We start from the raw sequence: 72,089 nt of genomic DNA on the forward strand, positions 1-72,089 counted from the left end.
CTTCTTTTGTATATTAAAGATATTGTGAAGGTTGTTTAAGTGAGTTAGAAAACAGATACTTTTTTTTTTCAAACATGACAAAAGTGTCACCTACGTATAAAAGATACACAATAGGTCTCTTATATCTCAAAAATAGCACACTTTTTAGGTAGCTAACAAACATATTGGCCAATGTCTACTAAAAATTAAACAAGCTTGATAGTTCTTAGTTTGTAAAATTTGCTAAACCAGAGATTTTATTCGAAGCTCACATTTTGTTCTGTTAGCAACAAATTCGGTATATAAAACAAACATTTTTTTGATTATACAAAAACTTTTACGGACAATATAATCAACAAAACGTTTGAATTGTTTTTAGAGTTGTTTTCAGTCAGTGATATAACATGATGTGGTGTTAGCAATTGATTCAGAATTCCTTATCAGCATTTATTATTTCTTCAGAAGTAGGTAGAAACGTGTGTCGATTTGAACTACTACTAAACAACAAATTGACCGATTGGTTAATACTTTAGTATGATACTTTTGTGAATTTGTGCACTCTAAGTTGGGAAAAATAAAAAAGTTTTGTTAACTATCGAAGTAAAACTCTGAATATAATACAATAATTAAATTTATTGTGTATGGTTATTTTATTTTACAAAAAAAAATTCTTCTAAATTTTACCTACAATCTTTGTGGTATTCATTTAATTGGTACCTTTATGAAAACTTATACCTAGGTTTAGTCCAAAAATTCGTTCTAAAAAACTGCTTACTCGAACAGTTAGATATTTGGGTGAGCGACAAAAATCCGAGTCTGATCTATTGGCAGAAACAACTTTTTATTGAATATAAAAACACATACAACATTTAAAAAAAAATTAAGTGGAAAAATTTAACTTATTGTTGACGAGCTCTTTTTTCTGAAGCTTTATTTCATAAAAACTTACAGCGATTCATGCATAAAAAAATAATAAATTTAAAACAAATTATACACATATTCTATTAAGGATAACCTTGCCATAAGTTTCCAGACTCAAGAAGTGAAAGTATTTCAAGTAAAAGAAAAAAAGTTCCATACTTGCTCTAGAAGGACCATACCATTTTAACTTTCGAGGCGAAAATACTTGAAGTGAACGGTAACTTAAATCGCCGTTTGTCACATGTTTAAAAAATTAGAACTTATGCTTGTATGTGTATTTGTTTTTTCTAAAACAATGCAGAACAAGTTGAAACATCCCATAGTCAAATTACCGTTTTCACGGTATATTTTGAAAGAAAGTGGGCACCAATTTTGCTGTTTTTGAATTGCCATCGTTTGAATAAACTTAAAAGCCGTACTGTTTCATAACATCAAGTATTTCAAGTGTCGCTACCGACACATACTTGCTATTTACGCAATTTTTGTTTTGGGGACTCTAAAGCGTCACAATATTACTAGGAAACAAAGTTGAACTTTCATCATAGTAGTGTGTGATGTTTATTAAAACAAGCTACACAGGTACTGTGCGCAAACTTTCGACATACTTGCCGGAATTTTTTTTTTGTAACAACTATATGTTTCCCGATGTCTCTGCGACTTCATAACAACCCATGGACCTGATTTCAGACAAAAATGATATTGAAAAAAAAAAGTTAGGAAACGAAGATAGTTGAGCAACAAAAAGCAATGAGCTTTATTATTATATTACATTTTAATGCCAGTTTATTATTTTAATCTAGTTTCAAAAATAGTGATAGTTCATAAAAATAGAAACTCTGATGTTCTTAGCATGATAGAACTTTCAAAAATCTTATCATTTCAGATATTAAAAGAGTAATTATAAAAACCAACTTTTCGTAGGAACTTTAGAACTTGAATTTAGTTTTTGAACAATTGATGAAGAGCATTGAAAACTACAGCATAAAGAAAAAAGTTTATTTAGCTGTTTTACAATGTAAGGGATTGAAAAGGTGTGTAACTGAAAATATATTTACAATTTAAGTTTAAGCTCCTTGACTTTTACTATCATACTTTGTTGCATACGGTATGATGATTCAAGTTTTTGTAAACAACATTGGTATAATTTCAAAGTTTATTTCATTAACTACTAGTTCTTACAAAAACTCACGTAGCTTCGTACAAAATTAACAAAAAAGCTAAGGCGTTAAATAAAAAAACTAAAATACATAAAAAAAGTATTATTGATATTAAAAACTCTTTTACGTATAACTGAACACAAGTTTAACTATAGAAAGTCTGAATTATACCTTTTTAAAGTTTATCAAATCGTCTATAAAATATTAAAATTGTATTATAAGTAGAAAACAGGTTAACTGTGATATTTTTCAAAACAACAGTTATCAAAGGAATATTTTTCATTTTAAAACAATGAGTTGTAGTTTTTCATTGGTCTTAATAGCTTTTTATGAGTTAAATAGTGTGAAAACTTAAAGAGTTGTTTTATTGAGTTAGATTTATTGGTGTATTTTTTAAACATTTAAATAAACTTTTATTTATTTGAATAGTTTATAATTAAAAAATATTAAACTAAGAGATCAATCATAAAGTAAAACATTCAAAACATTTTTTAAGTTTAGCTTTAAAAGTTTATATTTCACTATTTAAAATAAATTATGTTAAGTTCTAGTTGAATGTAAAAGTTCAAGTAATCTGAACTACTTTTATATGGTTTATGTACTTAAGAAATCGTAAATACAACATTAATCTTTGATTTTTTTAACTTTGCTCTGCTAAATTTTATGTCACGAAATATGTTAAAATCCACTTTCGTACCTGTGTTTGAGCTTAGATTGTATTTGTTTGGATAAATTTAATACCTCCTATAAAGCTTACCTAAAGGTACAAATCTCTTTTAAATTTATGTTTAAAGTTTTTGTTATTTAAGTTATTATTACTAGTTATAAAATGTTAATTATAAAAGTTTGTTTGGTAAAACTTTGTTATTTTCCTAAAATTTATTAATTTTTATTATTTTGTTTAAAAGGGGTTTTCCCCTTAATTAGGAGTAAATCAATAATTCATAACAACTTTTATTGAAAATGTAATTGAATATTGGAGAGTTGGTTTAGTTTTTAAATATAGTTATAAACTTGTCAATAAATTTAATAACTTGCTTATAAAACTGTATAATGATTAAGAACTTTAAACTCTTCTTATAATTTAAGACCATTTACTCAAATATATATCACTGATAAGAAAACAGTCTAACAAAAACTAAACTTAAGTTGTTTGGAATACTTATTAGTTTTTAACAATACTACAACAGTTTTAACATGTTTGTAAAACATAAAAAAAAATCAAAATATTGTACAATTTGTTTGTTTATTCATAAATAAAACTTAATATTCACCTAGCATGATGCAGTACTAATATGAAGCTGGAATTAAATAGTTAGCATATATTTTTATTTGATGTGTTTCTTAACCATATTAAGGATAAAAATCAATGTTTTTAGACTAATCTGTTTCTAAAAAGATGCTTTGTTTTAAACAAACTATATAAATACATGAAAAAGTTTAATTTACTTATCATAAACTTGAACATTTAATTGCTTTCATTTTTAAATTTTTATGTTCTTTTGTATTGTATTGCAATTATATCACTCTAAGTTTTATGTATTAAGCCTGTTCATACTACAATTATACATTTGGTGAAAAATCTTAATTTTATTTGTAATTATAATTATATATTTATATTATAAATTAAGCTTTAAACTAAACTATTGTTAAAGGCTATTATGGTTATGTTAAAGTTATGCTTACAAAAGACATCAAATATAGATATGAACGTAAGGCTAACTATATAAAATTCAGCACAATATTGGTGCAACATAATGCTAGATAATTGCCTATTTTTCTAATTGTAATTGTTGGAATAATAAATTTAAATCCACCTAAGTATTGTAAATGTGACTTTGATTTTTTGGCTATATTAAATTAGGTTCTTAAACCCTTTTAATTTATTTGCAAAGTGTTATTTTAGTATTACATTACCCTTTTTAACTATTAACAAGTTTTAGTAGTGTGGACTTGGGAAGGAGTTTAACTTCAAGTTGTCTTATAGAGGTCCTAATGACAGCTTTGTAAACTCTTTGAGTTTAACATTGCAATATTGAAATCCAGTGGTTTTGACACATACACAAAAAAGTTTTTAAAACTAGAGATTCTAAAGTTTTTGGGATATTCATTCCATTAGTCTTGAATAAAATCCTTGTTTAAGGAAAAAACCTAATCTTTATATAAAGCTCTTCAATGATACTTCAAAAAACTTCATAATTATATGTCCAGTAAATTTGCCAAAAATAAAGTTCTGACTTTCAACCAGAACTGTCTTCTGAAATAGGCAAAATTTTAAAGCTTTTTTTTTGTTGAAGTACTTTTTATACAGTTTTAATTTAATTCTATCAAGAAATAAAGAGTAGTTTTTCACTTAATTGATAAAAAAGTAGGTCAAATTATAATAGTATTATTTAAAGTTTTTCTATTCTTTACATAATACTTTTTTTGTATTAACTGTTTTGCTATAGTTACATTTTTAGGTTTAGATTCAGAGCTGTAGTAAGTTAACATTAAAATTTTTTTTTGAATAAAGTAGCTTTATGTATTAAGCTTGTTTTTTATGCAAATTTGAAGTATTTAATGTGCTCGATTATATATTTTTAAAATCATTTAAAGATTAATTTTTCATACTTATTTATAAACTGTTTGTATTATACTGAATTTGTTAGTTATATTTTATTGATATGTAGTTGTTTTACAATGTTTGAGGCTGTAAAGGTAAAATTCATATTAGAAATAAATGAATATAAATAAGGCTGACTCAAATTATTTAGACATTTTTGTAGTATATTGCTAGGTTTTTTGAAATTAAATTTTTTCCTTAAAATTATGTTTTCTCTTCCTTTTTGTGGTTATTAAAAACAAAATTCTTACACTACTTTTTTAATCTTCTCATAAACTCAAGCTAATTTTTAGTCACATAGACTGGATTTTTACTTCAATGAGTGGCAAACCTGTTTAGTATAAATAAAAACTTAATGTGTAATTTTAAATAAATAAAATCAGTGCCATGGTTTCAAACATAAGTATAATCTTTTAATTAGTTTCTGATAACTGTGTTTTTTGAAAGTATTTACATGTAACTTAAAACCTCTACTAATCTGCATCTTTTTTTTTGTGTATCAATGAGTTTTCATAATATTAAAAACATACAAGATTAAAAGAAAATTTTATATTGCTTTTCAAAAGGTAAGCTAGTAAATTTTTGTAAAAAGTTTTAATATTTTAAATAAAAATAAAAACTTTTTAGTAAAATAGTTTTTTCAAATTCTTTACAAAATTAAACCTGTTTACCAAGCTAAATAAAACTTAATTTTTTATTTTGGAAATAACCAAAAAACTCTTTTGTAGCTAACAGCTGTATATAATATTATTAAAAAACATCTATTTTGATAAAAAACACAAAAGTAGGTTACGTATATAAGTTTTAAATGAATTTTCCTTTTTATTTATATATTTTTGATTATTTACAAGAACTTTATAACAGGTGTACTGTTTAGTTTTTAATAAAATATTTTTTTTATTCCATGCAAAACACCCACTTTGTAGCTTAGTGGTAATTTCATTGTTTGCTCTGTAAGATGGAAGGAAGGCAAACAAGGTGCAGCTGTTCAAGCTGCTGTAACAACCAAACTGGCAAACCAGGTTACCATGACTACAACGACCACAATTGCCATGAAAACAACCCTCTGTGGAACCAGAACATGGGTCAGGAACTCAGCTGCCATGAAATCAGAAACAGCCAGGAAGAAGAGTCTTCAGAAAATTGCAACCCAAAACCCAAGAGCATAAACCTTTATGACAAACTAAAAAACCGCAAAAGCATGTTTTTTGTGCATAAAATAATAGACATTTTCAAGTTGATAGTCTTGCTTGCATTACTGATAACCCCAAGTCCCACATTTGGCCTCAAAAACACAAACTTCTGCAACTTCAACCAATCGAACTGGGTGAACATGACGAAGGAGATGTACAGCAAGGACAGTGAAGCAAGGGGGGAGTTCAAGACTTTCAACCACACCATGCACAAGTACATATCCCCGCAGAGGTACACTTACGACATGTTGGGCGGCAGGACTGAAGACAATTTGAAAACATGCCTGGTTAGTTGATTATTAAAGTTTTTATATAAAGTTCAGTATGAGTTTTTATTAGAGGTTACTTGCTACAATGTTTCAAGCTATAAGGTCTTATCAAGTACAAACTATTTAAAACTTGCCTGGTAACTTAATTGTTCAAGTTAGTTTTTTATATGAGATATTTGATTTAAAAGGTTTTAGTGTAATTTTTAAATGTTTTTTTCTATTTATTTTTGAGCCTTATGCTGTAAATTTTGTAAACATTTCGAATTTCACCTCAAAACTTTCCTGGTTAGTAAATTGTATGATGTTTGTTTTTATATATTTATGTTTGAGGTTCTAAATTGAACAAAAATAGTTCTCAACTTATTTAAAATAAGGAGACAAGTATAAAAGTTAAATTATTCAAGATTTTTATTTGCAAAACTAAGTTACACCCTTTAAGGAATCTTCAGTTACAATTTAAATCTTGTTCAAATATAATTGTTTTTATATAAAATTTAGTGCGTGTGTTTCATAGAATTTTTGCTATAATAAGGTCTTACTAAGTATTTAAACTTGTCTGGTTAGGTTTTTGATTTTGTTTTACTGTTATATAGTTTTATAAAAAGCCCTTGGTGTGAATGTTTTTTATGTTTTTTGTATATTACTGAGCCTTTTGCTATTAATTTCGAAACTTTTAAAATTTCACCTCAAGACTTTCCTGGGTAGTAAACTGTTAATTCTTAAGTTGTTACTCTAAAATTCAATTGTAAAATGCTTTTGATTTTGCTGGTTTCTTTTTAACCAAATAGTTTTTGTTTGCTTAACTTATGAAAAATATATAATGTTAGTACCCATAACTGAGTAATACATAATTTAGAGAATGTAATGAAACTAATTTGTTATCTACATGAGTTTTTATAAACTTTTTATTTTTTTCATTGTTATGGTATACACATATAGTTTTATTTTTGTTGTTGTCCTTTAGAAAATTTAATTAACTTTCATACTTGTTTTTTAAATTGATTACAAATAGTGCTACTAAAGGTTAGAAAATTTGATCGTTAAAACTATTAACAGTTGAAAAAAAAAATCCTTGAGTTGAAACTAGATAGAATCAATATTTTTGTTGTATAGTAATACAAAAACAAAAAGTTAAAATATATTCAATTAATTTGTTATACCTATGCAATTAAATAATCAAGGTGATCTAGAATATTAAAAATGTTTGTTTACATGAATTACATCCAGAACTAGAGTTGTGATTTAACTACTTTTTTAACTTGGCTACTAAAACCTTAAAATTTTTTTAAAATTTATCGTATAACATAGACAACTCACATAAATAAAATCTTGTGAATGTTTAAATTAAGAAGAAATATTATGATATGTTACATACCTGCACGTTTTAAAGTAAAATTTGACTAAACATATTCTTGTTTATTGATATTAAAGATTAAAAAACAATAAGCTTTTAGATTTAGTTAATTTTAAATATAAACTTGAAACTTATTCAGATTTTTGTGTGTTTATTTTAAATTAATTATTTTAAAAAGCTCTTTTGTTTGATATGCGTAATCTTGGCTTTATTTAAGACATTGGTGTACCCTTTGATGAAGTTTTTCTGTAGTGTAATGTATATTTAAAAACTTTGTAAGTTTAATAACTGAAGTATGTCTATTATTTTTTAAATAATTCAAATTTATATACTTAAGTAAACTCATGTAATTAAACTGTTATTTTTTGATTTAATGAAAAAAAACTCTTTAAAAACTTATCTCAGGAAGCTTTTGTCCACTAAAATTTAGTGCAAAAAATTAGAATCTTTTAAACTTTTGCTCAGAAATTCTCTCAGATTTTCATTCATTTTTTTTTGCACGAAAGTTTACTAATGACGTCACACTTATTTATAATTTTGACCAACTTCAAAATTAGATATTTAAACTGAGTATGTTGCAGAGATATTAATTTTTGAAACGGCATTTTGTAATTTATAGCACGACAATGATCGTTTACATCAGTCGTGTAACTTTGACACCATTGACTTGAATTGTAGATGTTCAGTCACATACTAAAATTGAAAAGTTTGATCCTAAATGTTTGTTTTGGTTTTACTATGTCTGTAGTGTGACAATGGCCGTTTATATAATAGTATAAAATCTTAGGACTATAAGCATGATGCGCTGTCTTATCATTCAGACAATTTAATGAAAAAAAAACTTGTTAAATTTTTTATGTAAGTTAAACTTATTAATCTATAAAAGTTCCTGATTTTTGAGTTTAATAATCTTTTAGCTTTTGATTTTTCTTATACCGTTCGTTTTCTTTTAACAATTTTGTTTTTGTTAATTATTTATTGAAACATTTGCGTATTTTTATTAACTAAAGAGCACTTCAATTTATTATTTTCTCAATAACTCATCATTTTATAGGAAAGTAAAGTCATGAAAACCAACTGTTTTCTTTGTCTTAATGAAGAATAACCTTTGAAAAATTGACTCATAAAACTTTTGTTTGCTAGCATTTAGTTGCAAAAATTTGAGATCTTTTAAACTTTATACTCCCAAAAGTTCTCCATGATTTTTACTCACACTTTTTGCACAAAAATAGTCCACTGACATCAAACTTATAAACAAACTTGATCAATTTAAAAGTTAGAAATTTGTTCATGGTATTTTACCATGCTTTTATTACTGTGTTTTTATTTTAAATAATTATTTTAAGCACCAGAATCATCTTCTACATCAGTGTGTATGAACTTTGATATCTTAATCCTTATATAACAGATAGCACACTAGTTGTATATTAAAACTAGAAAGTTAAATGATAAATAAATGTTGTTAGTGATTGTAGCTTGTAACAGTGGCCGTTTATATAACGGTAGAAAATTTTAAAGACTACAAGGTTGATGCACTGTTCTGACAAATGTACTGTAGCTGGAGCATAAATTATTTATTTAATTATATAGCTTTTGGTTATAAAATGTCTTTTTTCAATAAATACAAATCAAAATGTTACAACATGCAGTTTTTTGATATTTCTACTTGGTAATGTGAAACAATTTTCTGAAGTAACTTAAGTTATAAGACTAGTTACTGATACTTTTTTTTAGTTTATACAGGCTGGCCACTAAACCTGGAATCCTGGAAAAACCTGGAATTCAATAATTTAGGCTGAAAGAAAACATGGAATAGCTTGCTGGTAATTTGAAAAATTAAAAAAAAACTAGAACTTTGAATGAAAACTACTAAAATACCTGGAATTTTAAACAATTGTTACGTTGTAGTAGTTAAATTTTGATTTGACACCAAAAATCTATCATATAGATAAAAAATATTTGTCATCATCAAATTTTTTATTATTAAAAAAAGCATTTTTTGTAGCTTTACAGTATCTTTTCAATGTTGTTTACTATTTAACACATGTTTTTACTTTAAACTTAATTTTTAATAAAAAATAGACTCAAAAACTACTGACTACAAAAAAAGACTATACTTTAAAAATCTGGAAGAAATTCAGAAAACCTAGAAGAAATTTTAAAAAATCCAATAGCCACCACTTTTATAGCTTTGTAGAAAATAACTAAATTAAAAAAAAATATTTGTATATAAAACTGTAACTTTTTGTTAAAATAAGAAAGTGACTACAAAATTATGGTTTTAGTTAATGTTTTTATTTTATTTTTAATCTAATTATTTTTCCAAAACTGAAATCAAGCTGAATTTAAGAGTAAATATTGCCAAACTTTTAGGTAAGAAGCAAGTAGCATTGCAGTTGCAATTTGAAATAAAAACAAAACTGTAACATCTATACAGATTATAACCATAACTACATAAAACTTGTTACTTTTTATATAGTTTTTGTTAAGTTTTGTTTTATCACGCTGATAAAGTCTCTGTATGTTTGTAAGAATACTAGCATAAGTAAATATTTTTTAAAAATGTATTTTATCCGCTTCATTAAACCAAACAAGTGTTTCTACTGATGCAAAAAAGTGTGCTTAATTTTCATACCAATGTTCACACTTAATTGTACAAATCATTTTGTTGTGACCTCCTACTTTGTAATAAGCTTCTACTTGTTGGGTTAACTAATGCAAGTACACACTGCTGTTTGTACTAATACCTAAAGCAAAGACAGTTAGAAGTTTAAATTAAAAGTGATAAAAGTTATATCAAAATTTTGGAAACACAATTAATTAAATTAGATAGAATTAGATCTTTAGTATGATAAAAACTATTTTATAAAGAAAATTTATTAATTCTAAATTGGTAACTTAAAACTATCTAAGAAAAATTTCAAATGACGTATCAAATTCAAATTCCAGAAAGCTTTAGTCCGAAAATATTGAGCACAAAAACTTAGAAATTTTTAAATTTTGTCAAACATACTTTCTGATTTTCATTTATAATTTTCGCACGAAAATAACTAAGTGACGCCATAAGTTTTAATGAACTTGATCAACTTCGAATTTAGATGTTTATACTAGTAAAATTTCCAATGGTGAATTTATCGATAAATAGCCTGCTGAATTTCCAACACGTCAATGACCGTTTACATTGGTCGTGTTTAAATTTATCACCATTCACTTGTGTACAATTAGACTGAAAGTTTACATCTCGAATGTTCTTTTTGTTGTTGTTACGTGTGTAGTGTGATGGCGGTCGTTTACATGTTGGTATAAAAATTTTAGTGTTATGATGAGCGCAATGCACTGCTTTTACAGCAACAGATGTAGCTGGGGAACATCATGTTTTCATAACTTTGACTGAAATGAGTTTAAAGTATATTTTTTGTGAGTAGCTTAGAATGCAAGACAAATTTTTGAAAGTTTTTTTTTAGTTTATAACTTTGCGGAAAGTGATGACCAAGATAGGTTTATTTTATTTGTATAAAAAAAAAACCTCGAATTTTTTCACAAAACTTTCTAACAAGCAAGTATAAAGTTTTGATTTAAATTGATATTATAGTTCTGATTAGGTTTTACTCCTAATAAGATACATTACTTAATAAAAAAAAATAATTTTTTTGTTGTAAATTTTTGTTGTAAGTGCTGCCTTTGAACAATCATTTTGATTTATATGCATCCTTGAAATTATAGAACTTATGTAATTTTATTCAAGGTGCTAGATAAGTTGTCTGTTCAGGTTTTTATTGTTGGTACTAATACAATATTTTTTTTTAAGAGTATTTACAATGAGAACAAGTTCAAAAGTATAAGTTTTCATCGAACTGAAATTGAAATGTATTATAACATTTATAGAAAAGCAAACTTTTGTATGTTGTAACTTTTTAAAAGGTAATCCGGTAAGTTTTTAACGAGAATAAATTATAATATTTTGTTTTGTTTATTTAGTCTATAAATTGATTTTTTATTATACTTAAATAAGTTACAACTAGCAATGATACTAAATATAACTTTTTCAAAAAAGTTACATTAACTTTCTTAATATGCAATTCTAATAACACCTGAGAAACACACTAAATTATTATTTACAAAACAAAAGTATGAATAATTAATTTATAAAAAATAGTTTCAAATGAATTTCTAAGTTCAAATAAATTTATGTTTTTCAAAGTAAATTCAGAATTTGATTAATAGTTATAAGATAAATAATTTTGCAAAACAGGCCAATTAGAAATCTTTATTTGTATCATGACATATAACATTGTTATTGGTGAAACCTTATCAATATTTGTTACAAATGTATAGTTATAATAAGTTATGTGGCTGCAAGTATTTTAAGCTAAACATATTTTTATTTATTGACTTATTAAAAAATAAGTTTTGTCATTTAGTTAATTTGATAAAAGTACTTTAAAAATTTCTTATAGTATCATTTAAATTATTTATCTTAAAAGTTCTTGGTTGACTTTTGAATAGTAGTTTTCTTCAGTTTTGAATTTTATTAAGACGTTAAGTCCAGTTGTGACAAAAATTTTATTTAGTTTGTTAAACATGTTTTCTTAATTGATTATCTATTAAAAGTATCCGCATTTATTGTTTCTCAATAAATAATTTTAACGGTAATGTAATTGTTATTTCTATTAAAAAAACTTCTTAAAAATTAATTTCAAAAGTTTTCGTTCAGTGGTCAAGTGTGTTCAAAAATTAAATACTCGTAACTTTTGTACAAAACCTCTCTCTGATTTTCATTCATAGTTTTTTGCATGAAAATTGTTAAATGACGTCACACCTGTTAGTAAACTTGACCAATTTAGAAGTTAGTTATTTAGCCAAGGTATCTTTCCATATTTCTATTACTGTTTTTTATTTACACTAACTGTTTAAAAACCACAATTATCTTCTTCATCAGTTGTGTATAAATAAATTATCACTTTTATAGTACACTAGTTGTATATTAAAACTAGAAATTTGAATGATAAATGTGTTTGTAGTGTGACAGTGTTAGTTTGTATGTTGGTATATGATTTTAAGGATTACATGCATTGTTCTGACAAAAAAGATGTAGCAGGAGCACACATTTATTTCTATATGTTTTGTCTATAGTTTGTCGTATTTTCAATAAATGCAGAATAAAATGATTAAATGTGCTGCTTTTTGATGAGTTAACTTTGTAATGTGAATAAAGGTATTTGAAAACATTATTTTCCATAAGTGCTAATATTATGAAACTAATTTTTGAGAATCCCTTTTTTTGTTTTAATAGTTTAGTTGATCATAATAAACACACTAAGTTCATTTTATTTGTATAAAACTTAATTTTAAGCTATATTAAAGTTTCTAAGAAGTAATTCTGAAACTATTAATTTCTCAGTTTTTTGTTTTAATTTTGGTTTTTCCTGATAATAAATACGTTATTGAACTAAAACAAATTTGTTTAGTCTTTTTTTTAAATAATTCAAAAAGATTTTATAATACCATCTTCAATTACCATCTTGATTAAAAACTATTCTCGATTTTGTGTGTTTTACTTTTATTTTTTTAAGATAATTTGTCTGCTCAATTTTAGTTTTTGGTATTTGCACAGTACTACTTATTTCTAAAAGTTTTAAAAAGTGAACAACTTTAAAAGTATGAGTTTTTATTAAAGTTAAACATATGTACAATATTGAAAGAGATCAAAGCTTTATAATAAGAAACTATTTAAAGCGTAAATCAATATGACCGTGATATACTTAAATTGATTAATTTAGGTTAGATTCTTGAAATATGGTATTTTTAAAAATATTTGAACTTTAAAACACATTTGCAAACGTATATTGAATAAATTTTATTATTTTATCTTTTTAACTATTAAGTTTTAAAAAGGTTTTCGTGAGTCGAATGTTTGTAAATAGTTGAGTTACTTATACGATGAGTTAATGAAAGATTAACAGTTACTTTTACAGGTTTAATTATTACTCTAACTTACAAATGCTGCTCGCAAACTTTTGTTTAACACTAAGTTTTCGAAGTGGAACTTAGGTTTAAAGAAAATTTTGCGTACAGCATTTGTAAGTTAGAGTAATAATTAAACCTGTAAAAGTTTTTTATTTTTCATGCATACTTGACTGCTGAACGAAAACTTCTGAAAATAAATCTTTAAGAAGTTTTTTTTAATAGAAATAACAATTGCATTACTGTTAAAATTATTTATTGAGAAACAATAAAAGCAGATACTTTTAATAGATGATCAATTAAATTTAAGGATTTAAAAATTTTGGCGTTATTGTGCTCTAATTGTTTGTCAAAAAGTACATGTCTTAAAATATGTGCTTGTCAGTTTTAGATATTTTTTTAAATAAAAAAAATATTTTCAAACATCAAAAACATTTTTATTCTAAACTGTACAAGAACAGTTTTGTAAGAATTATAATGATATTCACTAAAAACTTTTTAAACAAAAACAAACAGTTTGAAATTTTAATGAAATTAATTTAATTTCAGTTATGAAAAATTATCAAGTGATGAACATTTGTTTGATTTAAATATAATTAGATTTTTAAAATGATTACTTTTGCAACATGTTAATCAAAAAAGTTTTGATAGTATATTTAGTTTTTTAATGTTACATAGATCATTTATGTTGATAACATTTTATTATAACAAATATAAGAAATATGAAAAAATTAAGAATGAACTTTTTGAGGTAACCTTTTGCTAAACATATTTGCTTAAAAAAACAAAAAAGTGTTAGTAAATTTTAACTTTTTTAAGTGACTAACTTAAACTTAATAATTTTTTTTGTGCAGATTTAAGTATACTGTATATAAATATAAGTTTCTACCCTTAGATTAAAACGATTTTGAATTTAATTATCTATTTAGTTCCTATAAAGCATTAAGTTTGTTGATGATTTTTTTAATATTAATAATCGAAAAAAATAATTGTCTGTTTTAATAAAAAAAGTTTTTTGTAACATAAGTAATAAGTATAGTTAGTTATCATTAATCAATGATAATAGTTTGTACAATTATCTTAAATATTTACTTTAATACAGTTTTCTTTCAATTAGTTTACCTGTAAAATTTTTCTTAAATATTTATGAAATTGTATCAAAGTTAAAAAACTTTTTCTTCTAATTTTTATTCATGATTTTTGCACGAAAACTGTCTAATGACGTCATAAGTAAAACAAAGAATAAACTCACAATTTTATATATTTATTTTGAGTAAATATTTCCTAACAGTTAGTTTTTCCCTCTCGGTTGTTAATTTTAAACGCGACATCGATCATTTACATCAGTCGTGTAACAAAATTGTTTATTTGTCTGTTTATATACAATTGAAAACTTAAATTAAAAAACTTAAAAAAAATATGTATTGCAACCATTTGCTAACCGCTATTCATGCATCTTTTCAGTATCTAATATTATTCAGTTTTTTATATTTTCCTAAATACAGGGTTTGTACTCATCAGGCTAAACAAATCTAAATAACTTTCTTGGTGTGTCGTCAAAATATCGGGTTTAGTCAGTTCAAATGATTAAAAACTTCTGTAGTAAAATTGAGGTTCAGTTTATTTAAATGGACTACAAAGCTTCTTTTCTCTTTATTGATAGGTATTTGGTTTCTGTAGACTTAATTTTAGTAAGATTGGAAATACAGAATGTTATGGAGACTATTTTACTCCAGCCATTCATGTACCATCTGAAATTTGGTAAACTTGTAACCCCTTAAATCAAATGATAAATTAAAAATCACTGTTAGATACTTTTTAGGTGGACTTCAAAGTGCGTTGGTTGAATTAGTTCTGCCGAATTCTTTCTTAAATTTGCTCATTATCATCAATGAAAATAACTGTGCACTTTAGATCATGAGCAAAACAATCACCTTTAATCTAAATATTATTTTATATTGTTGACTTAATATTTAAATTTTTTTTGTTATCAAACATTAAAAGTTGTCCAAAAAGAAGAGTTGAAACTAATATTTGACAAGAAGTCATAATTAGAAATTTTTAAGAATCCATATCTAACAAAATACTTCGAATTTAAAAATTAAAGATATTTACCAAAAAATCCTGTTATTAATCAGCAACGTCTTTACAACTAAACTATCATGCTCCTTCGTTCATATTGTCCAGGGGTCGGAAGCGATTGATGGTCGCGGGCCAAATCTCAAGAATTAAATATCTTGCTTGCCGCAGTTGTAGTTTTTATTTTTACTCTTCATAACAGAATCGGAATATCTATTGTACTTTTTGAATTTCCACTAAAATTGTATCTAGGAATTTTGTTTACTCTTGATTTCAAACCTCAAATTATCTAGTGTGAGTTTTTTTTCGCGTGCTAAATTTGAGTTTTTCCGGCCACAATTTTACCTTTCATAGGCTTCGTTTGCCTACCCATGATCTAATCAAATCCCAACCTAGCGCCAACCAGCAGGAGTCAGAGAAAATTTCTGTCTGAATTGGGACGTTTCAGGATAAAGTTGAAAAGTTTAGCTTTAATAGTGTAACGCAACTAACCAAGACACTTTTGTTTTATGCATTAAGTTTGGAGCGTATATTTGTTTGTACAGCTTTGTTTTTAATCATTGTAAGTTGTTAAAAGTAGTTGTTTCTTAAAATAAGTTCACTACCTCAGCTTTTGGTTGATGTAACAACGAAGCTACTGTTAGAAATATTTATTTATTGAAACTTTTCATTTCGACATGTTAGTCGTATTAAATACAATCTATTTTTTAACCTAGAAGCAATTTTTTAATTTTCTTTTGTGATAACTTGTTGTGATAGTAGATTTATGAGAGGATTTTCTGAGTTGTATTATTTTCATAGGTTAAAGTTTTCTGTTGAAATTATTGAAGTTGATCTTTTTTAGAAGTTATTAGCTGTACAACGTTTTTTATAACGTTTCTAAAACATTAGTCTTGTTAAATTTTTAATAAACTAAAAAATTATGAAAATTATTTTATGAAATACACTTTAAACGATTCAGTGATTCAAAGTTTATTTCAAAACTAGAGTTTCGCAGCGGTAACACTACCAGTAAAGAAACGATAGCAAACAAAGTATGTAAAAATCAAAAGTTATAAGTTTTATGTATAGTTTAATCTATTAGTTTTACTTGAGACCTACTTCAAAACATACGTTTTGGATATAAACTTTGAATTTTGAATTTCTGAAAGTTAATGAGTTCTGGAAAGTTTCTGAGTTGATAATTTGTATGAAAATATAGGTCTATGAAAAACTATTTTTTGGTCTACTACATATTTAAAATAATAGTTTGTTCTTAAATTGTGTATGACATTAATGTATATTAGGGTGCTTGTAATACCTTTGAGTTTTCAGCTATTTTTTTTTACACTTGGCTAATACCACAAAAACACCATGTGCAAATTTTAAGATGTTTTGAAGAAACTTTTACCTTGGCGGAATTCAATTTTCTGAAAACCACCCCATGGGACCAAAAAATATGACCTTAGAGTTTTTAGCTGGAATTTTTTTACATGTGGCGATTATCACAAAAACACATTGTGCACAATTTAATACGATTTACAGAAAGTTCTTTGGAGGCAATTCCTGATTTTATATACTTTTTATCACTTTTTAAAAGTTTCTTAAATTACCATTTAGAAAAATCAAGAAGTGCCACCATAAAACTTTCTTAAAACTGTATTAAATTGGGCAAATATGTTTTTGTGATAATTGCCACATGTAAAAAAATCCATGCTAGAAACTCTAAAGTCATATTTTTTGGTCCCATAAAGTTTGCATTGGGGTGGTTTTCAGAAAATCGAATTCCCCCAAGGTAATAGGTTCTTTAAGTCATCAAAAGTTTTCACAGGGTGTTTTCGTGGTATTCGCCAAGTGCAAAATATTTTTTTAGCCGAAAACTCAAAAAGTCGCTGTATTTATAAGAAGCAGATAAATATTCATTAATTGAAGACTGATCGTTTTAATTTTAGTTTCTTTTTTAAAAATGTAGTCATAAAATAATAGGAAGGCCGTTATTTTATAATTTAAAGTGACAAATGATCTTTAAATTGATATTTCAACCAGGGCTGCCATAAGGTCAGGAAAATCAGTAAAAGTCAGGAAAAACTAAAAAATGACAAAGTCTGGAAAAAGTGGGATTGTTTTTAAAAAAGCCAGGAAATTTGACAAAATTAAAAAAAACGTCAGGTTTTGTCAGTACAAACTTACAACATTCCTTATTTTCAAAAGCCTTCAAATGGTAAAAAGTTAATTAAAACTACTTTAAAGTCAGACTAAAATTGCAAAATTTTCTTAGAATTTTACAAAGTTACTTAATTTCCAAAGCCTTCATCTGGCAAAAATTAATAAAGTACCCTTTATAAAACTGCAAAATTTTCTATTAACATATTATTATGTTACGATGTACTAAAATATTGTTTCTTTTTTCAGACAAGTTGTGTTTATAATTTAGCAAATACAAGTATCTTACTGATATAGCTGTTTATTGCAAATACATGAATCATACACAGATGGTTTAAATGATGTAATGGAAGTTAGATGATTGAGTTCAGCAAAAAACATGTTTTAACCTGTAAAAAAATCAATATAGCTTCAGGTGCTTGATTATGTATTTTAGAATAAGTTTAAACTAAGAGTTAGATTTAGAAATGCAGGAAATTTTAGTAAAATGTCAGGAAATTTTTCTCAGCTTGATTTGTGGCAACCCTGTTCAACAGTTTTCATCAATATGCATCAAATTTAATAGACTTTAGCTCAAAATTCTTATTCATAATTTTTGCACGAAACTTGTCTGCTGATGTCATAAGTATAAAGTTGTTAGACTAATTTAACAATAACTTATTTGTTCGAAGTAAATACTTAATTGCCACTGAAGTTCAGAATGGTGATATGAAATACACGAGAGTGTTTATATACATCGTTCGTTTAAACAAGGATTTCCCAAACTTTATTACAAAAGGTCTAAACAGAAATTAAAATAGCTATGGCCTGGCCTCCAACAAGATTACTCAAAAAACTACCATTAAAAACACCTAAGACTTTTTTTTGCTCTTCATCATCAACTCCAGAATATCTAGTGTAAGTTTCAAATTATGACCTCATGGCCCATCTGTGGCCCTTTCACAGCTCATGGCCCACCTTTGCTCCTCATGGCCCCCTAAATTTCTGTTATGGCCCACTTTGAGAAACAGTCTTAACCCGCTTATTGAGATATTCAGTTGGAATGCAAGGTGAATCTTTAACAATTTAACTTACTCTACGCTCATTTCCGAACTTTTGAGGCACATTCACAGTTTTTGCACGAAAATTGTACAATGACGTCGTACCTGTAAAAAAATAGATAAACTTCAAATTTTTGTTTTTAAACTGAGAAAGTTTAAATGATTGTATATATTTAATTTTTTTTAGATTTTGATAGAAGTTTTTAAACGCGACATTGATCTTTTACATCAGTCGCGTGAAAAGTAAAAAATAAAAAACTATTGATCCATACTTTTGGAGGTTACGAAGTTTTTATGTTTATTTGAGCAATACAGCTACCGTATATTATTATTCAATTAATATATACTTTTTATGATTTACTGGTTTGGTCAACAACTTGTTAATATGACTTGTGTAGTTATATTATTTTTGGTTATTTTATATACTAATTTTTTGCTAATTTTTTTGTTTATAGATGTAAGTTCATTGCTTCAAACGTTTTGTAAATGAGCAAATAAGTAACTGTTAGTGTGTTTGTTGATACTTTTTATTTTTCATTGTAATAAATGTAAACTACTATTTCTGATAACACGCTTTTGTGTCTTACTTTGATAACTTGTTGTTGTAAGTGCTTAGTTCTTTATTTTGTTTTTGTTTAAGAAAAACTGTTATTGAAACTTTGTAAGAACAACTTTTTTTTAAAGAATACAAAAAAAAAACAAGTCGAAATTTTAATAGATCGAGGTATCCTTCCAAATTTTTAAGTATAAGATAGTATTATATACGTTTAAATTTATTAAGTCATAATTATCGCAGCACTCAGTTAAAACTAGATTTTATTCTATCTTCAAAATTAGTATAATGACGTTTATGATTCACATAAGTAAATCCTATTTATATTAGATACAAAATGTAGTACTATGATCACTAACGTGACTGAAAGTTTTCAAATTTTTGACAAAAATCATTCCAATTTAATGGTAAAAAAATAATTGAAAAATTGTAAGCCTTATAGATGAGTGATTTTAGTAATGTGTCTTGTAACTTAACTTAAAACTTACTTTTGAATGTAAAATTTTAATTGTAAATCTCTAAAAGTTAATTAATCCTGCAGAGTTTCTGAGTTGATAACTTTTACAAGAACCTTGGTGTATTTTTACTTTTGGTCTACTGTATATTAAAACAGGGTTGCAAAAAACCCTAGAAAAACCTGGAACTTGACAATTTAGCTTAAAAAATCCTGGAATTTTAGAAACTTTGTCTCGATAAGAGTACCCGACGTGTGTCTAATGTAACCAATCTAAATTGCTAGGGGTAATTAAATGGGGATAGATATTTTTAGATAAGATAAATACATCTAAGATACTTAAAAGTCAACAAAAGTTTGTTTACAAATATAAAATAGTCACACGACACACTAACTAAAACTACAGTTGAACACAAGTAATAAGAAGTATCTTAAACTAAAGAAAACAAAGTATTTCAGACTTAAACATTTTATAATACAGTAACCTTTCGGATCTTTACGCACTCGTGACGTTACGCACTCTCGTTTAGTTACGCATTTCAGAATTCTATAAAATTCAGAAAATAAAAATTTTAATTTTTTTTAATATTGCACAAATTAGTTTTAATGTATATTTTTAAATTGAAACATGTTTTTGAATGCTAACACACCTCTCTATATCTTTATACTCTGTAAATTTATGTTCCTTGAGTAATTGATAAACATTTAGTTATACCTCAGTATATCAGAAACTTTGTAAACAATAAGAGATTAAATCAAAATTCTGAAATTAACATGACTGTTTTTAATAATGAAAGTATAATGAAATAATGAGAGTTTAAAACACAAAGAAATAATACAGCAGTCTTGCATTATATATTAATAAACACCATTTTATAATTGTAAAGAAATGCTTAATTATAAATTGAATTTGCTAAATTGAATTTATTTGAATAGAATATAAGTGTCACATAAAAATAAAAGTAAAGATAATTTCTACTTATTATTAAAATAGTAAAATTATTTCTACTCGTATTATTATTTTATAGAAATTCGAATTCTTTTTTTAATATATGTATAGTTTTATCTGTTGTTTTCATATTTATAAATAAAGTAAACAAATTGTTAAAAGTGGGAAAGTGCCCAGTCTGCTTTTAACTAGAAGAAATATTAAAAGACAGCCATTTTAGTGAGTATATTTGGTACCTCTCGTTTCTTTACGATCTCTCATATCTTTACGCACTTTTTCTGTGGACACAATGTGCGTAAATAAGCGAGAGGTTACTATACAACATTTCGAGCTTTACCAAACACCAATGATACTGCTAGTGACACTGCAAGTAAAATTCCGTTTTATAAGCACTGAAACAAATCTAACTCCTAACAATAAAAAATGTTTTTGTTTTTTCATTACTGGAAGCACGTCACGAAATCTGCGTAAAACAGTTTACAACATCCGCTTTAAAATAAGAAAATGAAATGTTAATATCATTACAACTTGAAAAAAACATGGAGTTTTGAACAGAAATTACTAGAAAATCTGGAATTTTAAACAAAAACCTGGAAAAATCTGGAATTTTAAACAACTTATACATTATATGTTTTGGTTTTAAGAAAACAAAAAGAGAGAGCTCAACTACTGGAGGAGAAATATAATAATGAATTTATTCTTTGAGGAATTTATTTAACAAACTAAGTTTCGGTCAAAGACCTCGTCAGTGCTAAAATAAATCTAAAAAGATATGTGACAGTCATGGAAAATAGCATTTAAACAATTAAATTAAAATAAAAATAAATTTTTTCTCAAAATTTTTACTTAAAAAATTTACAACTTTTACATGTTAACTAGTAAAATTTCGATTTGACTTAAAAAATCTATCGGTTAGATAATTTTTTTTTGTCATCATCAAATTTTTTTTTATTTAAAAACACATTTAAAGGAGCTTTATAATATCTATTCATTGTCGTTATATTGTTTAAATATTTTTTTACCTTGAAATTATTTTTAAACTAAAAATAGACCCTAAAACGTGTAGTTACCTGGAAGATATTTTAAAAACCTGGAGAAAACTTGCCAAAAACATTCGGCAACCCTGTTAAAAACGATAAAGTAACAAATAATTCATACATTCATTAATTGGAGACTATTCGTTATTATTGTCGTTTTAGTTTTTTTAAATATTCATAAACAAAGTCATGCAAGGATGTTTAACTTTTTAAATTGATATAAAATTTTAAAATTTTATTTCAGACAGTTTTTATCAAGTGCTTTCACCAAGTTTTGTTAAAATTACCAAAATAATAGAAACGTTGATTTGTACTTTTAACTCAAATTTATTGCACAAAAATTTTCCAATACGTCACATCTATAAAAAAAACTTTTGTTATTTCAGAATTGCGTATTTTAACTGATCAATTTGGTATAAAGAATTAGCATGTTAATTTGTCAGTTGTCATTACGAGCATAAAGTTAATTTTATAGGCAAATTTATTAATTTTTCAAAAAACATAAAACTTTAATGTCAATTATTTTCCTTATCTTAAAAGCTATCTAAAAATTTTTTTTTTATTTTAGAGAACGCACATTTGTCTTTAATTAAAAAAAAACATTTGGTTTGGGGTTGGAATTATTTCATGGGGTCCCTCCAAAAATAAAGTTTTTTTTTGTTTTTTTGCATCATATGGTATTAAAACCAAAAATAAATATTTTTTTTTATGTTTTATTTTCTTTTTCCATCAGTTTGCATGTTATTTAAAAAAAAATAATAATAATAAAATAAAATAATTTAATTAAATTTGTTGTAATTCACATTTTTATTAACTTTTTTTTTCCTTTTATCAATTTTTTATCTAGGAAATGGCCAAGGCAAATGATAGTGTAGTATACATCATTTTGATTTGGGGCCAAATCGTAAAAAATATTAACATTAATTATAAAATAAACATTTAAGAGTTTTAATAACATGCAAAATAAGGGAAAAAGAAAATAAAATATAAAAAAAATATTTATTTTTGTTTTTAATACCATAAGATAAAAAAACAAAAAAAAACCTTTATTTTTGGAGGGACCCCATGAAATAATTCAAGCCCCAAACCAAATATAATAATTAAAGACAAAGGTGCGTTCTCTAAAAAAAAAAAAAAAATTTTAGATAGCTTTTAAGATAAGGAAAATAATTGACATTAAAGTTTTATGTTTTTTGAAAAATTAATAAATTTGCCTATAAAATTAACTTTATGCTCGTGTTGTCATTGTGTATTATTAATGCTATATTGATCATTTACGTCAATCACATAAAAAATTATATAGAAATAGTAATATATAATTCCTGTATATAAAAATATATTATTGATAATAAATTAAGTAGTATATTATCACTAAGGAGATCCAGACAATTGGTTACGAACTATTGTTTACTTTTGCATTGCTACTACCGCTAAAAGTTTACTATTCAATAATTACATCTAAACATTTACCTATAAACAGGGTTGCCACAAAACCTGGAATTTGACAATTTGGGCTAAAAGAAACCTGGAATTTGAGAAATTAAATAAGATAACTGAAAAAGCCTTGAATTTTAAACAGTTTTTACATGTTAAGTAGTAAAAGTTTAGTATGACGCAAAAAATCTATTATAAAGATAATTTTTTTTTGTCCTTATCAACATTTTTAAGATTAAAAAACACATTTAAAGAAGCTTTACAGTAAATTTTTAAAATTTTTATACCAATTTACTCAGTACTTAACCTTACTTTTAACTTTAAACTAAAAAAAGACCTAAAAACGTGTACTTTTAAAAACCTGGAAGAAATTCAGAAAACCTGGAACAATTTTCTCATAAAACCAGTGGCAACCTTGTTTAAATTTCCGTTCATTTTTTTGCACGAAAACTGTGTAATGACATCACATTTACAAAAGTGCTAGACTAATTTTAGAATGGAATACTCAAATTGATTAAAATATTTGAGAATTTCAGCTTACTCAGTACGACTAAGAAGTCTAATTTTAAATACAAAATTGATCACTTACATCGTCTAAGTAACAACTATTTAATTTATATTGATCTCTGTAGACTTAAAAGTAGGTTGTAAACCTAATCTTTCTTTTCCACCGCTATTAACTTTAACATTTAAACAGTTATAAAGTTGTATAAGTTATAGTTTTGGTTTCACCTTAGTATTGCGCTTTGACTTTTTCAGTACCTTTTTTACTTACGTAACTTGAAACTTGTTTTGATTTAGTTTTTTTGCATACAGTTTAAATTTGAATTTTTTATGAAAAATGTCATTTGAAATTGAACGTTTCTAAACTTGTATTTTTGTTAGTGTATTATTTTTTTTTAAAGATTTTATTTTATCTGTTGTAAATATAGAAAATGTTGTAACTGTTTCATTTCATATAGTTAAAACTTTTATCATAAAAGTGTTTAAAGAAAAAAAATAGTTCCGTCTAATTTTTTTCAATTTTCATGAGTATAAAATTTTCATCAGTCTTTTTTTTTTGAGTTTGTCACCATGCAACAAAGTCAATTAAGACGATTGTATCAAAATAAAAACAAAACATCTAAACTCTACAAAGTTTAGTTTCAATTCATAATTTTTGCACAAAAACTGTCTAAAGGCATTATGTGTGAAAAAAAGTGAGACTAGTTTCAGAAATTAAAACTCAAAATGATGAAAAGTCTTAAAATAACAGCAGACTCAGTCCCACACTCATAGACAAAATTTAAGCGTGACGTTGAACCTTTAAACCAGTCGTGTGAAAAATTTCTTATTTGTAATTATCATCTGGCTATTTAGGAAGTAGGTTACAAACCTAACTTTTATTTTCCCACTGCTTTTAATTTTAAAATTTAAATATTAAAAAAAATTCTACAATTTTCAGTTTTGGTTACACCTTGATAATGTACTTCGATTGATTAAAAGTTTAGATTTTTTATATGTAACTTGAAATTTATTATGATTTAGTTTTTTGTATACATAACTCAAATTTCAATCTTTGATGAAAAATGATATTTAAAATTGACTATTTCTAAACTTAGAATTTTTATTAGAGTGTTAGTGTGCTTAGAATTCTTATCATACAAATAGTTGAAGAAATAAAAGTTACTTCGTCTAAATTTTCATCAAGAATTTTGCACAAAGATTGTTTAATGACGTCGTGTATATTTAAAAATTCGATTAATTTCGAAACTGAATATTTAAAATCCTTATATTCCAAGTGTAACTTATGCTAGTGTTTTCATTTGATAATTTTAAAAGCAAAATTGATCACTTATATCATTCATGGGACAGGTTTACATTTATCATTTTACTTTAGTGACACAATACTGTCATGTTCTATAATCTAGTTCGTTAATACAACTGCAACATTAAAGTAACAGAAATTTAACTGTTATAAAAATGTGTTTGTTGACATTCATTTACTTCTGCAATTACACAATCCACTAAACAGTTGGAAGTTTTGTTTTTATGTTCTATTGATAACTATTTTTGTTTTAATTGTCATCATTAAAATAATCTTGAAATACATGCAGCTTTAACTAAACAACAAAAATTATGATTTTCATTTAAGTTGAGAAATTTATAAAAATTATTTATTCAAATGCTTAATACGTACTTTTTAATTTCTTAATAACCTTTTTAATTTTAACAATTTTTATCATTGTGAGAAATATCATCATTTTTTCTGAGTTTGTCATCATGTGATAAATTGAACTGAAATGATTTATCAGAACAAAAAACAAACGCATCTGAGCTCCGGCCTTCATTTTTTAAAAATTTTCGCACGAAAATAGTCTATTGCATGTTTGAAAAAGCAGACGGATTGCAAATTAGAACGGTCAAACAGACCAAGAAACTGAATTCTCTCCGTCGGCCTTCACCAAATTAATTGTTCACACGACATGACCGTTTGCATCAGCCGTGTGAAAACATCTCGTCCGTAATTGGCTCCGGAGGATCAGGAAGTCGCTTCAAACCTTAATCTTATTTTACCTCCGGTAACAACAATAATTTTTGAATTGTTATGAAATTTCTCCAATCAGCAGTTTTGCTTTCACGTTGATAATGCACCTTGATTGAATGAAGTTTTTAATTAATTTTTTGAAATTATTTTGACTCAGTTGTTGTGTGTAGTTATAATTTTGATCTGTAATGAAATATGATGTATAAATAGGTTATTTGAAAAGTTTTAGTTCTTGTTAGAGCATTAGTACTTTTTCTGACGAAGTTTTTCATTACTGTGTTGTAAAACAAAGAAAATAGTTTAACTTTCTTTATTATAAATTATCTGCGAGATAGAACTAATGTATTACCATGAAGATAAAAAAAAATTAAAAGACTTCCGTTGAAACTTTGCTCTACACATTTTTATTGAGTTTTTGCACAAAAATTTCATAATGACGTGGTATGTGAAAAAACAAAACCCTTTTAAACATTAAAATTTAATTTTAGAAAATTTTGGATAATCTTAATAACACTAGCGTTTTCTATTGGAAATTTCAAACAATTCATTGATCTTTTACATTGGAAGAACAACTTTATTTGTTTAACGGAGATATACAGTTAAATTACGAAGATTATTGTTTTTATAATATAACTACCGCCCAACTATGTTTTAATAACTTCAAACTTTTTGATTTTCAGTTTTGGTCAGCAAGTTGATATTACAAGTTGACTGATATAAATACTTTTTATTAGATTTAAAGCAAATGTTTGTTTGTCATAAATTTACTTATGTTACTTAATTTTAGGGTGATTATGACGTCATAATACATCAAAAGCGGTTAATACGTCTTTAAATATATGTCAATATGTATAAGCTTTCATGTAAGACATAAATTATGAGTCTAGGACATGTATAAGTGATTTTATTACTGTTGAAGTCAAAAAATCGAAAAATGTATGATTTTCAGGGGTTGAAATTACTTTTTTTGGCGGCATTTTTTTTTTTGCATTTTTTTTATAGATTCTTATTAATGAAGCAAAAACACATCCAAATCATATGTACTCATAAGTCCAGCAAACATCACCCAAGTACTCCATAACCCTATTAGGTATGGACAATTAGAGTGAATTATTGAATGTATGACGTTTGAAAATTTTTTCTACAATTGTTTCGTTGTATTTAAAAACTGTTAGAAACATTGACTAAAATAAATGGCATTATAGTTATAATAAATGCAACTCAGTTTCTCAGCTTACACAACTTTTCATGTTTGGTTGTAATAGTTTGTTGTTGAAAATATAATTTGATGATATTCTTGTTATAGGAGCAATTCCGATCAAATGTTATTATTGTTATTAGAAATACTGTTATTTCAATGTGAGGATTCTTTATATAATTTATCTGTTAAAGTCAATTATTATTATTATTATTGTGAGTTTATTGTCATATGAAGGACCCAGGCATCAAAACCTAGGCCACTTACACAGAAAGACATACAACAAAAAGACAAAAATAAACCAAAATTGTACATTAACTGAGTTTAACTAATTAAAGTTTAAAAATTAACATAAAAACACAAAAATTATAACACAAAATTTATAATTCCGGTGCTTCCGAAAAGAGAACAACAATATCCTACTTCAACTTCACCCAAACAGATGGTTTCACTCCAAAACTGGTTTCACTTTCATTCGAACGACTGGCTTCACATTATTTGAACAACTGGTTCAGCTTTCATTTGAGTAACCGGCTTAACTTTTATCCATACAACTTGTATCACTTTTATTCGTTTAACTAGAACCGCTTTTATTTGAACAACGTTTTTCATTTTTTTTAGGAGAGCCTGCTTCATATTTACTTTAAAATCTTTAATACTCAGATAACTCAGCGTTTGTTGGACTTTCGTAGTAGCTGATAAATGTTGAGAACACTGACTATAAACAAAACTTAAGAACCCAAGGCCTCTAGCACTTTAACAGCCCAATAAACTATGTATTAAGGAACAGGTTTTGTTATACACAGAGGAAAGGCGCCGCTAATAAAATAAAGCTATAGGTTAAACCAAATTAGACAAATACAACCAGTGGTTAATGAAGAAATAACAACAAAAAAAAAAATCACTTATGAATTTTGCTAACAAAATATTTATTTAAATCAAACTTTTTTAACCTTAACCGAAAATGCTCAACTTTTTTACAAGAGACTAATTCGTTTGGAAGCTTGTTCCATAATTCAACTGAACGATAAAAAAAAGAATTATGCCAAACATTATTATTGAAATTATGTCTGCATGTAAATTTTCTGCTGTTACCTCTCAGTAAATAAGTACATTTATGAGGTTCAAAAATAGACTGTAAATTAATTGTAGTTTTATTTTAACAATTATGTTAGTTTTTTGCGGTTTAAACTTTCTAATAATTTAAAGTTACTTATTAAACAGTTTCAAAAATGTTCGCTTTCTTTAGTTTATTATAAAAAAAAACAAAAAACAAAATTAAATATATTTTTTAGATTTATTTTAATACAAACAGTTTTTTTGTAATAATTTAACAAAAATGTTTTATTTAAAGTTTAATTTCGCCCAGCTTTTCAATTAAATTTCTGCCACAACTTTCATTCATACTTTTTGCACGAAAATTGTTTGCTGACGTCATGACTGATAAAACTTTGAATAAAATTTATAGTTTTAATATAGATTAAAACTGAGTATACATTAGGTATGTAATTATCTATTTGTTGGATTTTGAATTTAAGCTCGACGTTCATGAAGTACATCGGCCTGTATGTTATAAATTATGAAAATCACCAAGCTGAATAAAGAGTAAATCACCAGACATGTATCCTTACAACAACTAAAAACATTCCCCTGTTTCAGTTTTGGTCGACAACTTGAAATTGTAACTGCACTGATTCCAATGTTAATTTTTTGTTAAAAATGAAGCTTTAAGATCGATTCTAATAAGCTTGCAGGCCATTAAATATGAGCCATTAAAAGTATGTGGTTTGTGAATTAAGTTAGTTATTTCAGCTGTTTGCTAAAACTACAAAGTGTTGTAGCTGTGTATTAATTATTTTTATTTCATTTTGAATTTAGTCACAACATTGAACGTACGGTTTTTCTAAAAGCTCTTTTATGCTTTTGCCTTGGTAAACCGTTTTTGTAACTAGTATCTTTCAATATCTTAACATAAAAACAATTTTAATCAAGTAATAGAAACTGTTGTTTTTTAGCAATAGATTTTCGTTTCAAGCTGTGATACTTGCGTAAGTGGGCTGTTGACATTCTTATCACAGGCACTCAACTCTATACACGTTCATTTTGACTTTCAGACATGTTTTTAAACTGACATTGATTTTATTAATTGAGTGAACATTGTTTTATTTTCAAGGTCGTCAATCAATTTTTTTTTAGTTTTCTTCTAGGATACAAGTCGAGAACTTAGGTTGTTACATTCAAAATAAACTAAAAGTATACAATACGGGTAGCTTGAGAATAGTGCAAATTATAAGCATAATACAGCAAATCGTATTTGCTGAACCAGCAAAAAAAAGTTTATTTGATGTTATTTTTAGTTTTAATCATAGTAAATATTTTTTAAATTTATTTTTAATATGTTTGATTTCGTTCTAATTAGGGCTCATCAGGCAGGCATAGTCCGCTGTTGAGATCTAACCAAGCGGATCGTAAGTTGTCTCGGATGCTGTTGTTGTTGATCTTGCGGTAAAGTTCATTAATTATTATTGATGGCGCAAAACATCTCGACACTGTTGATGATGGCCGTAATATTTACTGGTTAAAACTGATCAAACGAGTACAGACTATAATCTCCCAATAAGCTGACAATGTCTGAGACGTTGGGCTGTGAATGATTAAGCTGTGTCAATTTTTTCATCTTTACCCACAAACGGTCGCTTCACTAATTCTTAATTAATCCCGCTTGGTTAAATCGCAATAGTGTTTTCAGGCGACTATCCCTGCCTGATGAGTCCTAATAAGGACGAAACCGGTCGTAGGTTGTCTCGGATGCTGTTGGTGTTGATCTTGCGGTTAAGTTCATAAATTACTAATATTACTAATATATTTGGGTAAAGTGGGTTATGGATAAGGGTATAAAAAAAAAAGCATAACAAAGTTGCTGACTCAGCAAAACCACAAATTATTTGCTACACTTTTTTGCTAATGATTTGCACAACTTTCAAGCTACCCTACGATACTGGTACTCATAAAGTTTAAAACAAATCATCATATTTGCAATTTATGAGAATACTACTAAAAATAAACATACATTTTCTCTTAATCCAAGAAGTACGGACCTTCAATTGTTTTTTTAATAATTTAACTTGTAATGTCTTTTTAACGTGAACAAATAACAAAAAGTAACCTTCCTGGTTAAATTGATTTTAAAGTTCATCATCATTTGAAATACTTATTTACCAGAAATTAAGTACAGTAGAAATCCTTACGAATGGAAAATTTATGTTAGTCACAACAACACTCTCCATCAAAAAAAATTAAAGATTCAAAACTAATAAAACTTGATAAGTATATATTTTTCAAGAGTTTTTTTTTAAACATACTGCTTATAAGAAATTAAAAAAATACATTTGTTTTAAAATTTAAGTTTTATGAGTAATCAAGTTAGCTAATGTAAAAACTTATTTAACTCACTTTTTGTATATACTGTCTGAATTAATTGATTTACAAATTTATTTATAAAACATTGTTTCACTAAATTTAAAATTCTCAGTTGTAGTAGATATCTTAAAATCAAAACAAGCATTTATGGAAATATAACTGTTTTAATTTTAATACTCAAATGTAAAATAAATTTGATTATTTTTGAACCTATCATTTCAACTCTATACTATAACATTAGTATATCAAATACAAAATTTTCTTTACTCTATCGGAAGTTTATAAATAAATGGAATTGTCTCAAAAAAAAAAGGTTAGTTTTATTATCATAATAAAACTAAAGGCATTGAAAACCTTCCGTCTAAACTTTGCTTTATTTTTTCATTCATAATTTTTGCACATAATTTGTTTATTGACGTCATGTTTACTTAATAATCAGCTTCAAAATTGTACTAAGAAACTAATATATGACTCAAGATTGCCACTTTACCTGGAAACCTAGAAAAATCTGGAATTTTAACAATTTTTACATGTAGGTAGAAAATTTTCAATATAACACAAAAAATTTATTATATAGATAAAAAGTTTTTGTCATCATCAAAAAACTTTTTATTTGAAAACACATTTAAAGTAGCTTTACAGTATCTTTTTAATGTTTTTATAGTATTTAGCACAGTTTTCTTACCTTAACTGTAAACTAAAAACAGACCCAAAAATGTGTACTTTTAAAAACCTGTAAGAAATTCAAAAAAGCCGGAAGAAATTAATAAAAAAAATTTGGCAACCCTGGTATGTACTCTACAAAAGACCTAAATATTCAGTGTAAGTTTCGAATTTCCCATGAAATGTTCCTAAAACCTTTTTTTTTACTCTTAACTTTGAAACCGGAATGTGCAGTGTAAGTTTTAATATTTCTCATTCACCGGCCACATTTGAACGTGTGTGGGTCGCAGGCATCACCCTTCATTGGCCACATTCCATTTAAAATGTGCTCGCGGCTTTTTTATCCTTTATGCCGACCCCTGCAATACAACTACCATACTCATTACTCATGCTTCTCTAAATAAATGAAAACACTTTATTGTTTTCAAACTTTTTGCATAGAAGTTGTCTAATGACGTCGTACCTAAAAAATAATAGATAAACTTCAAAAATAAAAAGTAAGTCGAGAAGATTTAGAAAAAGTGTAAATATTTAATATCATTTTCAAACACGACATTGATCAGTTGTGTGAAAATTTTCTCATCTTTTTCTACTGAAAAGTTACTAAGCTTTTTGTTTTTCCATCATGATGATTTCAACAGTCATCAACGTTCCGTAACAGTTTTTTCAACAACTTTTTGTTGCAACTTGATAAATCCAAGCATTTTTTCAAATTTGAACACCTTCTACAGAGCCCACTTGAAGGGCTTTTAGATAGTTTATTAGAAAAATACCTTTTTCAAAAATATTAGTACATGTGTTTTATAAAGCTCAATGATTTAATCATCAACTACTTTGATTTAAGATCATATGTATATGGATGTATATATTTTTGTGTATTCAGCCCAGCAATAAAATTATTGTTCAGATACCGTAATTTAAAATCGTAGTAACAAACACGTTCAACAGCAAAGTGTGGGTCTGCTGTACACTACAATTACAATAAGAAGAGTATTTAAATAAACTTAAAATATATTCAACAGCAAGCGTACTAAGTGTGGGTGATTTAAATAATAAATAAATGAATAATAAAAATTAATATATATATATATAGAAATAACTAGATTAACTTAACATAAAATTTTCAACACAGTTGTATGTTTTGTTTTGTGCTTTATTTTGAACTTTGCAGTTGAGGAGCGCACTGGCACGAAACTCGAGTTCTGCAAGTTTTTGCATCTTGTAAAAATAGTTAAAATCATTTTTTGCCAAAAATTAATAGTTAAATTCAACAGCGAGCGTACAAGGTGTGGGTGTGCACGACGAAGGAGAGGGGGGTGTCGGAGGAGGAGCGCGTGAGGGCTTGCTACAACGCCGAGAGGACGTGCCCCGTGTTCAGGGTGTTCACCAGCACGAAGCTGAGGGGAGGCCAGCCCGTGTTCTTCTGCGTCGGTGAGTGGAATATTTTATTTGTTTGTATTGTTTAGTAATTTGTTTTTAACTGATTGAATGGACAACCAGTGTTCTTTTGTGTTGGTCAGTAGAATATTTTAGTTTGTTTTCATAACTACCATACATTTGTGCTCAATTGAGGGGAGAGCAACCCGTTTTGTTGTGCGGCGGTTAGTATAATTTTTGTTTGTTTGTTTCAATGACTAGTATTTATTTGTGCTCAACCGAGGGGTGGGCACCTGCGTTCTTTTGTGTCGGTTAGTTGATACACACGAAACTGTTACTGCTTACCCGCGTTAAGTTGTTCATTTACACTCCTCTGAATTGTCATGCGACAGTTTTCTGGTGTCGGTATGTAAAGTATTATATATATGTTTGTTTGAAAATTTTATTAATTTTAATGTAATTCATTTTACAATTTTTATATTCAAATGAGGGGCCTACCATTGTTTTTCTGTGCGGGCATGCAACGTACTTGTTTGTTCACTTGATCAACTGCATTGATTGTTGTTTAGTAATTTTTTAATAAAAGTTTGACAGTTGTTTTTCGTGTTTGAACGTGAAGAATGTTACTTTTTTTTTACTTTTACTTTTCTAAACACTGTCTGTTAGTTTAAGCAAGGAATCAAGGCTTGCATATTTGAAACAAATTATCAAGATGCAGTGTTGTTACATGCTTTATTTTAACAAGATCATTTTGATCGTTTTGCACCGTTTACTTTTTTATTAGACTTCAGCCAAAAATAAAATTCTACTCTTTTTCCCACTGAACATTTTACCTTGAAAAAATAAACTCCCCAAATGAGTATAAATAATTGATTGCTGTAGTAGGAAACGTTTTAATACTACAACTGTAAGCCTGATCAATCAATCATTATACTTTTCTCATAGGAAGCGTAATAAAAAATATTAATTTCAAAAGCATGTGCTTTCAAATAAATCATCCAAGTTGAATTATTTGTAATGATTTTTAATAACTGTTGAAGTATGCCTGCAGAGAAGCAACGGTATAGACGAGTTAACATATGAACGTAAAAGCTCGGTGCGGCTTGTTTTTCATTTGATTGTGGTTGTGCACTGATTGCAACAAACGTAGAAATAAATACACTTTAGCTCTTTCTGTCTTCGTTTTGGTAAGACTTATAGTTTGAACTGTAAACTTGTTTTTGTGATTGACGAAGAGTTTTGTTGACTAGGACCACTCTTTCTTTATGACCTAGGTTTTAAACTGTTTAAAAATATAGTGAATAGTAAGAATGATTTGTTTGGTAGTTAGTCTAACGTTCACACTTACTATGATAGGAAATGTTTCAGCTGAGCTCAAGTTTATTTGAAAATATTTGTGTAAACGTCAGCCTAAAAGTTTGTGGGAGACCCATTATTGAAAAGAAAAATTTAGTGCCCTTTTTTGACATGTTTAGCAGTAGTATTTTTTATGTTTTTTTTGTCAAAAACTTGTATCTTCATTTAACATAACGCTCATGTAGACTATAACACACGTTTCTTTTTCAGAACAAAGTCCATCTATGCTAGTTTAAGCCTTCAAAAGTGACTTTTATAATTCTCGTTTTGTTAAATGCCATTTATCATCGGTACCAACAAATACAAATAAAAGTGTTTTTATTTCTTCAGTATTTCTTTCCATTAAAAACCCAATTAAAGTTTGTTGATTCGTTAACACACAGAAACATATGTTGGTACAATAAAGGAAGATTATTGTATAATTTGTTTTTATTGTTTTTTAAAGTGTTTTTATATAAATATTATTATGAATATATATATACATATATATATATATATATATATAGAATTAAGTTATTTAACTTAATAAATTGAATTTTTCACACTGAGCCCACCTTGAGGGCTTTATTATTAAAAAAGGTTTATTTAAAGATGCAAAACTCGAAGGACTCGAGTTTCGTGACTATTCACTCATCAGTCATTATCATTAAAGACAATCTTTTTTGTCTTTATGAAACATATGTTCCAGTATTTTTAAAATTGTACATTTCAATAAATTATATATATATATATATATATATAATTTATTCAAATGGCGATTTTAAAAATTCTGGAACATATGTTTCACAAAGCTTTAATTTTTCATAAAGCTTTGATCATCAGCCAGTTAAATTCAAAATAAAAAGCACTGTACTAAACAAAGATACAAAAGTTATGCAAAAAAACAAAAAACAGTATGACGTAATATTGTACATTACAAATATTCAGTACAAAAATCGATCTACCTTCTAACTAATCAAACAACTAAAATTAACGAAAACAACAGTTAATTGACTATAAAATGCTTCAAAATTTGTTGTGTTTTAAGAGAAGCTTTTTTATATGTCGACAAGACGATATAAATTCGCTTCTCTTATTTAAACAACCTTCCTTTTTTATTTATCAGAGAACATTATTTACAAGGCAACAGTTAACTCTGACCTTGAAAAGAAGTTCTACATCGGCTTATGCTCCACTCAATTCAGATTTCGGTATGCCAACCATAAAAAATCCTTTAAAGGTGGTGTATACGAAAATGAAACTGAGCTTTCGAAGTATGTTTGCGGCCTTAAGCGCAAAAACATTGATTTTAAATTAACTTGGGAGGTGATAAAAAGAGCACAGCCAATAGCAGATGGTAACAACCCTGTTTGTAGGCTGTGCTTAAAAGAATCAACAGCCGTTATGTATGCGTTAAAAAAGGAAGGTTGTTTAAATAAGAGAAGCGAATTTATATCGTCTTGTCGACATATAAAAAAGCTTCTCTTAAAACACAACAAATTTTGAAGCATTTTATAGTCAATTAACTGTTGTTTTCGTTAATTTTAGTTGTTTGATTAGTTAGAAGGTAGATTGATTTTTGTACTGAATATTTGTAATGTACAATATTACGTCATACTGTTTTTTGTTTTTTTGCATAACTTTTGTATCTTTGTTTAGTACAGTGCTTTTTATTTTGAATTTAACTGGCTGATGATCAAAGCTTTATGAAAAATTAAAGCTTTGTGAAACATATGTTCCAGAATTTTTAAAATCGCCATTTGAATAAATTATTTAAAAGCCCTTCAAGTGGGCTCAGTTGAAAGTGTTTAAGTTTAAACATTAACCTTATTTTATATATATATATATATATATATATATATATATATATAATATTAAAGGTTTTATACAAAGTTCTGATCGATAGTGCTCGACAAATCAAATTGGAGCTTAATATTTATTTATTTAATTATATAAAAACTATAATTCAAACAGCTGTTTCACACATTGAAATGTAAAATTTCATGAAATTTTACATTTCAATGTGTGAAACAGCTGTTTGAATTATAGTTTTTATATAATTAAATAAATAAATAAATATATATATATATATATATATAATTTATTGAAATGTACAATTTTAAAAATACTGGAACATATGTTTCATAAAGTCAAAAAAGATTGTCTTTAATCTTCAGCCAGTTAAAATTTAAAATAAAAAGAACTTTGGTAAACAAAGATGCAAAAGTTTAAAAAAAAACAAAAACGATAGACGTAAGAATTGAACATTGTACATTACAAATATTCAGTACAAAAATCGATCTACCATCTAACTAATCAAACAACTAAGATTTACAAAAACAACAATTAAGTGACTATAAAATACTTCAAAATGTGATGTATTTTAAGAGGAGCTTTTTCATATGTTGACAAGACGATATGAATTCACTCCTCTTATTTAAACAACCTTCCCTTTTCAACGCATACATAAGGGCTGTTGATTATTTTAAGCACAGCCTACAAACAGGGTTGTTACCATCTGCTATTGGCTGTGCTCTTTTTATCACCTCCCAAGTTAATTTAAAATCAATGTTTTTGCGCTTAAGGCCGCAAACATACTTCGAAAGCTCATTTTCATTTTCGTAGACACCACCTTTAAAGGATTTTTTATGGAGCATAAAAAGAACTTCTTTTCAAGGTCAGAGTTAACTGTTGCCTTGTAAATAATGTTCTCTGACCGGCAATTGCCCCCCTTCAAATTATATTTACAGCCACCAGCGCAATTACAATGACTTTTTATTAAATTACTTTTGTTTAAAATCCTTTGATTGTGTGACTTAATTCAGAAGAATCAACACTTAGTAAGACGGATGCGGTGGAAAGCAAAGTTTTTCGAAGAAGAAGATCAAGCGACTGCATTTTTTTCTACTTGGATGTGAAGCTCAACTTGTATGATCTCTCCTATATGCCTTATAAAAAACAAAACGCAAAAAATTGTTTTGTCTTTATGAAACATATGTTCCAGTATTTTTAAAATCGTACATTTCAATAATAAATTATTTAAAAGCCCTTCAAGTGGGCTCAGTAGAAAGTGTTCAAGTTTGAATAATAACCTTATATATATATATATATATTATAAAGTGTTTCTACTGCCAGTCACAACAGAAGCGCGCGAACGAACCAGCAGTGCGCGTATGCTAATTTGTCTGGTGATTCACGTCTGTTACGTAACAAACGAATATGTGATAAATCATCGTGATTTCGCGCTTTGTTGATGAAATCGACAGCATATGTTTGAAAGCAAATTAGATAAAGCGTAAGTGTGCGCGGGTTTGTGTGTTTTTGAGGTAAAAACTGGCGTCTAAGTTATCCTTGAATACCCTTTTTGTTGGTGACTTTATGATTTATTGGTTGTTTTTACTTAAACCAAGAATTGAGACTGAAAACCTTAGTTGTTGACGTGTTAAATGATCATTTTATCGAAAAAAAGTCGCAACGTAATATGTTTTCCTCCTGTTTGTTGGTGATTTTTTGACGGGTCGGTTATTTTTAACATTTGCCAATAGCTGAGGCTCTTATGTTTTTAATGATATTCAGTATAAACACTTTCCCTTAGCTGCTGAATAAATTTGTGTTTACTTAATTTTTTTGACTATGTTTGTTGTTGGTATGTGTTTCATCAATGGTTGGAAGTTTTTGAGCTTCTAAAATCATTTTTATGTGTCCAAGATCTTTACATATATTAGAACAGGGGTCGGCAAACTGCGACCCGCGAGCCGCATTGTATATTTTTTTCAACTAGTTTAATATATTAATATTCTCAAAAAACAAAAATTTAGTATTATCTTTAAAGGATAATCTATCGCCTAAACTTATTTAGTTCAAAAAAAAAAATCTTTAAGTATGTTTTTTAAAGCACATAAAAAGCGTTCCTATTTTGACCTGCCGACCCCTGTATTAGAATCTGGTTGCTCTAGTTAAAAAAACCTTTTTATTCGACAAATTTTGTTGCTGGTGATATGAAAGATAACTATTAAAGTTATATTGAATGATTTGTCCGAATGAGCCTGATTCGTTCAAAATTGTGCGTTAAAATAAGTTCATTTGTTTGGATTAAAAATAAAACCTACAAGCTAAAAGTATGTTAGTAACACACTGTATCAAAAGTCAAAAATGATTGCATGTAATAAATTTTATATATGTATTTGTTTATTTTTAGCTATGTTGCAATTCTTTTTAGTTTTCCACATTGCTTGTATGAAATAGATACTTTTACTGTTTTATAAAAAATCAGAGCACCAATTACATTTGTAGTCAGGTAAGAAAAAGATTTGTTGTGTTTAACTAAACATGAAGTAAATTTCATTGAGAACTATTTTAATCCTTGTCACAACCCAGTTAACGTAAACGAATTTGCAACTGAAATGTAATAAAAAATACTATTTTTAGCCAAAAATGTCAATGTTTTAAGTCAAAGACAAGCAATTGTTTTTACCTAAAACTTTATTTTAGTTTGTCGAAAACTAAAAGTTTTATATGTCAACTAGTTTTCAAACTACGAAAGTAAACATGAGATTGAATTAACTGAAAAATTAAGACCTATTTCAGGTACAGTTTTTTAAGTAATAAAAAAATTGTTAAATTTTGTACAGTTCAGTTGAAGTAACTTTGATCAATTTATTCAAGTATAATATTGATACTTTATATCTATGATTTTATCTATGTAGTAAGTGCACACCTGAAGGTGTTTTTAAAATTTGCACCAGTGGTTCTCACAGCCGTGTGCACAATAGTGTGCACTGCATGGTTTTTTTTTTTTCAAATGCTCTGGTACAACTAAAGCAAAATTGAACGCGTTTAAATGTTTTTGAAGAATTTTGAAAGTTGTATAGTAATTTTTCCAACTAACTCTCATCAGCTCAAGTTTTTTAGCAGTAAAAATTTGTAGAAGTTCGGACATTTCAACTAGTAAGAGTGTTTATAACTGTTTTTAGTATTTTTATGCGTAGAAAATTGTGACCATTGGTAATCTTTTATAAATAGCTATGTGGTCTATCCTACTCGGTTATTTTTCTACATTTAAATAAATTTAAATAAATTTAAATACAAAACAAACCAATAAAGACAGTGAAGTCATAATAAAGCGTTTTTACAATTAAAGATTATATGATAGAAAAATTAGTGTGCACTTTGAAACAAAAATATTTTACTGAGCACAGCATCTGCAGATCTTAAGCTAGACGGTTATTTTATTATAAAATTCAAAATAATGTGGTGAGTAAACTGTTGGGGAAAAATCTAGGTATACCTTTTTACTTCTAAAAAAAATGTTGTCGTGGTCAAATTGTTTTTGTTTCTAATTGCATACTAACACTAATGATAACTATAAAAGTATGAAGCTTTTTAAAACAAAGACAACCTACAAACTTATGTTAGAAATACTTTAGGCTGTTCTTAATTTCTGTACACAAGTATCTTTGAAAAGTTATTTCTTTTCAGTAAACAAAAACCTTTTTTCTTGTTTTTTGTCACAGTATAATAATTGAACAAATAAATATTTTTAAACTTGAATAGTATTTTCTTTACAACATTTAAGTGAACAAGACTTTTAAATATAACTTTTTATATAAATATATGAAGTTCAGTTTACTACAATAACTCTCTATTTTGTTCTGTTGTGCAATTTCCAAACTTAATAAATCAATAATAACAATAAGTCTTGTTTAACACTGTGGTAATCTGTTATATTTTTTTAAAAACAAACAAATAAAATTTATTAACGTAAAAATATTAGTTTTGAAAATTAGCAAAATTTTTTACAGTAAGGTTTGACTATTAGTTTACGTATTATCCAAAGTAGTAACAAAAAGGTTTCATTTTATCTAACTTAATAAACAAACAATTTTATAGTTGCTTATTGTTTATAAAGTATTAGTCTTTCAATGAAACAAACAGATTCACCTTAAAACAGTTCTTATGCGTTGTAAAAATTGCAGTAGCTCCATGAAAAGTACCTGTTCAATCACTTTTATATAAAAACTGATGCTTTAAAATTCCTAAAAACGTTTTCAAGGTTTCTATGCAAATTTTTAAGTATAAAAACCCAGTTGCTTAAAATTTTAAACACAACTGCGCAACACAAGTAGAAATTCACCCACCAAACATTCGAAAACACACGTAAATATGTTGCCAAAATTCACAAGCACAAATTAGATTAGTGTAGAAATGACGTGTTATACGAAATTTTGTGACCTCAATTAGCTTATGTGAATTGTTGTTGTTGAAATATTGAGAATTTAGCAATAAAAATCTATGTTTAACAAAAAGTGTATATATATATATAATTTGTTTTGTGTTCTTTTTTGAGAGTTCTTTTTTACTTTAAAAAATTTTACTAAAAAATTAAAACATTAAACAATAAAACTAGTATTATATTGTCTCACAGATAGATTGTTATCAATTGCACATCTTTAAATTAAAAAAAAAAAAAAAAAAATGTTAAGATTGCTTGAGAATAAAACAAGCAAAAAAAAATTAAAGTGCTTTAAATGAAATTGAAGATTAAGTCAGAACTTTATAAAAATTACACCATAAATCTATTTATTTGTTATTACTACAGTCTAATGCGTTTTTTTTTGCTACTGTTAAGTTTTAAAAGTTTATTGTTCTAAAGAAAACTTAAAAAATTACAGTTTGATAAAAGTTTACAATTTAGTTAAATTAAAAAGTAATTATTTTAAAGTAAAATGTTTTGTTCAGTTCTAGATTTTACGAATCATAAAGAATAAACGAGAAAATATTTTTATATAAGTACAAAGTTTTAGTTAGTGTCTATAAAAAAAGATACAATTAAAAACCGACATTTTGAATTAGTTCTATAAGTAGTTTAAGTATAGTTTTATGTTTTTCTTAATATTAATAAGACTGATCATAACAAATTGAAAAGTATAACAAACCTTCTTTGTTTTGATGAATATTTCCTTAACTATGCCCCATAAACTTTTGTTGAAAACTGTTCTGAAAGTAATTTATCAGCTTAGCTTAAAAAAGTATCAGAAAATAAAAAGTTCAGCGTGCACTGTAATTAGAAACACGCACCTTTTAAAAACCACGTAATGTTTCCATACAGCTCAAGCATCTCTTCAAAACTCATCTGTAAATAGTGCTCGTAAATAAAAACTAACTTTCAAGCTACTTGGAAAGAAAAAAACTGTCATGCAACAAGGCTATATTCGTATGAAGCACGTAAATGGCATTGTTTTTCGCCTGAAGTAAATTTATTACTTGTCCGAATCGCGCACGGAAGATTTTCGTTTACGTTTGTGCCGTTCTCGGCGTGCAATGAAAATTTCAAAACAATGAAACCGTTTTCGTTTGGAAACCAACGCTCGGAGTTGATTGGCGACGAAAATTTTGTTCAGTTCAACATTTGCATGGGAAGGTGCTGTCCTATTTTTATCCGTTTTCAACTGAAAATTACCCAATTAAACCTAGTTCGCGCCGCAGTTCACAACGGAATTTTAAACGGAATTCACACCTGAAGCCTTAATAAGTCGACGACGGCTATATTTGGAATTTCGCGATCAAAAAATGGAGCTTTTGGTGTTTTAAGAAAACTTTTCAATCTGGAAGTTGTTTTTAGAAATTTCCTTTTACTTTTATTCTAGTTTAGACCCGGTTGCAACAGACTGTTCAAAGAGTTTTTTAATTTTTTCTTAGTTAAACAAATACTTTAAATGTAGTAGTTCTAACATAAAGAGAATAATTGATTTATACTAAATTGTTTATTTATTCAGTTGTGTTTTAATTTATATCTTTAGTTGTTTCTATCACATACAAAGCATATTTTTTAGTAATTATGTTGCTTATAATTTTAAAGTAAGTTAGTTTTTTCTTGATGTCGTTTTTTATTTATTAAAATTTAAAAAAATAAGTAACTTATTTATTTAGTATAGCTTAGTTACTAAACTGACTAAAGTATTAATTATAACAATGTTTATAAAAAAAATTCAGAATTTTTTATAGTGTATAAGTAGTTATTTAAAAATATAACTAACTATATATGCTTATAGATTTTTTTTGGTTTAAATTATTTAAAGAAAATGTTAGAGTAAAAGTAGATTAAATATATAGCAAAGTCTAAACTAAAGTAATAATTAATACTAACAATGTTTGAAGACATAAAGTTTTTTTTTCCCAATAGTAAATTAAAACAGATAACATATAACTTTTAAGTTTGACTTTATTTTAATTATTTAATGATAAGGTTAGAGTAAAAATTAAATATGTAGCAGAGTTTCACCACAAAATCTCAATTTTGTTCGAGGCCGGTTTATTGTGTTTCATATTGATTTCATTTGTATCTGCAACCTTTGCTGCTGTATGACTCATATTTTACAGTTATCACAAAAGAACATTGTGCTTCGCAGTGCGTGCTTTTAAAAGTTGATTTTTAATTATAGATGTGAATTTAACGACAAAGTTCATTGTTATGAGAAATTAAAAAAAAAAAATCATTTTAACTCGATTTTTTTTGTAATCAACAAAGTCCTAAAATATGTTGAGAACGCGATGGAAGTCCGTTCTCAAAATTTACAAAAGTGCTGATTATTAAATGGTTGTATTGACTTTTAAGAGAACCCTTTTTTAAAGATTTTAGTCAAAAAATTTTAGTTATAAATAAACTCTTGTTGAAACAATAGTTGACTTACGCCTCTTATAATATCCTAACGACTGATTGAAACAACCACTGTTTTCAAAGCACTAATCAAACATTTATCGATTAAACAATTGTATTGCGAATAAAACCTTGAAACATGGTTGAATTTGTTATATAAATTTAAATAAAGCGAACTAATTTCTTTCAATCAATAATATTTAAAAAAAAAGCAAAGAAAGATCTTAATTACACTGGCTTCAGTACAGTGATATTCAAAATTAATTTAAAAACTGTGTGTTGAACGAAAATTTAAGTATACTTGAACACCTGATCAACAGTACAAAAAACAATTACTTTATAATACAAAAACAAAATGTAAGTTTTGCAAATGCAGTTGAAAAATGAAAGCTTTCAAAGCCGAACATGCGTGGCAGTTTGCGTTTGTCAAAAATCAATTTGACGAACGCGTTTGATGTTTTGTAGGTTACAACAAGTAGTTCGCATTGCGTAATCGCAAAAATAAAAGCTGAAGCAGTTTAAACAGCATATGACACTCGGTGAAAAGTTCCAGGTACATTTCACTCTGCATGCTAACATTAAAACCAGTTGGGACTTTGAAAGTTTGTGTTGTTGAAGCAGTTTACTTGAGAGTGCGTCTGAGTGGTGTCAAATATGTGTATCAAGTGTAGAGTTGTGTTTGTTTTGTTGGAACTTGCGTGGAGTTTGCTTTTTTTTTGACTTTAAACTGTCGAGCGCGTACGTCCAATTAAAGATCATACTTGGTTATTTTCATGTATAAAACAGCAGCTTTTTTTTTGTAAATTTGTTGCAATGATGATTTTTTTTAATTAGAGAAGGTTAATTTTATATGGTTTTTTGCTTGTAAATGGTTTTTGGAAACTTTCGTATTGGTACTAACATTTGCTAAGAATTTCACACACAAACTAGTTTGAACACCCAATTGTCCAAAAGTGAAAAGATCATGCCTTTGTAATTATGTGCAAATGTATTATTTTTTAATCTTACTTTGAAGTTTTGAAATAAGAGCATTTGGAACTAATTTGAATTTTATACAAAATATTTTCAACATACAACTCGCACTATTTTTTAACACAATTTTTTGGTGTTATTACTTTCAAAGCTTTGCCTGCGCATTTTTCCCAAATTGTTATTGATTGATTTCATGTTGTCAAACGGTGTTCAAACGTGATTTTTAACGTGTCCCATTCTGTTGAAAAACATTTGAGTTTGACTTATCATGGAATTTCATTCCAGTTGAAAAGATTGACGGTTGTTCGCGCAAACTTGGGTACTTTTTCTCAAGCTCAATGCAGAATATATAAAATAAGAAAGAGCTCACCACAAATTAAAATAGATTTTACGTGAAGATTTATTATCACAAAATTTTGTAGTTTTTTAACACTGTCATTAGACCTATATTACAAGTTGATTAATAATTTTTCAAGTACTACATTTATATTATTTGTCTCGTTTGTTAAATTTTTGTGTGCCAAATTAACACAAGTTAGTTTTGGACAGCACTGTTCTAAATAGGGGTAATAAAATTATATTGAAAACTTTAAGTTTACTTTTCAGTAATTGTTTTTAATCCTTGCATAAACTGATGTGATTGCGATTATCTCTTTTTAATTGTAGTATCAGATGTGTGCACTAGTTATCTAATTTAAGTTATTTAGTTATTTTTGTGCTCTAGCCTAAGGCAGCTTTCCATATTTGGCTTGCTTGATGATTTTTCAATAACAAAAACAGAATGTTTGTAAATTAGTAAGTAAGCAAAGAAGTATAAGACACACCATTTTATTTGTTTTTTGATCAAATAAATACTGTAACTCATATAATGTTCTTGTTAAATTAAATGCAATACATGGTTGCGATATACTTTTGATTAGCTAGAATTTTTTAAACACTGAGCGAATTCAAACAAACCGTAAAATGACACTGTTATAGCTTTAATTGCTAACTTTTAAACTATTTTTGTTTTACCTTGTCAGAAATGCTTAAACTTATCAAACTTAATAACAGTAAACTTGATGTGATTAAGTTCTTTGGGATTTCATAACAAAATTCACTTTCTAAACATTGTTCATGCTGTAATGTTATAAGTAGTGATGTACCGGACTCACTATCCGGGTCCGGATCCGGCCGGATATTGCCATTTTTGTTTGATATCCGGATCCGGCCGGATCTTGATATGAAAAAAAAGTCTGGATCCGGTTCCGGCCGGATTCTAGTTTGAAAAAAAAGTCCGGATCCGGGTCCGGCCGGATGCTAATTTGGAAAAAAAGTCCGAATCCGGTTCCGGCCGGATCCTAACAGAGATCCGGCCGATTCGGATTTAGTTAGTAAAAAAGAGCATACAGAAAAGTATTTTTTCAAAAACAAACCCTTTGTAAATTAAAAAGAGTTATTTTCGTCAGTTAAAATTAAACACCTACCGTGATTGGCTCATTTTGAACACTAGACTAATTTACATTTGTTTATATTTAAACTATGAAATAAACATTTAAAAAATGCAACTCTTAACCTATGTTGTAAAATTAAATACTTTACTACCAAATTGTTAGGCTAGTTTTAAGATTTTTTGAAAAACTCAGGCTAGTTTTCTTTTAGATTTTGAATGAGTTTGAGTTGATCCAGTTATCAATACTTTGTGATTCTCTGGTTAATTTTGTTCAAAAACTTGATTATAATTGATTTTAGATTGGTAAGGCTATAGGAGGGGGGGTCCTACTTGATTTTTACAAGTTGATCTTATTTAATAGATTTTAATCTTAGCTACCAGATATTGTTTCTGTGATGTACTTTATCTTTCTATCAATTTTCCTTATACTAAATATAAAGTTATTCATAGTTTGTTTTTTATCACAAAAGCTTTTATAGAAATGAAATTTTGAAACTACAAATGTAAGCTCTACTTTTTATGTGAAAACTAGTGATGTACCGGACTCACTATCCGGGTCCGGATCCGGCCGGATATTGCCATTTTTGTCTGTTATCCGGATCTGGCCGGATCTTGATGTGAAAAAAAAGTCCGGATCCGGTTCCGGCCGGATTCTAATTTGAAAAAAAAGTCCGGATCCGGTTCCGGCCGGATTCTAATTTGAAAAAAAAGTCCGGATCCGGGTCCGGTCAGATCGTAATTTGAAAAAAAAGTCCGAATCCGGGTCCGGCCGGACCCGAAATTGTGGGTCCGGTACATCACTAGTTAAAAGTAATATTTTGATAAAAAACTGTTTTCAATTGGCAGTGTAAGTTAAAGTGCACGCATCAAGAACTTACAGGTTCGTGCTTTAAATTTTCTGATGATTTTGTTAGTTTTAAGTTCCACGAGTACTTGTATACTAAGAGTAAATTTTATTTGATAAAAATAACACCAGTGAAACCCATTTCAATTTTAAGCATGCTTAACGTTTTAAGGTTGAAAAGAGCTTGTCTTGTATGCACATGAATTAAAACAAAAAACAAACGCATAATGAAACTTTTAACATGTTAACACACCTAAAAGATAAAAGTAATAGTTGTTATAAGTATTATTGCCTAGAAAAACTAAATTTTTGAATTTTCATCGTGATCCTTGTAACTTGTGATCATTTGCTGTTTTTAACGCAAAAATATGACTATTAATTTGAGGGCAGTGCGTGAGCTTTTGATAGATATAAATAAAATTGGCACCCGACGTTTAACTCGTTTAACTTTATTAATAATCGATAAGTTCAAAAATGTTCTGACTTCTATTTAGGCCATGTTCTTTGAAGCGAGGTAAGAAAGTTTTAGTCTGTTTTGTTTGGTATAAACAGATTTATGTTTTTATTTATTAAAGTTTAGTCTGGTTTGTTGTTTATATTGAGATATTTATCGATAGATAAACATTTATTGGATTGTTAGTTAATTTTTATTAGCGAATTTATTCTTGTTGTACTTATTTTTTTTTAAATATACCGTAACATGTGTATTAATTTCAAAACATATAATTCAAAAAAGTATTGAAACAGTTGAAATATACTTAAAGTTATAAAAATAAAGTAATTCACTCAAAATAAAAAATTTTATATAAAGAACAAAAAAGATTTGATTATATATACATTTTTTTCCAACAAAATTAATGAACTTAGTGCAAAATTAAAATATATAAGTTATTGATGTTAGGATGTCGTTTTTGAAACTCATAAACTCAATTTTGAAATGTACATTTGATATACTTTGTGTAAAAACTAACAAATAAAAAAATATTGTTCAATAATTTTTTTTAATGTTCATCACAAAAAAATAGAAGTTATAATCAAACTATGATCTTAAAAAGTAAACACTTAAAGTATTATTAACTCATAAATATATTACTTAAAGTAGCATTATCATATTTTAAAATGACATTGGGCTGTGAACGATTTGGCTGCGTAAATTTTTCGGACTTATTAAACTATTAACAATTGTTATCATTTCCTTTATAGTTTTTTAAAAGATAACTTCATTGTTTGAAAACATGAATGACAAAACCAAAATATACTGACCAAGGGGTATCATATGAGTAATTAGCATATAAATAAATTGAACTTTTGTAAATGATCAGTAATTTCTCATACATTTTCTTTTACTTTGCTGACTCATTGTACTAAGAATAAGTTGTTTTGTAACTAAAATTTATGATAATGATTGTATTTATTAATAAGGAGTTATTCTTAGAAATTTCAATATATGGTTTTGGTTTAGTTTATATAATTGAAACTTCTATGAACTAGTTTATTAAATAAGTAATAGGTTATTATATAACAAAAATTAGTTTTTACTTATTGGAGAATATTTTATTGATACATAGAAACTACTAACAAGTTATAACAATAACATGTTTGTAATAATAAGTTATTTATTTTTTTTATTTGTAGTAGTAAAAAAGTTGTTGGTTATGGTTTGAATTTTTTATGAATAATCTGATAAAAAATAAGCTTGCATTTATTTTATATAATAACTATTTAATAATATTAGCTTACTAGATATCATTTGAAATATAAGAACATTTTCATTAAACAGAGTTGTTTTTAGTTTTTATTTTCAACTTGTATGATGAAATTCAGCTTACACTATTTTATAATTCAGCTTACACTTAATATTATAAATTATTTCAAATTAAAACCTTAATTCAAAACTATCGAGTCCTGACCAGACAAATTTCATTGTGAGTTTTTTATTTTTTGAGTTTCTATAGTATGTAGTGTTTAAGTGAAGTTTAAATTTAATTTTAATTCAAAAATTTACATTAAGCTTCAAAAAATTGTTATGGTAATGTTTATTATCTACAAACATTGTGAACAAGAACACATTCAATATTGTGAAGTCTTTTCATACAAACACAAGGGCAACCATTCAATATGATGGTAGTGTATCTGATTCATTTGAAATCAAAAGTGGGGTAAAGCAAGGCTGCGTACTTGCTCCAACTTTGTTTGGAATCTTCTTTTCGATGCTATTAAAGCATGCTTTTAATTCATTAACTACTGGAATCAAGCTTCATACAAGAACTGACGGACACCTTTTCAACCCTTCAAATCTAAGAGCTAAGCGAAACCTGAAGAAAGTCACCATACGTGATCTTTTATTTGCTGACGATGCTGCACTCGTGGCTCACTCTGCCCAAGACCTGCAGACACTGCTGAATCAGTTTTCTTCGGCATGCTCGGATTTCGGCCTTACTATAAGCCTTAAGAAGACTAAAATTCTAAGTCAAGGAACAAATATTTTACCATCAATCAAGATCAATTGTAAGGATATCGAGAATGTAGATAACTTTGTATACCTTGGCTCAAATGTTGCGTCAAACGCATCATTGGACAAAGAAATAAATAGTCGCATTGGCAAAGCATCAGGCACTTTCGCTCGCTTGACTGCAAGAGTTTGGGATAACCAAAAGCTAAGCATTCGAACAAAGGCTAACGTTTACCGTTCCTGTGTCTGCAGTACTCTGCTTTACGGTAGCGAGACATGGACGTTACCTAGGGTACAGGAGAAGAAAATCAATAACTTCCACCTACGATGCCTTCGTCGCATCCTTGGAATTACATGGCAGCAAAAGATCACCAATGAGGAAGTATTGAGACGTACTGGTCTTACCACTATGTACTTTACCCTCAGTCAGCGCAGGCTTCGCTGGCTCGGTCATATCCTGAGAATGAATACTGAGCGGATCCCAAAGTTTCTATTGTATGGCGAGTTGGTCGTTGGCAAACGAAACCGAGGACGTCCAAAATTACGTTTTAAGGATGTGTGCAAGCGCGACCTAAAAAGCTTGAACATTGGAACTGATGATTGGGAGTTGCTTGCAAATGACCGTGCCAAATGGAGATCAACTATACACAAAAGACTGCAAGAAAGAGAAAAGGATATTTTAGAAAAACGAAGAAGAAGCAGAATGAATTTAATTGTTTTTTGTTTTTGTGTTTTGTTTATTGCATCACTGTGTATGTTTTTATTTATTTTTATTTTTTTATTTTTTCTTCTCTGTGCACAACACGCATAGCCGATCTCGGCTGATAGCGGGCCTTATTATTATTATATTATTTACAACAAAAATACGGTAAATTTAAATGTTGTAGATATTTTTACAGTTACAATAATAATGCTTGTTTTTATGAATAAAGGTTATTTACTTAAAAGCCCAAAGTTTTTTATGTAAAAAAAAAATTAAACAATGAAGTATTTTACGACAAGATTAAAATATAGATTTTTTGGTGACAAAAAAAAATCTCATTTAAAACTTTAAATACTAAAGACGATTTGTATAAAAAACTAGCTATTGTTTTGATGGTCATTGCAAATGATTGTTTATGTTGTACGTGTAAGCAAAAATGACATTAAATAATTATATTAATAATATAACAACTTGTTATATAACAACTTGATTTTTTTATTTAAATTTACTTTGCGGGCTTGTTTTAGCAAGAACTAGTTGTTTTATAACTTAAGATGAGTTTATAAATTTTTTGAAAAAAACTTGCATTTAATTTTGTACAGTAATTTAAAACAGTGTTTGTTGATGAGGTTATTACTTGTTATTGGAATTAATAAAAAAAAAGAGACCAGAGTGCTTTTAATTTCAGCTTGTACAATGAGTTAATACATAACACTCTTATTATTATTCAGTTACATGTTCCTAATTTCGTTTAGGAGTTTATATTTCTTTACAGCCTTTGACAATAACTATATGAGATTGAGCAAAAGATGTTGATCAATATAAATAACAGTAAAGATTCCAAGTGACTATTCAATTTGTGACCGGCTTTGGTGAGAAAAAAATTTGACTCTGTCAAATAATTAACAGAGTAGTTAACATTCTACAAATTTGCAATCTTTGATTAGAATTTATACATTTTTTGTGAATTTCTAACCATATGAGTTTTTAATGCGAGTGTTAAACTTTGTAAAATAAATTTTGTTAAGTTATGTCCTTAAGTCTTTCCATCAAAATAGAAATTTTGCTACGAAATAAGCTGTTAAAAATTAAATTAAAAATAATTTTATTTATCAATATTAAAGAAATAGATCTTGTTTGGATTTTAAAATGCTAAAGACCATGAAAAACTTGAAACTGTGTATTATTTTAATGTTTATAAAAATTAATGTTTTAATCACACACACAAAGTAAACCTGTATCTAAAATTATAATTAAATTGTATAACTTTCAAAATGTTTTGTTTTTGTTTAGTCTGCCGAATAATCTTAGCAAGAACTAGATGTTTTGCAACTTAAGACGAATTTGTTATTACACGCAGCAGTCATTAATCGAAATTTATTAAATTGAAACCGGTTAAACAACAATGAAGAGTTGAGAGTTCCTTGAACTAGTTTACTTTTTCTTAAACTAAATCGTAATATGTTGTTACGTAACAAAAAAGCTCTATGCTAATTTATTAGATACTTCGTCTTCCTCAGAAGCTACTTATAGAGTTATATTTACGGCAGTAAGTTTGTTTTCAATAATCCTTTTGTGCAGTAACAAAAACTAGCTTGAATTTAAAATGATAATGATAAACTTTATAACAAATTTGCATTTAAAGTTTTGTAAAACAAGTGCAAACAGTACTTGTTTTTTATTTGAGACGTATAGTTTGTGAAGTATACTGTGTAGTGTTTTAAATAAATTAAAACTATTAAGTTTCAATCAACAAATTATACTACAAGTTTCATGTAAAATGTTAATAAAAGCTTTAAAGCTTTAATAATAGCAATTATTACACAATGATCATAAGTATGCTAGTTTATAGAAATAAATAAATATTATATTATGACAGTCACATCTCATTTTAAACACAGAATTCAAAAATCGTGTAAAACTTAAAACTAATTATTATTTCAGTGGCTTTAGAAAACACCTGTTTATGTATTAAAACGCAAAAAGCTTGTGATAAAAGAACATACTTGTTAACATACAGACCATCAGGGCCTAAATTCACTGCGAAAAGGTGTCTTGCACTCAACACCGAGTTTTCTGTAAATTTTACCAAAAAATCCACTTGCAACCGAAAACTCCACACGCTTGCAAACGAATTTTAAGGCAAACATCAGAGTTAGCGCGCGCTGTGTGCGTACTTTTTTTTGTTGCAAACGTTTTAATACCGCTCGTTAAAATCAATATGTGTGTGTTGTGCTCGTGAGTTGGGGAGAAAAGATGAGTCTTCCAGTGCAAAAAACCCGTTCCAATCACGAATCTTTCAGTGTTCGAGTTTGAAGTTTCAACGGGTTTGTGTGTTGAAGTGTTACGTGTGTGTGAAAATTAGTAGTGTCGTTTGCACTTCGTTAAAATTTAAAAAACTCTTTTTAGAAAAGTTTACCAGTCTGTAAGTTAACTTTCTCCAAGTTTGGTGCTTAAACAGGTGCATGTAAAGTGCTGAAGTGATTTGTCTGACAATTAGTATTATAAAATTTTTGTGGTTTTTTAGAATTAAAAAAAACCTGTACTTTAACTTTCTAGAGGTTTGAAATTTCAACAGGTAATTTATGTGATGCTGATTTTTTTTTGTTTTAAAGTTTTTTCCATGAACTCAAATAAAACTCAAAAAACATCGAAGTAATGTAGAAGATAATATTAGTAGGCATTAAGCTTGTGGTAAAAGTTGAAAATAAACTTAAACATCTTTAAAGTTTGCATAGCTGTGTGTTCAAGTGTTGTATATGACCATAAATGTTTGTTGTTTATTAAAGTTTGAAAAAAATTGTTGATAAAAAACTCATTAGTTTGTTAAATAAGTCTTATGAAGTTTAAACGAAAATTTGAACAAGTTTGTAAAACCTATAAAATAGACTTTTTAAATCAAATTAATTGTTTGTATTTTTGATAAATTTTGTATACATTCATGCATTTTGATTTAAAAAGTGTTTAGCTTGACAAAAACTTTGAAAATAAAATTCTAAGTCTAAACTGAAATTGATCCGTATAAAAAATTGGTCAGTTCATCTCTGTTATGCACTACAAACTTTTAAAAAGTATTATACTTTAAATCCCAATTCTTTTTTTTTTGACTATGTTGTAAGGAGAGTCAAAAATTTTAGCTACGATTTACAAGCTTTAAGATAAACTTGATTATGATAACTATTATTTTGAATATGTAAAGTTAAATTTTCAAATGGTTCTGTAAAATTTTGGTGTTATTGCATTTAAATATAAACTTGAAAAATAGTTATCTAATAACTTAAACAAAAAATTATCAAATAAAAATGTTGCAAACATCTTAAAATTGTTAAATAAAGATTAAAATGTAAGTAAAAATAAGATTAATTTGTCTTATTTACCTGTTTATTCAGACTTGGGTTTAATGTGGATTTATGGTTGATCTTTTTTAGAGTTTTTGAAAAATTATAATCAATTTGTAACAATTTACCTTTCAGACAAATTAATATGTGTACGTTTTTATTTCTAACGACTTTACTTTGCGTATATTGCTTTAATGATTCACTTAAATTTACAAGTTGATAAATTAGCATATTATTATTGTTCTATTTTCTTTCAACTTGTGTATATATTTTCTGTTCGAAAAATAATTTTTATTTAATTAAGTCTGTAACTGTATTAAAATTAACTGGTTCAATTATTTTAAACTTGATGATTAATTGTATATTCAATATTCTTGTTCCAAAGGGTTATATAGTAGTATCGTTTGCACTTCGTTAAAATTTAAAAAACACTTTTTAGAAAAGTTTACCAGCCTGTAAGCTAACTTTCTCCAAGTTTGGTGCTTAAACAGGTGCATGTAAAGTGTTAAAGTGATTTGTATGACAATTAGTATTATAAAATTTTTGTGGTTTTTTAGAATTAAAAAAAACCTGTACTTTAACTTTCTAGAGGTTTGAAATTTCAACAGGTAATTTATGTGATGCTGATTTTTTTTTGTTTAAAAGTTTTTTCCATGAACTCAAATAAAACTCAAAAAACATCGAAGTAATGTAGAAGGTAATATTAGTATGCATTAAGCTTGTGGTAAAAGTTGAAAATAAACTTAAAAATCTTTAAAGTTTGCATAGCTGTGTGTTCAAGTGTTGTATATGACCATAAATGTTTGTTGTTTATTAAAGTTTGAAAAAAATTGTTGATAAAAAACTCATTAGTTTGTTAAATAAGTCTTATGAAGTTTAAACGAAAATTTGAACAAGTTTGTAAAACCTATAAAATAGACTTTTTAAATCAAATTAATTGTTTGTATTTTTGATAAATTTTGTATACATTCATGCATTTTGATTTAAAAAGTGTTTAGCTTGACAAAAACTTTGAAAATAAAATTCTAAGTCTAAACTGAAATTGATCCGTATAAAAAATTGGTCAGTTCATCTCTTTATGCACTACAAACTTTTAAAAAGTATTATACTTTAAATCCCAATTCTTTTTTTTTTGACTATGTTGTAAGGAGAGTCAAAAATTTTAGCTACGATTTACAAGCTTTAAGATAAACTTGATTATGATAACTATTATTTTGAATATGTAAAGTTAAATTTTCAAATGGTTCTGTAAAATTTTGGTGTTATTGCATTTAAATATAAACTTGAAAAATAGTTATCTAATAACTTAAACAAAAAATTATCAAATAAAAATGTTGCAAACATCTTAAAATTGTTAAATAAAGATTAAAATGTAAGTAAAAATAAGATTAATTTGTCTTATTTACCTGTTTATTCAGACCTGGGTTTAATGTGGATTTATGGTTGATCTTTTTTAGAGTTTTTGAAAAATTATAATCAATTTGTAACAATTTACCTTTCAGACAAATTAGTATGTGTACGTTTTTATTTCTAACGACTTTACTTTGCGTATATTGCTTTAATGATTCACTTAAATTTACAAGTTGATAAATTAGCATATTATTAATGTTCTATTTTCTTTCAACTTGTGTATATATTTTCTGTTCGAAAAATAATTTTTATTTAATTAAGTCTGTAACTGTATTAAAATTAACTGGTTCAATTATTTTAAACTTGATGATTAATTGTATATTCAATATTCTTGTTCCAAAGGGTTATATAGTAGTATCGTTTGCACTTCGTTAAAATTTAAAAAACACTTTTTAGAAAAGTTTACCAGTCTGTAAGTTAACTTTCTCCAAGTTTGGTGCTTAAACAGGTGCATGTAAAGTGTTAAAGTGATTTGTATGACAATTAGTATTATAAAATTTTTGTGGTTTTTTAGAATTAAAAAAAACCTGTACTTTAACTTTCTAGAGGTTTGAAATTTCAACAGGTAATTTATGTGATGCTGATTTTTTTTGTTTAAAAGTTTTTTCCATGAACTCAAATAAAACTCAAAAAAAAGTAATGTAGAAGATAATATTAGTAGGCATTAAGCTTGTGGTAAAAGTTGAAAATAAACTTAAACATCTTTAAAGTTTGCATAGCTGTGTGTTCAAGTGTTGCATATGACCATAAATGTTTGTTGTTTATTTAAGTTTGAAAAAAATTGTTGATAAAAAACTCATTAGTTTGTTAAATAAGTCTTATGAAGTTTAAACGAAAATTTGAACAAGTTTGTAAAACCTATAAGTTAGACTTTTTTAATCAAATTAATTGTTTGTATTTTTGATAAATTTTGTATACATTCATGCATTTTGATTTAAAAAGTGTTTAGCTTGACAAAAACTTTGAAAATATTATTCTAAGTCTAAACTGAAATTGATCCGTATAAAAAATTGGTCAGTTCATCTCTGTTATGCACTACAAACTTTTAAAAAGTATTATACTTTAAATCCCAATTCTTTTTTTTTTGACTATGTTGTAAGGAGAGTCAAAAATTTTAGCTACGATTTACAAGCTTTAAGATAAACTTGATTATGATAACTATTATTTTGAATATGTAAAGTTAAATTTTCAAATGGTTCTGTAAAATTTTGGTGTTATTGCATTTAAATATAAACTTGAAAAATAGTTATCTAATAACTTAAACAAAAAATTATCAAATAAAAATGTTGCAAACATCTTAAAATTGTTAAATAAAGATTAAAATGTAAGTAAAAATAAGATTAATTTGTCTTATATATCAGTTTATTCAGACCTGGGTTTAATGTGGATTTATGGTTGATCTTTTTTAGAGTTTTGAAAAATTATAATCAATTTGTAACAATTTACCTTTCAGACAAATTAATATGTGTACGTTTTTATTTCTAACGACTTTACTTTGCGTATATTGCTTTAATGATTCACTTAAATTTACAAGTTGATAAATTAGCATATTATTAATGTTCTATTTTCTTTAAACTTGTGTATATATTTTCTGTTCGAAAAATAATTTTTATTTAGTTAAGTCTGTAACTGTATTAAAATTAACTGGTTCAATTATTTTAAACTTGATGATTAATTGTATATTCAATATTCTTGTTCCAAAATTAGAAAAAAAAGTTCAAACAGTTTTTTAAGTGACAGAAAAAAGTCAATTTTGTTTGAATTAATTTTGTTTTAATTGTTTCATTTGAATTTGTTTAAACTTGAATATTTGATAGACATTATTTTGTTATGTTTAAATTTAAACAGGGTATACCATAAAAAGTAAATTTTTTCGTCCTCATAATTTTGTTCAAAAAAAACAGTGAAATATTACAAGTTTGTCCATAAGAAAAAAAATTAGAAAATGACAATTGAAATAAACAGGGTTGCCACTCGGTCAGGAAAAGTCAGGAAATCAGGAAAAGTCAGGAAAAATTTTAAAAAATTAAAAAAGTCAGGAAAAAATGGGGGGTTTTGAAAAAAAGTCAGGAAATTCGATAAAATTAAAAAAAAAAGTCAGACTTTGTCAGTTTAAATTTACAAAACTCCTGGTTTTCCAAAATTTCAAATGGTAAAAATTAATTAAAAATCCTTTAAAGTCAGAAAAAAATTCCAAAATTTTCCTAGAAATTTACAACATTATTCAACTTCCAATGCCTTCATCTGGTATAAATTAGTAAAATATCCTTTATAAAACTGCAAAATTTTTCTATTAACATATTGAACAAGTACCCTACTTGAACAAGCAGGTTTTGTAAACTTTTTAGTATTGATTATCTGTAGCAAGGACACTTCCTTAGTAAAACTGTAATATATACACAAAAGTTTAAATGCAAGTGGTGTTCATGTACTCTGTCACTGTCAAATATGGGAAGAAAAGCACTCACTGTACATATGAATGGAGCTGGACATAGAAATAAAGGGCCAGAATTTTTCTATAATGCTGGATCAAGCTCCAGTTGGGTAAGTGGTGAGAGCAGCGGCAGAGTAGTAAGTTGTGAGAGCAGGGGTATAAGCCCATCACTAGGTTTGGTAATAAACAATGAACTTTACCGCAAGATCAACAACAACAGCATCCGAGACAATCCTACGACCGGTTTCGTCCTTATTAGGACTCATCAGGCAGGAATAGTCGCGAGAAACCGCTATTGTGATCTTAAACAAGCGGGCTTAAGTACTAAGTACTGAAGCGAACGTTTGTGGGTAAAGTTGAAAAAATTGACACAGCTATATCATTCACAGCTCAACGTCTCAGACATTGTCAGCTTGTCAACGTCTCAGACATTGTCAACGGATGCTGTTGTTGTTGATCTTGCGGTAAAGTTCATTGTTTATTATCGATGGCATAAAACATCTCAACATTGTTGATGATGGCCGAAATAAATATTGGCTAGGTTTGGTAAGTAAGTCACAAACCACAACCACTGAAATGTTATGGACATTGCACACTGTCAAGCACAATTACTCAGCTAGTTCGTGTAATAAACTGGCAGAGCTGAACAAAAAAATGTTTCCTGACAGTGCAATAGCACAGTCATGTCAGATGGCCCAAACAAAATTATCATGCATGATAAATTTTGACTTGGACCACATTTCGAAAACATCTTGCTGGAATAATAATGAACAAGCTGTGTTTATAAGGTAATAATATAAGTGTTCTGCTGAAGAGCTGTTTATTGCAAATACATCAGTTATACACAGATGGTTCAAGTGATGTAATGGAAGTTTGATGATTGAATTCAGCTAAAAAACTGTTTTTTTAACCTGTATTAAAATAATATTGAAAGCTTTATATAGTTTCAAGTGTTAGATTATGTATTTTAGAATAAGTTTAAATTAAGAGTTTGATTTAGAAAAGTCAGGAAAGTTTTGGTAAAAAGTCAGGAAAAAGTCAGGAAAAGTCAGGAAATTTTTCTCAGCTTGATCAGTGGCAACCATGCTAGTGTTTAAACAAAAACAAATTTAGGGTGATAATTTAGCTGAATATTTTCGTACGCACGTGGTTGGCTAGGTGTAAAATTTAACTTTTTGCTTCAAACTTGTTTTAGCATGCACAAGTAATGTAGATTAAAAAGTATAATTAGCAATAAATAATTAAAGTTACAAAGATACATGAATGAAAATTAAAACAAAATTCCTCAGCATTAAATTTTGTATTTAGTTATTTTGCTATTACTGTACTATGGACATTTGTTTATGTACGAGTAATTAGTATGGGTAAATAAAAGAATAAAAATATTTTTGCCAACTTCTACGTTTGACACTTTTTAAATTAATTTTTAAGTTACAAGTAGCTTTCTACAGCAACAAAATAAAAAAGATATAAATGAAATTTTATTTTATCAAAATGTGAACAAGTTTTTATTATAAATAGTACTAGTCGTAACTTGTTTCAAGCTTACGCAACTACATTTGAAAGTATAACTTCTGCATGTAGACTTTTGATTGCTATTTATAATTTAAGTAAAATAGTAGTTAAGTGCCTAAAAATTAAAAAAATGCTTACAAAATAGCATTTAAAAAATATCTAAGAGCTAATTTAAAGTTTTGTTGCACACCACATAATTCATACTCAGTATTTAAACTTCTGACTGCTAGTAAGTTTAAATCGGTAAAAATATCAATACTGTTTATTATAGTTTGTTGTATAGGTATGTATAATGTCATTTAGATACATATAAGAAAAAAATTTCTTCTGACTGATGCTTTTTAATTTTCTTTAAAAGTTTAAAAAAAATCATTGTTAACAAAATTCATTTGTTGGTACACATTTACAAAAACATACAAGACCGTTTAATAAGGTAAAGTTTAATTTTTCAAATCTATCAACCATTTTTTTTAGGGTTTCACAACAAGAACAGTTTCGATTGGGAAATGATCGACCTGATTGGCCACAACATAACAAGGAGTTTGTCAACCCGTTTATCCGGCAGCAGTCGGTTAATTGAACTAGTGGTGTTCTTAACTGCTGCGTACTTCTTGTGGTGCTACTGAATGAAAATAATGGTAATTTCGTGTGTGTGAAAGTTTGGAAGTTTTCGGGACAAACTGACAAAGACTTTTTGGCTAAAAGTTCACGGAACCTCAGCAGAGTTGGCATACGAATAAAAATACTAAAACTTGTTAGTTTTCCTTAAACGTGAACAAGTTTTTCGGAGAGTCCGAACTCAACGGGTCTAGGAGAAGCGATTTGTGGTGGAAATTTTCGGAGAATCATATTGATTTTAATTTTTTTGCTACCGCTCCAAATGTCGATTGAGTTTGAATTTCGTGTTGAAACGTAAAGTGGAACTTTTGCAAAAACCTTAATTTTCAATGGTAAAGTTTAAAACTTTATACAACAAAATTTTACCTTTAGTAATCAATAAAAATACTCGTACTTATATAGAAAGACTGGAACTTTCATTGAAAATAAAAATCCCTAATTTTTTTCATGGAATCAAACAAACGTTTAAAGTATTTTGTAGCTAAAACAGTTTTTGTAAAACACACAAAATAAAAACGTGCCTGGATGTCTCTTTGCACACGAATTCAGTTTATTTTTTATCACACACAAAAACACACGATGATTCACTTTACAGAATGCAAAAACAAAATTCGGAATTCAAAATAAATTAAGATCAATATATTTTTTCGTTTCTTAAAAAGCTCTATACTCGTGCGTTCTGCTGAAAGTGTTTTGTGTTTGAATTTTTGACCTATTTAGAAAATATTTAAAAAAAACGTGTACATTTAACTATGTGTTTTGTACAACTTGTTTTATTTTAGCCATTCAAAGCTGTAAAATCGAAGCATAAAAGACCTAGCTAAGTGTTTGGAAACTGAAAAAATCAATTTAACTGCTAGTTTATTTTATTAAAATTCAGAGAGGTGCTTTTCTACGAAAACTGTTTGTTGTTAAAAATTTATTTTTACAAATTTTTAAAACCGTTTGCAAGTTTAGTACAAATTTTTATAAGTGTTTTGTACATATTGCTTAGAATCAAATGTTCTCAAACGGTTCATAAGTATGCTATAAATGTGATCAAGTATTTGTAAAATTTAAAAACAAAGTAACAAATGTTGTTTTAGATTTTGAATTTATTTTTATACTTAAAAGATACTGACATTAAAATTTGTGTTTAAAAACTGTTCATTTGATTACTTTTAGTTCTATAATAATTTTTATTTTTTAAATCCAAAAAAATCTGCTTAAGACCCATACTTGATAAAATTCGTTTTAACTTAGTTAAAAAAGGATCTTTTATATAAAAAAGTTAGTTATTGAGAAAATAAATTTTATTGGAACCACAGTTACTCATACGTAATAAGTAAATTAATTTATCTGTAAAATATGTAACAAAAAATTTAAAATGCCTTTTTCAATACATTAAGCTCGCTCTTAATAAACAAGAATTATTTGTTGCAGTAATAATTTACTTAACTGCTTTGTGATTGTTTCTATTTATAAATGCTGATAAAATAATTTTTTTATGTGTATAAACATTTCCTCAACTGTTTTCTTTTGTAAAAATCGACTTATACTACTAATTATGATTTTTGTTAAATAATGTGTTGTAATGGAAAATTTTCCTTAAATCTCAATGTCTAAATCACTGCTAGTTGAAAATCTAAATAAAAATTTAGCTGCTTTTTAACCTGAATATTTTTTTTTTGCTTAATTTATCTTAATTTTACATCGCAGTTTTTGATTACAAGCTTTAAAATACTTTGTAGTTTTATCTTATAATGACGTTGTTAAAAATGTCTATAACAACAATAACAAAAAATACGAAAATTTTGATTAAGATTTTGGTAAATAAAACCACTAAAGCACTAATAATTTGCTAAGGTAAATGAATAGTTGTCGTTAACTTGATATACATCTAGATATGATTTATAGTGTTCATTTTATAGTTTATTTTAAGTACATACACTAAATAAATGTTTGTTTAATATAGTTTAGTTAATAAACCTGATTCTTTAATTAAGAAAAAGAATCAAACATTTTTTTTAGTTAAGAAGTTTTACGTAGTCTAAAGATAAAGTTCAAAATTAAACTTAATTAAAGTATAACTTACTAACTATTTTTGTTGTTAAAAAATTGTTCTTTTAAAACTAAATTTGTCTGTAAAACAAGAAATATATTTTCAAAACTTAATTATCACACCAATTAAAAAACTTAAGCACATAAAAAGTTTGCTCTTTCTATTCAAAAGTAGTCTATTTATACTCTAACTTAATAAGTAAATTGTTTTTAATTTGATAAAAACTGAGGCAAAACCTACTTAAAAAAAAAATATTTGACTTGAGAATGTTTCATTTTATTTTTTCATTTTAAGCGCGAATTAGTTAATTACCATATTGAATAAAAAGTTTAATTTAAAAAAAAAAAATAGTTATACCGCTTACAATAATTTCTAGTTGCTCATTAAAAGTAAATTAAATGTACATTAATAGTTTACCAGAACTTAATTTATACTAAACAGTTGTTAAGTTAATTAATAATTAATAAAACTTTATGTTATTTTCAGAATTTTTGTATTTTCACATACATATTTTATCAATTTTTAGTATACTTATGTTGTAAAACAGAAAATTTGTACAAAATTTTATAAAGTCTGTTGAAATTATCGGAACACGTTGCTTAATTTATCTAAATTATAAAATTATTTTTAATAAATTCAATTGTTTTCGACACTAAACAAGTTTATAAGAATTTTCACGTATATTTACGATAATTTAAGCAATGTTATGTTTAAAATTGTGTAAACTACGTATAATTTTGTAAATTTAAAAAACCTTTGTCAAGTTTTACTGAATAAAATATATTATTAAAAAAAAAAGAACCTTTCCATTATTTTGTATTTCCAACTGCCTAATACAGATATAGATTATACGAATTTAAAAATTAAAGACTGTTCTACATTTAGAATGTTTCAATAATGATTAAAATTTTGTTGAAACCCAGTATTTGAATTAATTGTATATGATAATTGCTTAATTTTTAACAAGTTATTGTAATTTTGTACTTTAAACTAAATTCTTAGAAATGCCGGATAATAATTTAAATCAGCAAAACAAAATGTTTGCTTTTTAAGTTGAAATTTATCAAAACTTTAAAATTAATACCAGTGAAGACAAAATATTATTTTATATTTTGCAACATTTATTGTCAACTTATACGGTATAACTTATAAAAAATAAACACAAGACAGTAGATCGGTTCAAAAGTGTAACAAAGCGTATTAAAGATAATTTTAAGTCTAGTTTAACACTAAACAAAGCACTGACACAAGTTAAACATACAGTTCAAAAACGATCATATCAATTAAAAACTATCCATCACAGCAGTGTAAGACAGTCTGTTCAAATTCATAATGGTTTTCACCATTTCATCGAAGCTTCCCCACCCGAAAACATCCGCTCCGAACCTCATGTCTCCGTTCCTGCTCAGCCTACCAGTGAAGATAAATTCGCTGGCATGTTCAGTTTCGCTTTCGTCGATTGAGATGTAAACGCCGTCGTAACCGATCTTGTCCGACTTGTCTATTTTTCTCGAGTGTTCCCTCGCTTCCAAGTTGACCACGGCGAAAGGCCTCCCCCTTTGATGGAAGACTTGTATGCGCGAACCTTCGAACGCGGACTCCAACTGCTCGGTTAAGTGTTCGTCTAAATACTGTTGGCAGATATTTGTTGCCGGGCTGCTGCTCGTCTCCGCTGAATCGCCTTCCATCGGTTGCTTTCTAGTTCGATGCTAAACTACAATCTGTAATGTTATTGTAATTTGTTATACAAGTTGTTTTTCGAAACTAAACTTAAAATTTTCATGTGTGGATTGCTGGCGCTACAAGTATTTTTACCATGGAAAATAGTATGAACAAGATCTTAAACAAACAACTTTAAAAGTGTTCAATTTTGGTGAAAAAAAGTTTTACTATACTATATCAGGCCTCTTAAAAATTAAATTAACTTGTTTTTAATCATTTCTTAAGGTTTTTTTGTAGAGTTCTACGCTGTTTTCATTAATCTTGTAAAATACAATTGTTATAAAACAACCTAAGTTGAATACACTACTGTATGTTAGCTATCAAAAACAATGATCGCATAACCTTTACATGGTATACACTGCACTTTTAAACTTTAAATTTTTATAACTGATTATCTAAAACTACTAGGTGCAGCTAATTTTTTATCATCTGTGACTACCAACATTAAGAAATAAGCTAAACATTTTTTAACTAAACAATTTTATTTGCCAGATACTTATACAATAGAAATTACTATATTGCTAGTTGTAATCAAACGAATGCAAATTGGATAAATGTATTTTTACTAATATTTTTGTCAAAAAGCTAAAGACAGTTTTCAACAAAAACTAATTAAGTATGTTTCAATCTTAAATTTGTTAAAAAGGCTGAAAAGTATCACTAAATGATACTGTTTAATAGTTGTTTAGTTGTTAGGTAAAGACTAATATTAATATAAACCTGTACAATATAAAGCTAACAAATTTTTATATGCTTAGTGTAAAGTTTATTTTTAATAGTTATTTTATGACTTAATACAAGTGAAAAATATGCGATGAAAAAATGTCTTTGCATATAATTATTGAACAATTTCCAAAATGTGTTAAGTAAAAGTTTAAAAAAGATAGAACTTTTTTTTTCAGATCTAAAAACTCCAAATAAATGTAACATTTAAAAAAGTTTAGTCTAAATATAAAATACGAAAAAACTTTTTTGTTCATGTTTTAAAAACATAAGTTTCAGTAGTTTTAGTTTTTCTATATACGGTTGTAATTTAAAACGGAGAATTTCAATATTTAGTTTAGTCTTTAAGTTGTCATGAAATAAAATGTTTAAATGTTTATTGTGGACAAATGTAAACTGATTTAAATGTAACAATCACTGGAATTTTTAGCACAGATTTTTTTTTGTTCAAACTTCAACTAGTTAATTTTTAAATTAGTTCAATAGTTATACACAAAGACATATTTTTATTACTAAATATTTGTCTTATTTTCAATAAAAAAAGACTTTTCATACAAAATCTTTAGCTGAGCATATAAGACTAACTAGTCTTATATTGTAAAGTTTTATAGTATTATGAGTTGATACCTTTATCAGATTAAAACACTAAACGACTATTAAACAGTATCATTAACTGTTAACTGTCAGCCTTTTTAACCAATTTAAGACTACAGCATTCTTGCTTAGTTTTTATTTTTTAAATGTTCTAAACTCTTTGTAAAATTATCAATAAAAACAGCCTTTATTTTAATTGTATTAGTTAGATTACAATTAGCAACAAACTAAATTTACATTAATAGTTTACCAGAACATAATTTATACTAAACAGTTGTTGAATTAGTTTACTTATTTAAAAAATTTTTATGTTATTTCCAGAATTTTTCTATTTTCACATACATGTTTTATCAATTTTTTGTTTACTTCTGTTGTAAAATAGATAAATTTTTACTAAATTTTATTAAATTCGGTTGAATTTATCGGAAGATGTTGCTTAATTTATCTAAATTATAAAAAAAATATTTTAAATGCTTTCAACTGTTTTCGACACTAAACAAGATTATAAGAATTTTCACGTATATTTACGATAATTTAAGCAATGTTATGTTTAAAATTCTGTAAACTACGTATAATTTTGTAAACTTAAAAAACCTTTGGCAAGTTTTACTGTAATTAATATGTTATTTAAAAAAAAAGAACTTTTTCAATTATTTTGTATTTCCAACTGCTTGATACAGATATATACGAGTTTGAAAATTAAAGGCTGTTATACATTTAAAATGTTTCAATAATGATGAAAATTTTGTTGAAACCCGGTATTTGAATTAATTCTATATGATGATTGCTGAGTTTTTAACAAGTTATTGTAAATTTTATACTTTAAACCAAATTCTTAGAAATGCCGGATAATAATTTAAATCATCAAAACAAAATGTTTGCTTTTTTAAGTTGAAATTAATCAAAACTTTAAAAACAATACCAGTGATGACAAAATATTATTTCATACTTTGCAACATTTATTGTCAACTTATACGCTAAAACTTATAAAAAATAAACACAAGACATTAGATCGGGTCAAAAGTGTAACAAAGAGTACAAAAGATAATTTTGAGTTTAGTTTAACACTTCTAAACAAAGCACTGACACAAGTTAAACATACAGTTCAAAAACGATCACATCAATTAAAAACTATCCATCACAGCAGTGTAAGACAGTCTGTTCAAATTCATAATGGTTTTCACCATTTCATCGAAGCTTCCCCACCCAAAAACATCCGCTCCGAACCTCATGTCTCCGTTCCTGCTCAGGTTGCCAGTGAAGATAAACTCGCTGGCATGTTCAGTTTCGCTTTCGTCGATTGAGATGTAAACGCCGTCGTAACCGATCTTGTCCGACTTGTCTGTTTTTCTCGAGTGTTCCCTCGCTTCCAACTTGACCACGGTGAAAGGCCTCCCCCTTTGATGAAAGACTTGTATGCGCGAACCTTCGAACGAGGACTCCAACTGCTCGGTTAAGTGTTCGTCTAAATCAGGGTTTCCCAAAGTGGGTGATATCGCCCCCCTGGGGGCGATTTTAGTAAGTCGGGGGGCGATAATTAGTAAGGGGGCGAAAGGGTGGGCGATAACTCGTAAGGGGGCAAAAAGGGGGCGATTTTAAAATTTTTGGCTGTCATAAAATTTTTACTTTTTTTCTTGCTATGTTACTAGTTTTAGCTTGCTATCAAATATTTGACCCTGAGATAAAACTTAAACAAAAAAGTTTATTTTTTATATGTAAAATATAGAGAAAAAAAATCAAGTACTTATGACTCCTACTTTCAAGTAAATTACATATTTTCATTTATATGTTTTCTTATTTAACAATTACATAGATCATAGACGATCAGAATCCCTCTCACCACTTTATAACCTGACATATATGTTATTTGGGATCATAAATGGTTTGTAAAAATCTATGTTATCTATTATCAACTATCACCTCATGATATTTTCAATTGTTTTTTGAAAAGTCACTAAGTTAGACTGAGAAATAAATCTATACAGGGTTACCAATTTACCTAGAAACCTGGAAAAACCTGGAATTTGACAATTTAGGCAAAAAAAAACCGTAAAAAATCTGGAATTATTATTAATTTCAACATATTATATAGTAAAATTCTGATTTGACACAAAAAGCTATCATATAGATAAAAATATGGATCCCTTTGAGGCAGATCTTTTTGAAGTAAACGACTTACAGGAAACCTTCACAGACTTACAAACTAACCTTGAACTTAAAGTAAATTTTTCCAAAGAACGATATGAAAGCCTTTGGAATAAACAAAAAATAAGGCAAAAGTATCCAATCATTTGAGAGGAATTTAGATTGTTGTTTATAGTTTTTCCTTCTAGCTATGTTGTTGAAAAAACTTTCAGTTCATTATCAACATCTTAAGCAAAAGATCTAATCTAGATATTTGTAAAGGAGGCTTTATTTTACTGATTAAGAACTAGATTTAAAAAAACTTGCATGCAGTCATAAAGCTCATCCTTTACATTATATTAGACTTAAGTAGCAGACATTATTTTATGAAAGTTTATTTATTTTATTTGATCTTTTAAAATACTTCTTATTTAACCTGGTTTGTAATGTATTTTAAAAGTCTTTTAATAATAAAAAAATTATCAAATTAAGTATTCTACAACAGGTTTGAATAATGCCTAATAAATGTTAATTACGGTAGACTTCCTCTTGAGTTCGCCCTTTTTACCCAAAAAAAAAATTGCAAATTTATATTTTCTTAAATTTAATTTAAATAAAGTCTTTTACTAACTAAGTATTGATAAAACAAAAAATACATAATATTTGATATCTTATATAGATTTATATTTTTTAATGAATGTTCTTTTTAGGTTTTAGTTGATTTCATGTTTATTCATAAAGCTTTTGCATATAACATATTTAATTTTATCATTTTGTAAATAAAAATGTTAATAATTTTTGAGTTTGCACTTTTTTATTTTGTTCAAAGTTCGATTTCAAGCGGAAGTCTACTGTATTTATTAAACGGCATATGTTTTAAATCTGTTAATAGTTTTATTTTGACCTTGTTAATTTTGTAGTTTATATTTGTCGTTTTATATTACACTAAAAGGTTTTATAGCGTAGTGATAAAAGTATTTGTTTGAAAGAAATTTATTTGACATATTTTTGTTATCACTTGTTTAATCTGTACAAATAAAAAAATCTTCATAATCATTAAATTTTTATTTCAAATTTTTTTTTTTTAGTTTAAAAGAGTATAGATTTGAAGTATCTATTTGAAATGACTTCAAATTTTTCATTTAAAAGATTCTTAAACTCAATTTTATTTTCTAACTTGATTTATTATTGTTAAAAAATCAATATATTAAGGAATTTTAAACTGTTAATAAAACAGTTTTTTGTTTTTTCTTAATTTTTAATATATTAACAATTAGAATGTGTTGTTTATTTTAATAGTTCAACACTAGCTTTTGGTTTTTCACTACTTCTGGTAAACTATTATAGGCTAATAACTAACGGCTTAATTAAGTTACTTAGTATTAACTTTTAAATGTCCGAAATTCTTTATATGAGAGTTTATGAAAATTTCAGGTTTCAGTTAAGATTTCAGATCGGTAACGTACGGTTAAGATCAAGTCAAATTTCGTACCGCTAAATAACTTGAAAACTACTTGTGCAAAAAATAAATTTTTTTTTGATACTTAATATTTTGAAATACACTTTCAACTTGGTTTTCAGATCATTATAGTATTTCCTAGATCACAATAATATTAAATCATTTTATTACAATTTTAATCGAATTTTTTGATTTTCTTATATGTTATTTTATTAAATTATTCAGCCCGCAATAACATTTTTTTAACGAGTTGAAACTAGAAATTTTTTTTAAGTAAATATGAATTGCTGGTTACAAAAGTTATCCACCACTACCCTAAAAGTTTAATTAGTTTCAAAACAATTCATATTTAATTAGGATTGATTACAGATAACACAAGGCTTTTTAATAATCAAGTATTTTAATACACTTTACTGGGCGTATAAGAAAACAACTGTAACTTATTTTCTCAAGCCCTGTAAACAAAAATGCTTGCATAAGAAATACTAGACTAAATTACATTTCAAACACAACTTTTTTGGCTCAAAAGTTTGTACTCAAGAGAAAAACTACTTTGTAAAATCGTGGGGTTGGGGGGCGATTATTTTTCAAATTTCTGAAAAGGGGGCGATTTAGTAAATGAGTTTGGGAAACCTTGGTCTAAATCAGGGTTTCCCAAAGTGGGCGATATCGCCCCCCTGGGGGCGATTTTAGTAAGTCGGGGGGCGATAATTAGTAAGGGGGCGAAAGGGTGGGCGATAACTCGTAAGGGGGCGAAAAGGGGGCGATTTTAAAATTTTTGGCTGTCATAAAATTTTTACTTTTTTTCTTGCTATGTTACTAGTTTTAGCTTGCTATCAAATATTTGACCCTGAGATAAAACTTAAACAAAAAAGTTTATTTTTTATATGTAAAATATAGAGAAAAAAAATCAAGTACTTATGACTCCTAATTTCAAGTAAATTACATATTTTCATTTATATGTTTTCTTATTTAACAATTACATAGATCATAGACGATCAGAATCCCTCTCACCACTTTATAACCTGACATATATGTTATTTGGGATCATAAATGGTTTGTAAAAATCTATGTTATCTATTATCAACTATCACCTCATGATATTTTCAATTGTTTTTTGAAAAGTCACTAAGTTAGACTGAGAAATAAATCTATACAGGGTTACCAATTTACCTAGAAACCTGGAAAAACCTGGAATTTGACAATTTAGGCAAAAAAAAAACCGTAAAAAATCTGGAATTATTATTAATTTCAACATATTATATAGTAAAATTCTGATTTGACACAAAAAGCTATCATATAGATAAAAATATGGATCCCTTTGAGGCAGATCTTTTTGAAGTAAACGACTTACAGGAAACCTTCACAGACTTACAAACTAACCTTGAACTTAAAGTAAATTTTTCCAAAGAACGATATGAAAGCCTTTGGAATAAACAAAAAATAAGGCAAAAGTATCCAATCATTTGAGAGGAATTTAGATTGTTGTTTATAGTTTTTCCTTCTAGCTATGTTGTTGAAAAAACTTTCAGTTCATTATCAACATCTTAAGCAAAAGATCTAATCTAGATATTTGTAAAGGAGGCTTTATTTTACTGATTAAGAACTAGATTTAAAAAAACTTGCATGCAGTCATAAAGCTCATCCTTTACATTATATTAGACTTAAGTAGCAGACATTATTTTATGAAAGTTTATTTATTTTATTTGATCTTTTAAAATACTTCTTATTTAACCTGGTTTGTAATGTATTTTAAAAGTCTTTTTATAATAAAAAAATTATCAAATTAATTATTCTACAACAGGTTTGAATAATGCCTAATAAATGTTAATTACGGTAGACCTCCTCTTGAGTTCGCCCTTTTTACCCAAAAAAAAAATTGCAAATTTATATTTTCTTAAATTTAATTTAAATAAAGTCTTTTACTAACTAAGTATTGATAAAACAAAAAATACATAATATTTGATATCTTATATAGATTTATATTTTTTAATGAATGTTCTTTTTAGGTTTTAGTTGATTTCATGTTTATTCATAAAGCTTTTGCATATAACATATTTAATTTTATCATTTTGTAAATAAAAATGTTAATAATTTTTGAGTTTGCACTTTTTTATTTTGTTCAAAGTTCGATTTCAAGCGGAAGTCTACTGTATTTATTAAACGGCATATGTTTTAAATCTGTTAATAGTTTTATTTTGACCTTGTTAATTTTGTAGTTTATATTTGTCGTTTTATATTACACTAAAAGGTTTTATAGCGTAGTGATAAAAGTATTTGTTTGAAAGAAATTTATTTGACATATTTTTGTTATCACTTGTTTAATCTGTACAAATAAAAAAATCTTCATAATCATTAAATTTTTATTTCAAATTTTTTTTTTTTAGTTTAAAAGAGTATAGATTTGAAGTATCTATTTGAAATGACTTCAAATTTTTCATTTAAAAGATTCTTAAACTCAATTTTATTTTCTAACTTGATTTATTATTGTTAAAAAATCAATATATTAAGGAATTTTAAACTGTTAATAAAACAGTTTTTTGTTTTTTCTTAATTTTTAATATATTAACAATTAGAATGTGTTGTTTATTTTAATAGTTCAACACTAGCTTTTGGTTTTTCACTACTTCTGGTAAACTATTATAGGCTAATAACTAACGGCTTAATTAAGTTACTTAGTATTAACTTTTAAATGTCCGAAATTCTTTATATGAGAGTTTATGAAAATTTCAGGTTTCAGTTAAGATTTCAGATCGGTAACGTACGGTTAAGATCAAGTCAAATTTCGTACCGCTAAATAACTTGAAAACTACTTGTGCAAAAAATAAATTTTTTTTTGATACTTAATATTTTGAAATACACTTTCAACTTGGTTTTCAGATCATTATAGTATTTCCTAGATCACAATAATATTAAATCATTTTATTACAATTTTAATCGAATTTTTTGATTTTCTTATATGTTATTTTATTAAATTATTCAGCCCGCAATAACATTTTTTTAACGAGTTGAAACTAGAAATTTTTTTTAAGTAAATATGAATTGCTGGTTACAAAAGTTATCCACCACTACCCTAAAAGTTTAATTAGTTTCAAAACAATTCATATTTAATTAGGATTGATTACAGATAACACAAGGCTTTTTAATAATCAAGTATTTTAATACACTTTACTGGGCGTATAAGAAAACAACTGTAACTTATTTTCTCAAGCCCTGTAAACAAAAATGCTTGCATAAGAAATACTAGACTAAATTACATTTCAAACACAACTTTTTTGGCTCAAAAGTTTGTACTCAAGAGAAAAACTACTTTGTAAAATCGTGGGGTTGGGGGGCGATTATTTTTCAAATTTCTGAAAAGGGGGCGATTTAGTAAATGAGTTTGGGAAACCTTGGTCTAAATCAGGGTTTCCCAAAGTGGGCGATATCGCCCCCCTGGGGGCGATTTTAGTAAGTCGGGGGGCGATAATTAGTAAGGGGGCGAAAGGGTGGGCGATAACTCGTAAGGGGGCGAAAAGGGGGCGATTTTAAAATTTTTGGCTGTCATAAAATTTTTACTTTTTTTCTTGCTATGTTACTAGTTTTAGCTTGCTATCAAATATTTGACCCTGAGATAAAACTTAAACAAAAAAGTTTATTTTTTATATGTAAAATATAGAGAAAAAAAATCAAGTACTTATGACTCCTAATTTCAAGTAAATTACATATTTTCATTTATATGTTTTCTTATTTAACAATTACATAGATCATAGACGATCAGAATCCCTCTCACCACTTTATAACCTGACATATATGTTATTTGGGATCATAAATGGTTTGTAAAAATCTATGTTATCTATTATCAACTATCACCTCATGATATTTTCAATTGTTTTTTGAAAAGTCACTAAGTTAGACTGAGAAATAAATCTATACAGGGTTACCAATTTACCTAGAAACCTGGAAAAACCTGGAATTTGACAATTTAGGCAAAAAAAAAACCGTAAAAAATCTGGAATTATTATTAATTTCAACATATTATATAGTAAAATTCTGATTTGACACAAAAAGCTATCATATAGATAAAAATATGGATCCCTTTGAGGCAGATCTTTTTGAAGTAAACGACTTACAGGAAACCTTCACAGACTTACAAACTAACCTTGAACTTAAAGTAAATTTTTCCAAAGAACGATATGAAAGCCTTTGGAATAAACAAAAAATAAGGCAAAAGTATCCAATCATTTGAGAGGAATTTAGATTGTTGTTTATAGTTTTTCCTTCTAGCTATGTTGTTGAAAAAACTTTCAGTTCATTATCAACATCTTAAGCAAAAGATCTAATCTAGATATTTGTAAAGGAGGCTTTATTTTACTGATTAAGAACTAGATTTAAAAAAACTTGCATGCAGTCATAAAGCTCATCCTTTACATTATATTAGACTTAAGTAGCAGACATTATTTTATGAAAGTTTATTTATTTTATTTGATCTTTTAAAATACTTCTTATTTAACCTGGTTTGTAATGTATTTTAAAAGTCTTTTTATAATAAAAAAATTATCAAATTAATTATTCTACAACAGGTTTGAATAATGCCTAATAAATGTTAATTACGGTAGACCTCCTCTTGAGTTCGCCCTTTTTACCCAAAAAAAAAATTGCAAATTTATATTTTCTTAAATTTAATTTAAATAAAGTCTTTTACTAACTAAGTATTGATAAAACAAAAAATACATAATATTTGATATCTTATATAGATTTATATTTTTTAATGAATGTTCTTTTTAGGTTTTAGTTGATTTCATGTTTATTCATAAAGCTTTTGCATATAACATATTTAATTTTATCATTTTGTAAATAAAAATGTTAATAATTTTTGAGTTTGCACTTTTTTATTTTGTTCAAAGTTCGATTTCAAGCGGAAGTCTACTGTATTTATTAAACGGCATATGTTTTAAATCTGTTAATAGTTTTATTTTGACCTTGTTAATTTTGTAGTTTATATTTGTCGTTTTATATTACACTAAAAGGTTTTATAGCGTAGTGATAAAAGTATTTGTTTGAAAGAAATTTATTTGACATATTTTTGTTATCACTTGTTTAATCTGTACAAATAAAAAAATCTTCATAATCATTAAATTTTTATTTCAAATTTTTTTTTTTTAGTTTAAAAGAGTATAGATTTGAAGTATCTATTTGAAATGACTTCAAATTTTTCATTTAAAAGATTCTTAAACTCAATTTTATTTTCTAACTTGATTTATTATTGTTAAAAAATCAATATATTAAGGAATTTTAAACTGTTAATAAAACAGTTTTTTGTTTTTTCTTAATTTTTAATATATTAACAATTAGAATGTGTTGTTTATTTTAATAGTTCAACACTAGCTTTTGGTTTTTCACTACTTCTGGTAAACTATTAT

General features: G+C 26.8%; 1 protein-coding gene across 1 annotated transcript; it reads left to right on the forward strand.

The window, feature by feature from the left end:
- The first annotated feature begins 5,530 nt into the window (after nt 1-5,530).
- On the forward strand, nt 5,531-59,045 carry LOC145842526 (uncharacterized). The gene is made up of 3 exons (XM_082949986.1): nt 5,531-6,142; nt 32,213-32,369; nt 57,881-59,045. The coding sequence occupies exons 1-3, from the start codon at nt 5,621-5,623 to the stop codon at nt 58,030-58,032; spliced, it is 831 nt and encodes a 276-aa protein (XP_082806112.1). The 5' UTR covers nt 5,531-5,620; the 3' UTR covers nt 58,033-59,045.
- The last annotated feature ends 13,044 nt before the right edge of the window (nt 59,046-72,089 follow it).

Source organism: Thalia democratica, chromosome 8, assembly GCF_965202585.1.
Source record: "Thalia democratica chromosome 8, ktThaDemo2.hap1.1, whole genome shotgun sequence".
Lineage (NCBI taxonomy): Eukaryota > Metazoa > Chordata > Thaliacea > Salpida > Salpidae > Thalia > Thalia democratica.

Bases quoted from the DNA above. Each gene is read 5' to 3' on its own strand.
- LOC145842526 (XM_082949986.1), top strand. From the start codon at position 5,621: ATGGAAGGAAGGCAAACAAGGTGCAGCTGTTCAAGCTGCTGTAACAAC. The intron at 6,143-32,212 runs GTTAGTTGATTA...TAAATTCAACAG, and splicing joins ACAATTTGAAAACATGCCTG to CGAGCGTACAAGGTGTGGGT. The intron at 32,370-57,880 runs GTGAGTGGAATA...CATTTTTTTTAG, and splicing joins GCCCGTGTTCTTCTGCGTCG to GGTTTCACAACAAGAACAGT.